The 69,149-nt window shown below is 46.3% G+C and overlaps 6 protein-coding genes and 1 long non-coding RNA gene across 29 annotated transcripts in view; 1 reads left to right on the top strand and 6 right to left on the bottom strand.

Annotated features, from left to right (window-relative positions):
* LOC115157376 (tRNA-dihydrouridine(16/17) synthase [NAD(P)(+)]-like) overlaps positions 1-1,213 on the top strand; it is a 20,828-nt gene extending 19,615 nt beyond the window's left edge. The window contains exons 13-14 of the mRNA XM_029705981.1: positions 1-45; positions 127-1,213. The exon at positions 1-45 is cut by the window's left edge and continues 31 nt beyond it. Of these exons, the coding sequence (XP_029561841.1) occupies positions 1-45; positions 127-278 (197 nt within the window). The 3' untranslated portion in view covers positions 279-1,213. The remainder of the gene's footprint in view (positions 46-126) is intronic.
* LOC115177666 (uncharacterized) lies at positions 686-1,877 on the bottom strand. Its single transcript, XR_003872527.1, has 3 exons — positions 1,856-1,877; positions 1,409-1,786; positions 686-766 (listed from the first exon to the last, which is right to left on the bottom strand). It is a non-coding gene; the product is annotated as an uncharacterized LOC115177666 (long non-coding RNA).
* A 7,838-nt stretch (positions 1,878-9,715) lies between these two features.
* LOC115208713 (COP9 signalosome complex subunit 1) lies at positions 9,716-28,331 on the bottom strand. 2 transcript variants are annotated; one of them, XM_029777036.1, is made up of 14 exons: positions 28,226-28,331; positions 23,687-23,779; positions 21,695-21,876; positions 21,359-21,523; positions 20,296-20,431; positions 19,768-19,845; positions 19,507-19,567; positions 18,836-18,921; positions 18,068-18,162; positions 17,277-17,382; positions 15,004-15,084; positions 12,665-12,802; positions 11,184-11,318; positions 9,716-10,106 (listed from the first exon to the last, which is right to left on the bottom strand). In XM_029777036.1, the coding sequence occupies exons 1-14, from the start codon at positions 28,256-28,258 to the stop codon at positions 10,029-10,031; spliced, it is 1,467 nt and encodes a 488-aa protein (XP_029632896.1). In that variant the 5' UTR covers positions 28,259-28,331; the 3' UTR covers positions 9,716-10,028. The 2 variants fall into 2 exon arrangements, with proteins under 2 accessions (XP_029632896.1, XP_029632887.1); XM_029777027.1 differs by lacking the exon at positions 28,226-28,331 and adding an exon at positions 25,342-25,573.
* A 7,206-nt stretch (positions 28,332-35,537) lies between these two features.
* Positions 35,538-37,781, bottom strand: LOC115200000 (probable basic-leucine zipper transcription factor S). Its single transcript, XM_029762673.1, has 3 exons — positions 37,641-37,781; positions 36,821-37,533; positions 35,538-36,430 (listed from the first exon to the last, which is right to left on the bottom strand). Exons 1-3 carry the CDS (start codon positions 37,779-37,781, stop codon positions 36,376-36,378), a joined length of 909 nt encoding a protein of 302 aa, XP_029618533.1. The 3' UTR covers positions 35,538-36,375.
* On the bottom strand, positions 35,545-42,622 carry LOC115208649 (uncharacterized). 18 transcript variants are annotated; one of them, XM_029776970.1, is made up of 11 exons: positions 42,473-42,622; positions 41,897-42,396; positions 41,602-41,865; positions 41,266-41,539; positions 40,771-41,208; positions 40,436-40,567; positions 40,147-40,188; positions 39,928-40,015; positions 38,467-38,778; positions 38,215-38,262; positions 35,545-37,744 (listed from the first exon to the last, which is right to left on the bottom strand). In XM_029776970.1, the coding sequence occupies exons 1-5, from the start codon at positions 42,527-42,529 to the stop codon at positions 40,951-40,953; spliced, it is 1,353 nt and encodes a 450-aa protein (XP_029632830.1). In that variant the 5' UTR covers positions 42,530-42,622; the 3' UTR covers positions 35,545-37,744; positions 38,215-38,262; positions 38,467-38,778; positions 39,928-40,015; positions 40,147-40,188; positions 40,436-40,567; positions 40,771-40,950. The 18 variants fall into 18 exon arrangements, with proteins under 18 accessions (XP_029632830.1, XP_029632725.1, XP_029632749.1 ...); XM_029776865.1 differs by lacking the exons at positions 39,928-40,015; positions 40,147-40,188; positions 40,436-40,567 and adding exons at positions 39,003-39,424; positions 39,605-39,652; positions 39,752-39,839 and having other exon boundaries at positions 38,467-38,822; XM_029777013.1 differs by lacking the exons at positions 39,928-40,015; positions 40,147-40,188; positions 40,436-40,567 and adding exons at positions 38,959-39,424; positions 39,605-39,652; positions 39,752-39,839 and having other exon boundaries at positions 35,647-37,744; positions 38,467-38,822; positions 41,266-41,560; positions 41,711-41,798; positions 41,918-42,396.
* A 275-nt stretch (positions 42,623-42,897) lies between these two features.
* LOC115208641 (ras-related C3 botulinum toxin substrate 3-like) lies at positions 42,898-49,745 on the bottom strand. The gene is made up of 6 exons (XM_029776853.1): positions 49,560-49,745; positions 47,822-47,893; positions 46,958-47,075; positions 43,976-44,038; positions 43,246-43,405; positions 42,898-43,054 (listed from the first exon to the last, which is right to left on the bottom strand). Exons 1-6 carry the CDS (start codon positions 49,592-49,594, stop codon positions 42,924-42,926), a joined length of 579 nt encoding a protein of 192 aa, XP_029632713.1. The 5' UTR covers positions 49,595-49,745; the 3' UTR covers positions 42,898-42,923.
* Positions 49,746-55,466: 5,721 nt separating this feature from the next.
* Positions 55,467-68,077, bottom strand: LOC115208611 (cAMP-dependent protein kinase type I-alpha regulatory subunit). Of its 5 annotated transcripts, none has more exons than XM_029776822.1 (12): positions 67,958-68,077; positions 66,222-66,415; positions 63,123-63,332; positions 62,736-62,827; positions 62,560-62,621; positions 62,355-62,401; positions 61,429-61,587; positions 61,056-61,116; positions 59,439-59,560; positions 57,088-57,105; positions 56,894-56,975; positions 55,467-56,699 (listed from the first exon to the last, which is right to left on the bottom strand). In XM_029776822.1, exons 2-12 carry the CDS (start codon positions 66,393-66,395, stop codon positions 56,527-56,529), a joined length of 1,200 nt encoding a protein of 399 aa, XP_029632682.1. In that variant the 5' UTR covers positions 66,396-66,415; positions 67,958-68,077; the 3' UTR covers positions 55,467-56,526. The 5 variants fall into 5 exon arrangements, with proteins under 5 accessions (XP_029632682.1, XP_029632696.1, XP_029632674.1 ...); XM_029776836.1 differs by having other exon boundaries at positions 63,165-63,332; positions 67,965-68,077; XM_029776814.1 differs by having other exon boundaries at positions 67,965-68,076.
* Positions 68,078-69,149: the final 1,072 nt, after the last annotated feature.

Raw genomic sequence — 69,149 nt, 5'->3', positions numbered from 1 at the left:
GCTGCTGTAAAAAGAAGGCCTACAAGGAGGTGGCAGACTGCCCGAGTGAGTCCACACACACACACACACACACACACAGCTATCTTTCTCAGATATATCATGTATTTCCTCTCGTCTGGTTTACAGGTCATGGGCTGAAGTTCAAGACCAAGGCAGAGAAACAGAAGTCAGAGCGGGAAGAAGAGGGAAAGAGCAGAGGATTACAGGAGGATGGAGGGTTGTTGAACGGGACCCCCAGCACCCCCACAGACCCCCACAGAGGACAGACTGTGGCCTGAGACATGGACAAACAGAGACATCCATTCATACGTAGAGCAGTACACACACACACACACCAGGATGTGAGAAACTTTATCCATCAACAGTATACAGAGACACAAGAACGTATTGTCAGGAACACACGTGTGCATCCATACGGTCTCATACTCACCACTGTCCTCCATTGCTGCTGTGCTGATCTGGTTTTGTTGGGGTTTCACCACTACGCCCTCCTCCTATCTGACTGGGGGAGTCTTCCTGGACTAGCTCCACTGGGACTGATGTAATGGACAGCCTCCTCCTATCTGACTGGGGGAGTCTTCCTGGACTAGCTCCACTGGGACTGATGTAATGGACAGCCTCCTCCTACCTGACTGACTGGGGGAGTCTTCCTGGACTAGCTCCACTGGGACTGATGTAATGGACAGCCTCCTCCTACCTGACTGACTGGAGGAGTCTTCCTGGACTAGCTCCACTGGGACTGATGTAATGGACAGCCTCCTCCTACCTGACTGACTGGGGGAGTCTTCCTGGACTAGCTCCACTGGGACTGATGTAATGGACAGCCTCCTCCTACCTGACTGGGGGAGTCTTCCTGGACTAGCTCCACTGGGACTGATGTAATGGACAGCCTCCTCCTACCTGACTGGGGGAGTCTTCCTGGACTAGCTCCACTGGGACTGATGTAATGGACAGCCTCCTCCTATCTGACTGGGGGAGTCTTCCTGGACTAGCTCCACTGGGACTGATGTAATGGACAGCCTCCTCCTACCTGACTGACTGGGGGAGTCTTCCTGGACTAGCTCCACTGGGACTGATGTAATGGACAGCCTCCTCCTACCTGACTGGGGGAGTCTTCCTGGACTAGCTCCACTGGGACTGATGTAATGGACAGCCTCCTCCTACCTGACTGGAGGAGTCTTCCTGGACTAGCTCCACTGGGACTGATGTAATGGACAGCCTCCTCCTACCTGACTGACTGGAGGAGTCTCCCTGGACTAGCTCCACTGGGACTGATGTAATGGACAGCCTCCTCCTACCTGACTGACTGGAGGAGTCTCCCTGGACTAGCTCCACTGGGACTGATGTAATGGGGAGTCTTCCTGGACTAGCTCCACTGGGACTGATGTAATGGACAGCCTCCTCCTACCTGACTGGAGGAGTCTTCCTGGACTAGCTCCACTGGGACTGATGTAATGGACAGCCTCCTCCTACCTGACTGACTGGAGGAGTCTTCCTGGACTAGCTCCACTGGGACTGATGTAATGGGGAGTCTTCCTGGACTAGCTCCACTGGGACTGATGTAATGGACAGCCTCCTCCTACCTGACTGGGGGAGTCTTCCTGGACTAGCTCCACTGGGACTGATGTAATGGACAGCCTCCTCCTACCTGACTGACTGGAGGAGTCTTCCTGGACTAGCTCCACTGGGACTGATGTAATGGACAGCCTCCTCCTACCTGACTGACTGGAGGAGTCTTCCTGGACTAGCTCCACTGGGACTGATGTAATGGACAGCCTCCTCCTACCTGACTGACTGGGGGAGTCTTCCTGGACTAGCTCCACTGGGACTGATGTAATGGACAGCCTCCTCCTACCTGACTGGAGGAGTCTTCCTGGACTAGCTCCACTGGGACTGATGTAATGGACAGCCTCCTCCTACCTGACTGACTGGGGGAGTCTTCCTGGACTAGCTCCACTGGGACTGATGTAATGGACAGCCTCCTCCTACCTGACTGACTGGAGGAGTCTTCCTGGACTAGCTCCACTGGGACTGATGTAATGGACAGCCTCCTCCTACCTGACTGACTGGAGGAGTCTTCCTGGACTAGCTCCACTGGGACTGATGTAATGGACAGCCTCCTCCTACCTGACTGACTGGAGGAGTCTTCCTGGACTAGCTCCACTGGGACTGATGTAATGGACAGCCTCCTCCTACCTGACTGACTGGAGGAGTCTTCCTGGACTAGCTCCACTGGGACTGATGTAATGGACAGCCTCCTCCTACCTGACTGACTGGAGGAGTCTTCCTGGACTAGCTCCACTGGGACTGATGTAATGGGGAGTCTTCCTGGACTAGCTCCACTGGGACTGATGTAATGGACAGCCTCCTCCTACCTGACTGACTGGAGGAGTCTTCCTGGACTAGCTCCACTGGGACTGATGTAATGGGGAGTCTTCCTGGACTAGCTCCACTGGGACTGATGTAATGGACTAATTTCTCTCTTGGACTTTAGCATAACAAGTTAGCTTTGAAGTCAATGGGAGATTCACCCCAAAACGTCCAGTTACATGTGGGGCTTTCTAGTTGGTCCACAGCTGTTTCTGGAAGGAGGAAAAGCTCATGGAGTCGTAATAGTACTATCCCAGTGCTGCTCAATCTCTACATCTTTTGATTGTGGTCAATAATGGGACTATTTCCTGGTGATCTTTGTCATGTTTTCCCCTGAACTAGAATGATATTTTATCACCTGACTGTTAGAATGGTGACTCTCTGTCCAACATAGTCAGTCCGTTTTTCTTTTTAGATCATTTTTCATCAACCTATCAAGCTCCTAGTCTTAATGTGTACCTGTGTGATGTGTAGGGCTTGGAGTTTGTTTTCTAGGTCTGTCTCCAGAAAGTATTTTAGGGTAGGGATGCTGATCTGAGATCTGTTCAATATAATCATATTCATCATTGTTGGGGCGGCAGGTAGCCTAGTGGTTAGAGTGTTGGGCCAGTAACCGAAGGGTTGCTAGATCGAATCCCTAAGCTGACAAGGTCAAAATCTGTCGTTCTGCCCCTGAACAAGGCAGTTAACCCACTGTTCCTAGGCTGTCATTGTAAATAAGAATTTGTTCTTAACTGACCTGCCTAGTTAAATAAAATAAAAATGATCTGAGATCTGTCCATATAGGTCTTATGGACTTATCCTAGATCAGCACTCCTACTCTGAGACGCTTGGTGGATACGGGCCCTGGCCATGTGGTAAAACTCCTGGTCATTCTGATGTGTAACAGCCAGGGATGTGTTTATGGTGTTTACAAGTCGGAAACTTTTTAAACTTCGAGTTAAAATTAACGTAAGTTATTTGCGTAGAGCTTCCTATTTGTGGATTCTGATACTTTCCAAGTGGGAAACCTGGGAAAGCCTCATCTTTCTTCAAGTTTCCAAGTTGTCTTGAACACACCATTACTAGGAACCAAACGGCACAAAACAGGGGGGCGGCCTACCTGAATTTGTCCAATAGAAACTCTTGTTTTTGTTGCAAAACATTTTCCATTATGAAATTGTTTTTCTATGGTTTGCACAAATGAATAAACCCCAGGTGAGAAGTCAATGCCAAATCACACTGGAAACTATTTTTTCATCACTTCAAATAATATATAAATGATTTAGTCATATTTGGTTTTAATTTCTCTTTGTGATGGTTTTATTTATTTGATGGTGGTTGGGGGTTACTTGCATTGAGTTCAGTGCCTTCTGGTAGACATAACACTTGGCCTATCCAGTCATATATGAACTAGAGGTTAAATAAATGGATGTGACAAGTGAGAAATGGTGTATTTGATATTTTTCTCTTATCTATGGTTTCTCCATTCATACATTTTGGGCCAAAATGAGCCTTTTTGTCAACTTTTGGATTTTCTGCTGAATATTAAACTGACACGTCATCTTGTCTTTTTACTGTGGTTTGTGGATTTTTTTTTAAATTAAATTAATCCCTATCTGTATCGCAAGTAGTAGTAGATTAAATTACCATCTTGCATGCTTTCATATAAATCTTTGCTAGGTAAAGCCCCACCTTATCTCAGCTCACTGGTCACCACAGCAACACCCACCCGTAGCACGCGCTCCAGCAGGTATATTTCACTGATCATCCCCAAAGCCAACACTTCCTTTGGCCGCCTTTCCTTCCAGTTCTCTGCTGCCAATGACTGGAATTAATTGCAAAAATGTCTGAAGCTGGAGTCTTAATCTCCCTCTCTAACTTTAAGCATCAGCTGTCAGATCAGTTTACCTTTATATTTTCTATTGTGTTATTGACTAAACGTTTGTTTATGTGTAACTCGATGTTGTCGTTTTTGTCGCACTGCTTTGCTTTTATCTTGGCCAGGTCACAGTTGTAAATGAGAACTTGCTCTCAACTGGCCTACCTGGTTAAATAAATGTAAAATAAAAAAGAGGACTTTTATTTTGAAAGTCGTGAATATCAGACGAAACGTCATTCCGAAAAAGAAGCTGAAATCCCACGCTCGTAGCGTTTTTATCAACGTAAATTCAGGCAAATTAGAGCAGAAAGTTTGTCGACTTTTGGCTAAACATTCTAGCAAAGAAAATAAAACGTATCCAAATGGATAAAACGAACTGTCCGACGTGTATTGCCCCCGAAATGTCCAAACTACAGTGGTTAAACGTGTTCCTCGCGGAGCGGCTAACCGCGGCTGCTATAGAGGTCTTTTATAGAGGTCTTTGGGGCCGTGGAAAAAACGATACTCGAGTATCAGGAAGACAGGGTGACCATATTTTAGTTTTCAGAAAAAGAGGACAGTGGGAGGTAAATATAAATGCGTTCACAACCATGCAACTATGTTATTGAACTTTAATACATAAAGTAATACATCCTTTCCATTCAACTGTTGGCCCTCAACAATAGAATAACAAAAAAATAGTTTAGCTTTTAACACCTTTCTTTTCATGGCCATAGGTTAAAATAAAATAAAAAAAGTTATAAAAAAAAACACTTTCAGTCAAAAATAATGTCAGTCCTGATACTCTCTGGTATACTTTCCCAACAGTCCTTGATTACCAATCAAGTAGGCATGAAAGTCTTTGCAAGACATGTTTTTAAAGTTGTATTGTGTACACAGAAGCCCCTTCAGTGACTCAACAGACAAGTGATTCCTTTCATTTGTCCACTGGCTTTGCATCAGTGAAAAAACTCTACATTTGCATTGTGAGAAGGAATAGCAAAGAAAAACTGCAATCTTCAGTAGCTCTGAATGAAAATCTATGCTTTTGGACCTTTCAAAATATTTGGTCCACTTGTGTGCTTGCAGATTACTGAACTCTCCATCACCGTTACACCTTTCTGTGAATTTCTTCAGGTTGGTGACCTGATCAAAGCACTTTGCGTCATCAATTGGCACCCCCTTTTCTCCCAGGTGTTTTATACAGGCTCCTATGTAATTCCAGTCAGGTGTCTCACTCAGATCCATCCACATGAAGGAGGAGAACTCCTCCACGGGTGCAATCCATTTCTCCAGATACTCCAGGCATGAACTGTACAGACCCTGTACTTGAGCACTGAAATGGTCACAATTCTCACCAAGTCCATCCTTGTGCTTTTGTGCCAATAGTCCCTTAACTTTAAGGGACATGAAGTTATTGGTCTTGCGTTCAAGAAGCATGGTGTGGACTTTGTTCAAAAGGTTCTTCACTTCCACAACTGAATTACTCTCCCTTTCCATCTCCTGAATGTGTGAATGAAACACACACATGAGTGAGAGCATGTGCCAGAGGTAAATGTCACTGAACTCATCTTCAAAAAACTTCTTGATCAAGGAGGATGTTTTTTCCTGTGACAAAAAGAACGCTTTCAAGGCTGGAAACATCTGCAGCAGCCTCTCAATACCTGGGAATAATGACAGCCATCGCGTCTTGCTGTGAGAAAGGAGACTTCTGTATTCAACATCAACAAATTCACGGTACTCCTTCAGATTCTCTGTGCGCACAGTGTAGATGTGAAAGTATGGACATATTTTGAAGATGATGTTCTCAATATCGACATCTAGTGTGTCTGCCCCGTAATGAACACAATTGTTCAAGACGTGTGCTGGGCAGCCCACACCGATTAAAGACTTGTTCTGCAATGACTTCTTTAAGTTTATGAAAACATTCTTTCCTTCTTCATCACGCCGGATTTCCCCGAACATTGTATTGCAGTTGTCACCTGTAAATACAATACATTTGGAAAAAATCCCATTATTTTCCAGTGTTTCTTTGATGTATTGCGCGATCGTATCAGCTGTCTCATTTGGAGTGTTTTTAACTTGGACTAATTTACTTTGCACGCCACCATTCTTCCAATCAAAATACTGAATAAGCAGAGGGAATATTTTCACAGCACCGTGATGTCTCCCATCAGTAGAAACACCACAGTAAGGTATGTCTTCTAGTGCTTTCTGAGCTATGCTTTTTATTTATTTCACCTTTATTTAACCAGGTAGGCAAGTTGAGAACAAGTTCTCATTTACAACTGCGACCTGGCCAAGATAAAGCAAAGCAGTTCGACACAAACAACAACACAGAGTTACACATGGAGTAAACAACATACAGTCAATAATACAGTAGAAAAACAAGTCTATATACAATGTGAGCAAATGAGGTGAGATCAGTGAGGTAAAGGCAAAAAAGGCCGTATGTCGACAGAATGTGGTGCTATCACAGCGTTAACAATAGCTTCGGTCTTAGTACGAGTGCTTGAACATTTTGGTGCAGTCTCGGAATCAGGGAAAGCCTTTTTTAACAAGGCAGACGTGCAGTCCATTAATCTGTAGCTAATGTGATGCATCGTGTTGTGGAGACTACTGACCTGACCTCCGCAGCAGTAACAGCATCTTCTGTTTTACCTGCTCTCACAAAATAGTCAGTTCATTTACCTGACCAACTCTCTCCTTCAGCTGCAATTTTGTGTTTTGCGGAGCTTATGTGGGTTTCTAGGTCGCTAGCACCTTTATTTGCAGGTCATGAATTCTGCTTCACACGGATCCCGACCAAGACGAAAACAAAGGAATTTTCTCTGTAAATCGTCTGTGAATTTACATTTGCGTTTGGGCATTTTTACGCTGTTCTGGAGCCATGTGCCACTGTTGACAAGCAAGCTGCTGCTCTGTCTCTTGGCTGTTGCCATGGTGAGGGTAATGATTGAGATGCAGTTTGACCAATGTTTGCGTAGGCCTACATGACCCACCAATGGTGGCGTGTGAGAAGGCGGGACCTAAAGAGAAAGGTCAAAGCAACGCAAAACCCCCAAAACGCACACAATGAATGGCGACTGTAGAAAGCAAAAGCCGAATCCCGGACATTTTGGGTGATTTAGAAATCCCGGCCAGACGCATTTTTTTAGGTCCAAAAAGAGGACATGTCCGGGAAAAAGAGGACGTATGGTCAACCTAAGAGATCATCCGTTTGTAACAGTAGAACAGTCGCCTACGGCGTAATAACGCGGTGATCCAACCAGAGAAGTTACCAGACCCCCAGCAGCAGCAGCTCACGTTCTCCGTCTCTGAAGAGGTTCTCCTGGACTTGGAGGAGCAGCACTGTGGGCAGAGCCAGAGGTGGAGCGCCAGTCTGGGGAAAGAGGCCCCAGAACCCAGACAGAGAAGGAACAAGATTGCATGACCAGTCAGGAGGAAGCACAGCTTCAACAACTGGAGATTGCTATCAAATTGACTCCTGTCTATCGTGTGGAAAATGACTGTATCAGGACCAACCTCAGCCCTGACACCATGACCAGCCACAGCCCTGACACCATGACCAGCCACAGACTGTATCAGGACCAACCTCAGCCCTGACACCATGACCAGCCACAGCCCTGACACCATGACCAGCCACAGCCCTGACACCATGACCAGCCACATACTATATCAGGACCAACCTCAGCCCTGACACCATGACCAGCCACAGCCCTGACACCATGACCAGCCACAGCCCTGACACCATGACCAGCTACAGACTGTATCAGGACCAACCTCAGCCCTGACACCATGACCAGCCTCAGCCCTGACACCATGACCAGCCACAGACTGTATCAGGACCAACCTCAGCCCTTACACCATGACCAGCCACAGACTGTATCAGGACCAGCCACAGACTGTATCAGGACCAGCCTCAGCCCTGACACCATGACCAGCTACAGACTGTATCAGGACCAGCCACAGACTGTGGAGCTTCTGTCTCAGATCAAACCACAAGCTAATGAAGTAAAATGACTGCACTTCATGGGAGAAACTAGGCCAAGATGGGTATAAATACCCTATCACCCAGCCACACACAACAATTCCACCAGCTCACCATGTTAACAACCCAGCAGCTACACCAGCTGAGGTATCAAACATCCAGACCTAATCCAGACCTACAGAGCTGTCGTGAATCTGAGCCAAATGACAGCTGAGGTGAAAGATGACTTGAACTGTGTGGTTGGATGACTGAAAGAACACGTTGTCTCACTGAGAGACTCTCGGGAAGGTGATGCTCATCAGCTTGGCCCGGTACCGGCTAAGCGAAAGCGGGCCAGAAGCTCACGAGTAGCAGAAACGGTGAGGCGGCTCCATAATTCTGTGGGTAATCTGATACAGATACCAGCCTAAGGATAAAGTAAACTCCCCACACAACAAGGTGGGTTGGGCCGTTGGTGGTACTGGAGGACCAGGGTTGGGCTGTTGGGGGTACTGGAGGACCAGGGTTGGGCTGTTGGGGGTACTGGAGGACCAGGGTTGGGCTGTTGGGGGTACTGGAGGACCAGGGTTGGGCTGTTGGTGGTACTGGAGGACCAGGGTTGGGCTGTTGGTGGTACTGGAAGACCAGGGTTGGTGATACTGGAGGACCAGGGTTGGGCCGTTGGTGGTACTGGAGGACCAGGGTTGGGCCGTTGGGGGTACTGGAGGACCAGGGTTGGGCTGCTGGTGGTACTGGAGGACCAGGGTTGGGCTGTTGGTGGTACTGGAGGACCAGGGTTGGGCTGTTGGTGGTACTGGAGGACCAGGGTTGGGCTGCTGGTGGTACTGGAGGACCAGGGTTGGGCTGCTGGTGGTACTGGAGGACCAGGGTTGGGCTGTTGGTGATACTGGAGGACCAGGGTTGGGCTGTTGGTGGTACTGGAGGACCAGGGTTGGAACCACTGCGCTAGATTACCTTAACGTAATTGTGGTATCAGGAATCTGTGGCTGTATTGGAAACTTCATCTAAACACCAGCAAAGAAAGAGTCAGTCTCATTTTGTATGTATCTTTATTAAAAGCTTGTGTTTTTCCCTCCCAATGTGTAATCAATGTTTGTCACCAGGTACAGAGCAAAGTGCATCTCTTTACAAAGAACCAGCCAGCTACAGCTGGAAGTACCTCGTCTCTCCCAAAACGTTCATTTCTTTTAACTTCATTTGAGTAACAAGGTGTTGTTGGGTCTCGTGTCAACAGACATCATATTTTCATTGTGTTTGTTGTCGTCTTCTCTCCCACCAGGAAACGTAGGCCCTGGTAAAAAGTAGAGCACCATAGAGAACAGGGGGCCGTTTGAGGGAACAGGGGGCCGTTTGAGGGGTCAGGGGGCCGTTTGAGGGGACAGGGGGCCGTTTGAGGGGACAGGGGGGCCGTTTGAGGGAACAGGGGGCCGTTTGAGGGGACAGGGGGGCCGTTTGAGGGGTCAGGGGGGCCGTTTGAGGGGACAGGGGGGCCGTTTGAGGGACGCAGGTGTTTGTTTTGCTAATGTTGGGGCCATGTCACAGGCTGCTTCTCAAATGACACCATGTGCCCTCCTTTGGCCAGACTCCAGCTTAGCAGATGTAGCTTTGACTTGGCCAAAACAAGGGCACTACCTGAGTGCTGTTGTGGACAGGCACCCCACACTCCCTCTGTTCATTCACAGGCACCAGGCATTGTCTATGTACCAAATGGCACCCTATTCCCTACATAGTGCCCTACGTTTGACCAGGGCCCCATAGGGTAGTGCACTATATAGGGAGCAGTGTGCCAGACACAGCCAGCGATGGGGTCATGATGGGACGTCCCTGTCACATGGTGCTGCTCATCCTGGTTGTTTGGCTGTTGGCTGTTGTTAGCTCCCCCTGGCTGCCTTCTCTAGGAGGGGACTGAGGGAGGAAGAGAAGGGAAGGGAGGGAGGGAGGGGGGAAGGGAGGGAGGGAGGGGGGAAGGGAGGGAGGGAGGGAGGGGGGAAGGGAGGGAGGGGGGGGAAGGGAGGGAGGGAGGGGGGAAGGGAGGGGGAAGGGAGGGAGGGAGGGAGGGGGGAAGGGAGGGAGGGAGGGGGGAAGGGAGGGAGGGAGGGGAAGGGAGGGGGGAAGGGGGGGGAAGGGAGGAGGAGGGAGGGGGGAAGGGAGGGAGGGAGGGGGGAAGGGAGGGAGGGAGGGGGGAAGGGAGGGAGGGAGGGAGGGAGAGAGGGGAAAGGGAGGGAGAGAGGGGAGGAGAGGGAAGTGAACAGATGTAAACTAACAGTGAAATGCTTACAGAGGAGAGAGAGGTGGATAAGTTGTCGAGGGGCCCAACAGTTGATTTCAAACGATGGACACAGTACTAAAATAATACATCACCTGATAAATGAACATGCTGACAAAAGCAAGAAAAGCTCTGACGACATGTTCCAAATCAAACACTAGGTGAACTATCCAAGGTTTTCCATAAATTGAGGGATATAGAGGAAGCAGCTTAATCCCTAGGGGTCCAGTTTCCCAGACATAGATTAGTCCTGGAGTAAAACACTTCAGTGAAGAATCTTCATTGAGAATGCTTCTATCTATAGTCTAGACTAGGACCATGTAGTAACAGCTGTACCTTAATGTGTGTCTGGGAAAGTGTCCTCAGATCCATGTCTATAGTCTAGACTAGGACCATGTAGTAACAGCTGTACCTTGATGTGTGTCTGGGAAAGTGTCCTCAGATCCATGTCTATAGTCTAGACTAGGACCATGTAGTAACAGCTGTACCTTAATGTGTGTCTGGGAAAGTGTCCTCAGATCCATGTCTATAGTCTAGACTAGGACCATGTAGTAACAGCTGTACCTTGATGTGTGTCTGGGAAAGTGTCCTCAGATCCATGTCTATAGTCTAGACTAGGACCATGTAGTAACAGCTGTACCTTAATGTGTGTCTGGGAAAGTGTCCTCAGATCCATGTCTATAGTCTAGACTAGGACCATGTAGTAACAGCTGTACCTTGACGTGTATCTGGTTGCGCAGCACAGCAGCTCTGAGGATCAGGGCTTTGGCTCGTCTCTGGAACTCCTTGCCCATGTGGACAGACTTCTCAAACGTGTGGCTCCTCTGGTCCACGTCCCTCGCATACAGGATCTGACATCACACATACAGGAAGTTACTCACTCATACTGGAACTGGGGAGAGACTGGTGTGTGTGTGTGTGTACCTGTAGTGATAGTTGATGTGTAGAGATGCTAGTGTGTGTTACCTTGCTGTGAGAGTCTATACGTGTGTGTGTGTGTTACCTTGCTGTGAGAGTCTAAACGTGTGTGTGTGTGTGTGTGTTACCTTGCTGTGTGTGTGTGTGTTACCTTGCTGTGAGAGCCTATACGTGTGTGTGTGTGTGTGTTACCTTGCTGTGAGAGTCTATACGTGTGTGTGTGTGTGTGTGTTACCTTGCTGTGAGAGTCTATACGTGTGTGTGTTACCTTGCTGTGTGTGTTACCTTGCTGTGAGAGTCTATACGTGTGTGTGTGTGTGTGTGTGTTACCTTGCTGTGTGTGTGTGTGTGTGTGTGTGTTACCTTGCTGTGAGAGTCTATACGTGTGTGTGTGTGTGTTACCTTGCTGTGAGAGTCTATACATGTGTGTGTGTGTGTTACCTTGCTGTGTGTATGTGTTACCTTGCTGTGTGAGTGTGTTACCTTGCTGTGTGAGTGTATGTATGTGTGTGTGTTACCTTGCTGTGTGAGTCTATATGTGTGTGTGTGTGTGTGTGTGTGTTGCCTTGCTGTGTGTGTGTGTGTGTTACCTTGCTGTGAGAGTCTATACGTGTGTGTGTGTGTGTGTGTGTGTGTGTGTGTGTGTGTGTGTGTGTTACCTTGCTGTGTGTGTGTGTGTGTGTGTTACCTTGCTGTGTGTGTGTGTGTGTTACCTTGCTGTGTGTGTGTGTGTGTGTTACCTTGCTGTGTGTGTGTGTTACCTTGCTGTGTGTGTGTGTGTTACCTTGCTGTGTGTGTGTGTGTTACCTTGCTGTGTGTGTGTGTGTGTGTGTGTTACGTTGCTGTGTGTGTGTGTGTGTGTGTTACCTTGCTGTGTGTGTGTGTGTGTGTGTGTTACCTTGCTGTGTGTGTGTGTTACCTTGTTGTGTGTGTGTGTGTGTGTGTGTTACCTTGCTGTGTGTGTGTGTGTTACCTTGCTGTGTGTGTGTGTGTGTGTGTGTGTGTGTGTGTGTGTGTGTGTGTTACCTTGCTGTGTGTGTGTGTTACCTTGCTGTGTGTGTGTGTGTGTGTGTGTGTTACCTTGCTGTGTGTGTGTGTGTGTGTTACCTTGCTGTGTGTGTGTGTGTGTGTGTGTGTGTGTGTTACCTTGCTGTGTGTGTGTGTTATCTTGCTGTGTGTGTGTGTGTGTGTGTGTGTTACCTTGCTGTGTGTGTGTGTGTGTGTGTGTGTGTGTGTGTGTGTGTGTGTGTGTGTGTGTGTGTGTGTGTGTGTGTGTTACCTTGCTGTGAGAGTCTATACGTGCGTTGATCAGTCCCTCCAGTATGAGCTGGGTCAGTTCATCCTCCAGATTTAACACTGTGGTGTTGAAGGACTGGGACATCTTAGTCATGTCTGCAGACACGTAGGGGCTGAAGTACTGACACACACACACACACACACACACACACACACACACACACACACACACACACACACACACACACACCAGGTTAACAACTTGGGCTGAAGTACTGACACACACACACACACACACCAGGTTAACAACTTGGGCTGAAGTACTGACACACACACACCAGGTTAACAACTTGGGCTGAAGTACTGACACACACACACACCAGGTTAACAACTTGGGCTGAAGTACTGACACACACACACACACACACACACACCAGGTTAACAACTTGGGCTGAAGTACTGACACACACACACACCAGGTTAACAACTTGGGCTGAAGTACTGACACACACACCAGGTTAACAACTTGGGCTGAAGTACTGACACACACACACACACACACACCAGGTTAACAACTTGGGCTGAAGTACTGACACACACACACACACACACACCAGGTTAACAACTTGGGCTGAAGTACTGACACACACACACACCAGGTTAACAACTTGGGCTGAAGTACTGACACACACACACACACCAGGTTAACAACTTGGGCTGAAGTACTGACACACACACACACACACCAGGTTAACAACTTGGGCTGAAGTACTGACACACACACACACCAGGTTAACAACTTGGGCTGAAGTACTGACACACACACACACCAGGTTAACAACTTGGGCTGAAGTACTGGACACACACACACACCAGGTTAACAACTTGGGCTGAAGTACTGACACACACACACACCAGGTTAACAACTTGGGCTGAAGTACTGACACACACACACACCAGGTTAACAACTTGGGCTGAAGTACTGACACACACACACACACCAGGTTAACAACTTGGGCTGAAGTACTGACACACACACACACACACCAGGTTAACAACTTGGGCTGAAGTACTGACACACACACACACACACACCAGGTTAACAACTTGGGCTGAAGTACTGACTCAGAACAGGTAATGTAGGGATATGAAGGAAAGGAATTCAGGTGTAAAACACTGAAAAGTGACTAAGTCCTGCAAAGTGTGTTGTGTTACGTCATGGTGCCATGACTGATCTCTCTGTGTGTGTCTCACCTGTAGGAGGGCTCTTACTGATCTCTGTGTGTGTCTTACCTGTAGGAGGGCTCTTACTGATCTCTCTGTGTGTCTTACCTGTAGGAGGGCTCTTACTGATCTCTCTGTGTGTCTTACCTGTAGGAGGGCTCTCACTGATCTCTCTGTGTGTCTTACCTGTAGGAGGGCTCTTACTGATCTCTCTGTGTGTGTCTCACCTGTAGGAGGGCTCTTACTGATCTCTCTGTGTGTGTCTTACCTGTAGGAGGGCTCTCACTGATCTCTCTGTGTGTGTCTTACCTGTAGGAGGGCTCTCACTGATCTCTCTGTGTGTGTCTCACCTGTAGGAGGGCTCTTACTGATCTCTCTCTGTGTGTCTCACCTGTAGGAGGGCTCTTACTGATCTCTCTGTGTGTCTCACCTGTAGGAGGGCTCTTACTGATCTCTCTGTGTGTCTCACCTGTAGGAGGTCTCTTACTGATCTCTCTGTGTGTGTCACCTGTAGGAGGGCTCTTACTGATCTCTCTGTGTGTCTCACCTGTAGGAGGGCTCTTACTGAGATCTCTGTGTGTGTCTTACCTGTAGGAGGGCTCTCACTGATCTCTCTGTGTGTGTCACCTGTAGGAGGGCTCTCACTGATCTCTCTGTGTGTGTCTCACCTGTAGGAGGGCTCTTACTGATCTCTCTGTGTGTGTCTTACCTGTAGGAGGGCTCTTACTGATCTCTCTGTGTGTGTTTCACCTGTAGGAGGGCTCTTACTGATCTCTCTGTGTGTGTCTTACCTGTAGGAGGGCTCTTACTGATCTCTCTGTGTGTGTTTCACCTGTAGGAGGGCTCTTACTGATCTCTCTGTGTGTGTCTTACCTGTAGGAGGGCTCTTACTGATCTCTCTGTGTGTGTCTTACCTGTAGGAGGGCTCTTACTGATCTCTCTGTGTGTATCTCACCTGTAGGAGGGCTCTCACTGATCTCTCTGTGTGTGTCTTACCTGTAGGAGGGCTCCCACTGATCTCTCTGTGTGTGTCTTACCTGTAGGAGGGCTCCCACTGATCTCTCTGTGTGTGTCTTACCTGTAGGAGGGCTCTTACTGATCTCTCTGTGTGTGTCTTACCTGTAGGAGGGCTCTTACTGATCTCTCTGTGTGTCTCACCTGTATAAGGGCTCTGTTTCTGATCTGTGTGTACAGTGTTCTAACGTGGGGGGCCAGGTACAGGTCCAATAGAAGGTTATCCTGCAGGAGAGAAGAGGAGACAGAGAGAGAGAGGAAGGGCATTGGTGTTAGGTGCACATTCAAATCCCAGTTGTTTTTGAGCCATGGGGCGGCAGGTAACCTCGTGGTTAGAGGGGCGGCAGGTAGCCTCGTGGTCGGAGGGGCGGCAGGTAGCCTCGTGGTCGGAGGGGCGGCAGGTAGCCTCGTGGTCGGAGGGGCGGCAGGTAGCCTCGTGGTCGGAGGGGCGGCAGGTAGCCTAGTGGTCGGAGGGGCGGCAGGTAGCCTAGTGGTCGGAGGGGCGGCAGGTAGCCTAGTGGTTAGAGGGGCGGCAGGTAGCCTAGTGGTTAGAGGGGTGGCAGGTAGCCTAGTGGTTAGAGGGGTGGCAGGTAGCCTAGTGGTTAGAGGGGTGGCAGGTAGCCTAGTGGTCAGAGGGGCGGCAGGTAGCCTAGTGGTTAGAGGCAGGTAGCCTAGTGGTCAGAGGGGCGGCAGGTTGCCTAGTGGTCAGAGGGGCGGCAGGTAGCCTAGTGGTCAGAGGGGCGGCAGGTAGCCTAGTGGTCAGAGGGGCGGCAGGTAGCCTAGTGGTTAGAGCAGGTAGCCTAGTGGTTAGAGGCAGGTAGCCTAGTGGTTAGAGGCAGGTAGCCTAGTGGTTAGAGGCAGGTAGCCTAGTGGTTAGAGGCAGGTAGCCTAGTGGTTAGAGGCAGGTAGCCTAGTGGTCAGAACGTTGGGCCAGTAACCAAAAGGTTGCTAGATAAAATCCCCAAGCTGACAAGGTAAAAATCTGTGGTTCTGCCCCTGAACAAGGCAGTTAACCCACTGTTCCTAGGCCATCATTGTAAATAAGAATTTGTTCAATGAGGTTAAATGAAATTAAAAAACAATCCCAAGACTAATTCAATCAACATTACTGAGTGGCAATATAAATAGTTTTTTTTTTAAATATTTTGCAGTCAGCCTGTAACAGTCCATATAAAACTGTTTTCTTCCTTAACATCATCTAGTCAGCCTGTAACAGTCCATATAAAACGGTTTTCTTCCTTAACATCATCTAGTCAGCCTGTAACAGTCCATATAAAACGGTTTTCTTCCTTAACATCATCTAGTCAGCCTGTAACAGTCCATATAAAACTGTTTTCTTCCTTAACGTCATCTAGTCAGCCTGTAACAGTCCATATAAAACTGTTTTCTTCCTTAACATCATCTAGTCAGCCTGTAACAGTCCATATAAAACGGTTTTCTTCCTTAACATCATCTAGTCAGCCTGTAACAGTCCATATAAAACTGTTTTCTTCCTTAACGTCATCTAGTCAGCCTGTAACAGTCCATATAAAACTGTTTTCTTCCTTAACATCATCTAGTCAGCCTGTAACAGTCCATATAAAACTGTTTTCTTCCTTAACATCATCTAGTCAGCCTGTAACAGTCCATATAAAACGGTTTTCTTCCTTAACGTCATCTAGTCAGCCTGTAACAGTCCATATAAAACGGTTTTCTTCCTTAACATCATCTAGTCAGCCTGTAACAGTCCATATAAAACTGTTTTCTTCCTTAACATCATCTAGTCAGCCTGTAACAGTCCATATAAAACGGTTTTCTTCCTTAACGTCATCTAGTCAGCCTGTAACAGTCCATATAAAACTGTTTTCTTCCTTAACGTCATCTAGTCAGCCTGTAACAGTCCATATAAAACTGTTTTCTTCCTTAACGTCATCTAGTCAGCCTGTAACAGTCCATATAAAACGGTTTTTCTTCCTTAACATCATCTAGTCAGCCTGTAACAGTCCATATAAAACGGTTTTTCTTCCTAACATCATCTAGTCAGCCTGTAACAGTCCATATAAAACGGTTTTCTTCCTTAACATCATCTAGTCAGCCTGTAACAGTCCATATAAAACTGTTTTCTTCCTTAACGTCATCTAGTCAGCCTGTAACAGTCCATATAAAACTGTTTTCTTCCTTAACATCATCTAGTCAGCCTGCAACAGTCCATATAAAACTGTTTTCTTCCTTAACATCATCTAGTCAGCCTGCAACAGTCCATATAAAACTGTTTTCTTCCTTAACGTCATCTAGTCAGCCTGTAACAGTCCATATAAAACGGTTTTCTTCCTTAACGTCATCTAGTCAGCCTGTAACAGTCCATATAAAACTGTTTTCTTCCTTAACATCATCTAGTCAGCCTGTAACAGTCCATATAAAACGGTTTTCTTCCTTACCTTCACCTCGTCCAGGAGTTTCAGACAGGATGCGTACTGTGATTCGTAGAACTTGAAGATTATGTCACGCAGCTGGGGCTCCAACTCTAGAAACAACTTAAAGGAGCTAGAGAGGAGAGATAGATGAGAGGGAGATAGGAGAGAGAGAGGAGAGAGAGATAGGAGAGAGAGAGATATAGGAGAGAGAGAGAGAGAGAGCGAGAGAGAGGAGAGAGATGAGAGAGATATAAGAGAGAGATATAGGAGAGAGAGAGAGAGAGAGGGAGAGAGAGAGAGAGAGAGAGAGAGAGAGAGAGAGATATAGGAGAGAGAGAGGAGAGATAGATGAGAGGGATAGGGGAGAGGGAGAGATAGGAGAGAGAGATATAAGAGAGAGATGAGAGAGAGAGAGAGATATAGGAGAGAGAGAGGAGAGATAGATGAGAGGGATAGGGGAGAGATAGGAGAGATAGGAGATAGAGATATAAGAGAGAGATGAGAGAGAGATATAGGAGAGAGAGAGGAGAGAGAGAGATATAGGAGAGAGATATAGGAGAGAGAGAGGAGAGATAGATGAGAGGGATAGGGGAGAGGGAGAGATAGGAGAGAGAGAAAGCGAGGGAAAAGAGGTGCTGACATTTCAATATGTACTGAAATCAGTCATCACCCAACAAGCTGTTCCTCTCCATAACAGTTCTCATCAAGAACTTCCACTTGATGGAGAGAACAATGAAGCACATTGCTCTTTAACAGAGTTAGCAGTTACCTGGAGGGGACGACTAAGTGTGGTGCACCCTGCGTAGGGAGCCTACCTGCTTGAGATGATGTTCTTCTGTAGTTCCTGTCTGTCGAAGGTGGCCAGGGCACACATCCCTCCATACACCGCTACATTACTGGGGGACAGGAGCTGGGGAGGGGACCCACAACAGGTTACAACTCCTCAATCCAAATACAACTAATAACACTCCATGTACACAGCAACGTCATGGCTCAGACCAGATATGGTGAGGTACCATACCATTATAATGGAGTGTTGGGGGGCGGGGTCAAGTGAGTTGTGGGGGGGGCGGGGTCAAGTGAGTTGGGGAGGGGCGGGGTCAAGTGAGTTGTGGGGGGGCGGGGTCAAGTGAGTTGTGGGGGGGCGGGGGTCAAGTGAGTTGTGGGGGGGCGGGGTCAAGTGAGTTGTGGGGGGGCGGGGTCAAGTGAGTTGTGGGGGGGCGGGGTCAAGTGAGTTGGGGGGGCGGGGGTCAAGTGAGTTGGGGGGGCGGGGTCAAGTGAGTTGGGGGACGGGGTCAAGTGAGTTGGGGGACAGAGTCAAGTGAGTTGGGGGACGGAGTCAAGTGAGTTGGGGGGGCGGGGTCAAGTGATTTGGGGGGGCGGGGTCAAGTGATTTGGGGGGGCGGGGTCAAGTGATTTGGGGGGGGCGGGGTGAAGTGATTTGGGGGGGGCGGGGTGAAGTGATTTGGGGGGGGCGGGGTGAAGTGATTTGGGGGGGGGGGGGGGCGGGGTGAAGTGATTTGGGGGGGGGGCGGGGTAAAGTGATTTGGGGTCAGAGATAGGGCGATATATTGATATCTGACCTCTGGGAAGTCGCAGTGGTCAAATGAAGCCTGGAGGAAGCACTTGGCGGCCGGTTTGTACTTTCTAGAGGCCAGCTCTGCCAAACCTGGGGGGGGGGGGGGCAGGTCAAGAGAAACATTTGAAACTCACAACTTAAAAATAGGTTTTATTACCTAATATGACCTAAGACTTCAGTGGTTTCTCCTAACAGTATAGTATAATGTCTTAGCTGCAGACTTCAGTGGTTTCTCCTAACAGTATAGTATAATGTCTTAGCTGCAGACTTCAGCGGTCCTCCTAACAGTATAGTATAATGTCTTAGCTGCAGACTTCAGCGGTCCTCCTAACAGTATAGTATAATGTCTTAGCTGCAGACTTCAGCGGTCCTCCTAACAGTATAGTATAATGTCTTAGCTGCAGACTTCAGCGGTCCTCCTAACAGTATAGTATAATGTCTTAGCTGCAGACTTCAGTGGTCCTCCTAACAGTATAGTATAATGTCTTAGCTGCAGACTTCAGCGGTCCTCCTAACAGTATAGTATAATGTCTTAGCTGCAGACTTCAGCGGTCCTCCTAACAGTATAGTATAATGTCTTAGCTGCAGACTTCAGCGGGTCCTCCTAACAGTATAGTATAATGTCTTAGCTGCAGACTTCAGCGGTCCTCCTAACAGTATAGTATAATGTCTTACCCGCAGCACATTTTAGTTTGGTGAGGACAGATTGGTTCTGACTGTCTCTCTCTCCTCGTTGCTAGAATAACAAGCAAGCGGAGGTAAGTCAGTGATTTTCTCTCAGAGTGAAGGCTATATTAGAGCCTACTATACACACACACACAACAATTTAAAAGGAGAACATCTATTGAACAAATTCTCATACTGCTTGATTTTACAAGTTTCTCTCACTAGGAAGGTACGATGGAAAGGTTATATTTCAAGTCATTCAGTACTAACCTCAGCTATCTCTGGAGTGGATTCTGCCTTGCTGACGTAGCTAAGTACATGGGACCAGTTCTGGAGGTAAACGCTAACCTAGCGAGAAAGAAATACAGAGAGAGAGAGAAATACAGAGAGAGAGAGAGAGAGAAATACAGAGAGGAGAGAGAGAGAGAGAAATACAGAGAGAGGAGAGAGAGAGAAATACAGAGAGGAGAGGGAGAGAGAGAGAGAGAGAGAGAGAAATACAGAGAGAGGAGAGAGAGAGAAATACAGAGAGGAGAGAGAGAGAAATACAGAGAGGAGAGAGAGAGAGAGAAATACAGAGAGAGGAGAGAGAGAGAGAGAAATACAGAGAGAGGAGAGAGAGAGAGAGAGACAGAAATACAGAGAGAGGAGAGAAAAGGTTTGAGAAACCTTCCAAGGATGTTAGGTCAGACAATCCACGTTTATAGACTTGACCAAGTGAAGACACAACTTGATAAAAGTTGACATGACATTCATAAACATTCATTTCGGAGGCACGTGTTAATGAGGTCATAGTACCTTGATGACGTTCAGACACATGTTGATGACATGCTTGGCACTAGTGCAGTAGTCTCGGGCTCGGCTGTAACACTTAAGGGCGTTGCTGAGATCTCCACAGTCTAAATAGTGGTCCCCTAGGTCATCATGACCCCGCCTGAACAGACGGAGAGAGAGAGGGAGGGGAGAGGGGGGAGAGGAGGAGAGAGAGGGGGAAAGGGGAGGAGAGAGAGGGGGAAAGGGGAGGAGAGAGGGGGGGGGGGAGAGAGGGGGGGAGGGAGGAGAGAGAGGGGGGGAAGGGGAGGAGAGAGAGGGGGAAAGGGAGGAGAGAGAGGGGAAAGGGAGGAGAGAGAGGGGGAAGGGGAGGAGAGAGGGGGGGAGGGGAGGAGAGAGGGGGGGAGGGGAGGAGAGAGAGGGGGGAGGGGAGGAGAGAGAGGGGGAGGGGAGGAGAGAGGGGGGGAGGGGAGGAGAGAGAGGGGGGGAGAGGAGGAGAGAGAGGGGGAAAGGGGAGGAGAGAGAGGGGGAAAGGGGAGGAGAGAGAGGGGGGAGGAGAGAGAGGGGGAGGAGAGAGAGGGGGGGAGGGGAGGAGAGAGGGGGGAGGGGAGGAGAGAGGGGGGGAGGGGAGGAGAGAGAGGGGGGAGGGGAGGAGAGAGAGGGGGAGGGGAGGAGAGAGAGGGGGGAGGGGAGGAGAGAGAGGGGGAGGGGAGGAGAGAGAGGGGGGGAGGGGAGGAGAGAGGGGGGGGAGAGGGGCGGAGAGGGGGGAGGAGAGAGAGGGGGGAGAGGAGGAGAGAGGGGGGAGGAGAGAGAGAACTTGTTGAGTAGTAGACTGGTTCCATTTGGGTTGAGGCCCTTCCTCTCCTCTACCACATCACTGGCTGTGTCTACATTCTCCAACCTTATCCCAAAGTGTGTACTTGTCTTGCACGCTCCCTCTCATGAAGTTAAAAGCACTGGATGTGTGTAAACCCAGCAGATGTCCTAGGGTTCTAGCCATGCATGTTATCTGAGTTCCATCTCCACTGCTTGTGACACACGTAACACAGTGAAAACAATGTCTACTTGAGTTTCCCCCGTAGCTAGTTACCTGATGCTCTCTTTGATGGAGTTTCCCTTGTAGTTCTTGAGGTCAGTGTCCAGCTTCTCCAGTTTGAGCAGGGCCTTTTTCCTGGTGCTCTCTGCCCAGGCTGTGTCCAGGAGAGGGGCCTCCACCGGCCCATCAGGCACCGCGTCAGGCACACCCTGCACCTGTCTGGGAATAGACAGAGATGTTAGGGATGTATGCACACATGCGGGATCTCACACACACACACACACACACACACACACACACACACACACACACACACACACACACACACACACACACAGTTGTACCTTATATAGGCTCCACTTCACTCACACACACACTCCTCCTCCTCACCGCTTGGCGTCGGTGAGTCGGCGGTGGATCTCCTCGTACACGTCTACGTTGAAGGTCCTCTGGACGAAGGACAGGGCCATCTTCAGGGCCTCGGCACGGAGCTGGGGACAATGTTGTGCTATGAACTGCAGTCTCTCAATACGCATCAGACCGCTGTAGCTGGACGCAAACTGCTCCAGGTCCTAGAGAGTGAGACCAGGAGAGATGAAAGACAGAGAAAGAGAGAGAGAGAGAGAGAGACAGGGAGACAAAAGAGAGATTGAGAGAGAGACAGCGAGAGGCAGCGAGACAGGGAGATTGAGAGAGGAAGAGTGAGAGAGAAAGAGACATAACAGTGAGAAGATAACACATGATAGGAGAATGTGACAGACTGACTTCATTTAGTTCAGTGTTCAGCATAGAATATAGAAGTAGAACTACAAAGCTAAGGAAGATACAGTCAGTAACGTGCCAGTGCTAGAGCTAGCTTAGCGCTATAGTAACGTCCCAGTGCTAGGGCTAGCTTAGTGCTATAGTAACGTCCCAGTGCTAGGGCTAGCTTAGTGCTATAGTAACGTCCCAGTGCTAGGGCTAGCTTAGTGCTATAGTAACGTCCCAGTGCTAGATTAATGCTATAGTAACGTCCCAGTGCTAGCTTAGTGCTATAGTAACGTACCAGTGCTAGGGCTAGCTTAGTGCTATAGTAACGTCCCAGGGCTAGCTTAGTGCTATAGTAACGTCCCAGTGCTAGATTAATGCTATAGTAACGTCCCAGTGCTAGCTTAGTGCTATAGTAACGTACCAGTGCTAGCTTAGTGCTATAGTAACGTCCCAGGGCTAGCTTAGTGCTATAGTAATGTCCCAGTGCTAGGACTAGCTTAGTGCTACATTAACGTCCCAGTGCTAGGGCTAGCTTAGTGCTATAGTAACGTCCCAGCGTAGGGCTATCTTAGTGCTATAGTAACGTCCCAGTGCTAGATTAATGCTATAGTAATGTCCCAGTGCTAGCTTAGTGCTATAGTAACGTACCAGTGCTAGGGCTAGCTTAGTGCTATAGTAACATCCCAGGGCTAGTTTAGTGCTATAGTAACGTCCCAGTGCTAGATTAATGCTATAGTAACGTCCCAGTGCTAGCTTAGTGCTATAGTAACGTACCAGTGCTAGCTTAGTGCTATAGTAACGTCCCAGGGCTAGCTTAGTGCTATAGTAATGTCCCAGTGCTAGGACTAGCTTAGTGCTATATTAACGTCCCAGTGCTAGGGCTAGCTTAGTGCTATAGTAACGTCCCAGTGCTAGATTAATGCTATAGTAACGTCCCAGTGCTAGCTTAGTGCTATAGTAACGTACCAGTGCTAGGGCTAGCTTAGTGCTATAGTAACGTACCAGTGCTAGATTAATGCTATAGTAACGTCCCAGGGCTAGCTTAGTGCTATAGTAACGTACCAGTGCTAGCTTAGTGCTATAGTAATGTCCCAGTGCTAGCTTAGTGCTATAGTAACGTCCCAGGGCTAGCTTAGTGCTATAGTAATGTCCCAGTGCTAGATTAATGCTATAGTAACGTCCCAGTGCTAGCTTAGTGCTATAGTAACGTCCCAGTGCTAGGGCTAGCTTAGTGCTATAGTAACGTACCAGTGCTAGATTAATGCTATAGTAACGTCCCAGGGCTAGCTTAGTGCTATAGTAATGTCCCAGTGCTAGATTAATGCTATAGTAACATCCCAGTGCTAGCTTAGCGCTATAGTAATGTCCCAGTGCTAGGGCTAGCTTAGTGCTATAGTAACGTACCAGTGCTAGCTTAGCGCTATAGTAATGTCCCAGTGCTAGGGCTAGCTTAGTGCTATAGTAACGTCCCAGTGCTAGCTTAGCGCTATAGTAATGTCCCAGTGCTAGGGCTAGCTTAGTGCTATAGTAACGTCCCAGTGCTAGGGCTAGCTTAGTGCTATAGTAACGTCCCAGTGCTAGCTTAGCGCTATAGTAATGTCCCAGTGCTAGCTTAGTGCTATAGTAACGTACCAGTGTGGGGTTTTCCACCACATAGTTGGTGTCTGGAGCATTCTGCTGGTCTTCCTGGGGGTCAGCATCGATCTGCATCGGCTCAACAGCCCCCTGGAGGAGAGAGAGGGATGGAAGGGAGGGGGAGAGAGAGGAGAGAGAAGGTGAGATGGACAGAGAGAGTGGGGGAGATGGTGAGAGAGTGGGGGGAGATGGAGAGAGAGAGGGATGGAAGGGAGGGGGAGAGAGAAGGTGAGATGGAGAGAGAGCGAGCGGGGGATATGGAGTGAGAGAGCGGGGGAGATGGTGAGAGAGAGGGATGGAAGGGAGGGAGAGAGAGAGAGGGATGGAAGGGAGGGGGAGAGAGAAGGTGAGATGGAGAGAGAGCGAGCGGGGGAGAGAGAGAGATAGACTTTTAGAGGTTAACCCCCTAAGGTCAATGACCGCGCACCCTCTGAAATCGAATTAGCATTTTAAAAAAGCCCCATAGAAATCCATCAATTTAAGCTAGAGCAGTGTTTCTGCAGTGAAAGGTGACAGAGCTAGAGCAGTGTTTCTGCAGTGAAAGGTGACAGAGCTAGAGCAGTGTTTCTGCAGTGAAAGGTGACAGAGCTAGAGCGGTGTTTCTGCAGTGAAAGGTGACAGAGCTAGAGCGGTGTTTCTGCAGTGAAAGGTGACAGAGCTAGAGCGGTGTTTCTGCAGTGAAAGGTGACAGAGCTAGAGCGGTGTTTCTGCAGTGAAAGGTGACAGAGCTAGAGCGGTGTTTCTGCAGTGAAAGGTGACAGAGCTAGAGCGGTGTTTCTGCAGTGAAAGGTGACAGAGAGAGCGGTGTTTCTGCAGTGAAAGGTGACAGAGCTAGAGCAGTGTTTCTGCAGTGAAAGGTGACAGAGCTAGAGCAGTGTTTCTGCAGTGAAAGGTGACAGAGCTAGAGCAGTGTTTCTGCAGTGAAAGGTGACAGAGCGGTGTTTGTCAGACCATGAGACATCCCAATTGGTCTTCTCAGAACATTGTCTGTAGCGTCCAAACAGCCTACAAATGATTGACCCTTCAATGGAAAGATGAGACTCTCACGAACATGACGGTGTTCTCCGTTTTGCTCTATGACCCGACAAGCTACTTGGGACTCATCTGAAGGCGGTACAGCCAATCTGCCAACTGTCTGTAGTGTCTGAACAGTTTGGCCTACACACTAATATGACCCTCTGTGTAAAGGTGAGACTCTCACAAACATGACGGTGGTTTTGTTCTAGGACGCCCACAGGCCTCACAAGACTTGTCTGAAGGTCCCCTGGTACGAAGTTGAAAACATTTATGGAAGTATATATGGAGACTGGATTAGTACCAAAAATATGGGGTTAAATACATGTAACTAGGCAAGTCAGTTAAGAACAAATTCTTATTTACAATGACGGCCTATGAACAGATTTTTACCTTGGCAGCGAGGGGATTCAATCTAGCAACCTTTCGGTTACTGGCCCAACACTCTAACCACTAGGCTACCTGCCGCCCTAATAGCAGTAAGGACAAAAATTATTAATCAAAAAATACGTGTTCTTTTTTTTTTTATACTTCAAGGGGACTTAAAATTCAAAATCAAATAGCAAAATGATCCTTGATATGACCTTAAAACAACTCCATATATCAGAGCTTTGCTCTGTCTGCTCTGGTGGTTCTACCTCTGGGAGCAGGGAGCATGCTGAGAGGCTGGAGCTAAGGACGTAGTCCCCTGCAGTGAACGGTGACAGCAGATTGGGTCTGCTGCTGCTATGGGAGGTACAGGGCAGCTCTGAGGCTGAGGTCTGGGCCAAGATAGCCTTACTCTTGTCCCTGTCTCTGGCCATGTCCCTGTCTCTTTCGCTGTCCTGAGCCTGAGCTTGCTCTGCCCCTGCGGCAACCTCCAGCTCCGACACTGAGCTGTCCTGGAGGAGGGAGGGGAGGTGGGAAAGGGGGGAGATGCAGGGAAGGAAGGGAGGGGGGAGATGGAGGGGAGGGCAAAAGAGTGATTTCTGTCCTTCATGACTTAAAGCACTTCGCATGATAAGTCATGTTAGTTAGCTAGCCACACCTCTGACCACATTAGCTAGATGTTATTTGGGGCTGTGTAATAAACTACATGACAACAAGTATGTGGACACCTGCTCGTCAAACATCTTATTCCATAATCATGGGTATTAATATGGAGTTGGTCCCCTCTTTACTGCTATAACAGCCTCCATTCTTCTGGGAAGGCTTTCCGCTAGATGTTGGAACATTGCTGCAGGGACTTGCTTCCATTCAGCCACAAGAGCATTAGTGAGGTCGGGCACTGATGTTGGGCGATTAGGCCTGGGTCGCAGTCGGCATTCCAATTCATCCCAAAGTAGTTTGATGGGCTTGAGGTCAGGGCTCTGTGCAGGACAGTCAAGTTCTTCAACACCGATCAACAAACCATTTCTGTACGGACCTCGCTTGGTGCACGGGGGCATTGTCATGCTGAAACAGTAAAGGGCCTTCCCCAAACTGTTGCCACAAAATCATCTTTGCTGTAGCGTTAAGATTTCCCTTCACTGTAACTAAGGGGCCTAGCCCAAACCATGAAATTGGGGGCAGGTAGCTTTCTCCTGGCATCCACCAAACCCAGATTCTTCCATTGGACTGCCAGAAGGTGAAGCGTGATTCATCACTCCAGACAACATGTTTCCACTCCAGATTCCAATGGTGATGAGCTTTCCACCACTCAACCTGACGCTTGGCATTGTGATCTTGGATTGCGACTGCTCGGCCATGGAAACCCATTTCATTTTTTTATTGAACCTTTATCTAACTAGACAAGTCAGTTACGAACAAATTCTTATTTACAATGAGGGCCTACCTCAGCCAAACCCGAATGACGCTGGGCCAATTGTGCGCCGCCCTATGGGACTCGGCCAGTTGTGATACAGCCTGAAATCGAACCAGGGTCTGTAGTGACACCTCTAGCACCGAGATGCAGTGCCTTAGACCGCTGCGCCACTCGAGAGCCCACGAAGCTCCCGACGAACAGTTCTTGTGCTGACGTTGCTTTCAGAGGCAGTTTGGAACTCGGTAGTGAGTGTTGCTACATGCTTCAGTGGTCCCGTTCTGTGAGCTTGTGAGGACTACCACTTCGCGGCTGAGCCGTTGTTGCTCCTAGACATTTTCACTTATCAGCACAGTACAGTACTTATCAGTACAGTTGTCCAGGGCAGCTCTAGCAGGGTAGAAATTTTACAAACTGACTTGTTGGAAAAGTGGCATCTTATGACGGTGCCACGTTGAATGTCACTAAGCTCTTCAGTACGGGCCATTCTACTGCCAATGTTTGTCTATGTAGATTGCATGGCTTTTATTTAATAGAGATTGCATGGCTGTGTGCTAGATTTTATACACCAGTCAGCAACGGGTGTGGCTGAAATAGCAGAATCCACCAATTTGAAGGGGTGTCCAGATACTTTTGGTGATGTAGTGTATATTTGGTGCTGTACAAACAAGGTGGGTCACACATGTGAATTGGTCTGAGACATTTAAGGAACATGGAAGTCCTGCTTCTTGCATAAAAGGGATGTCAATTAATGTGTTGTCTCTAAACTGAACTGCAAGGCTTGGTGAAAGGTTTCAGGGTGATAGTAACTTCTGCCAGTCCGGTGGATGTTGTTTAGCTAGTTGATTATAACAGACAATTTAAGAATTGTTTCCATGGCCATCTTCTCTAGCTAACTCCATTTTTATTTAGCTAGCTAAATAGCTTGGGGGGGTGGTATAATTTGTGGGGATTCTGTTCCAAAAACTTCGTAAATAACAAAATTGCCAACATACAACGCATATAAAGTTGTATAGAGGCAGAATAAGATACCGGGTAGGGAGTGAGCTATTTCATTAAGTTTTTCCCTCACCAGGTTTATTCCCGAAAAATGTCTGTCCTCACTCTGGTTGCCTATGGACAAACATTAAGAATAATCTACCTGGTGAGTTGATGCCTATTCGGCAGCTAGTTAGCCAGGTGACTTGATCATGCTACTTTGTATGCGTTGTTTGTTGACAACCTTGTACTTTACAACGGATTCCTGTTGGAACGTTCCACAAATTATACCCACCCAATAGCTTGCATTTTTAGGTGGCTACGCTAACGTTTGACACAGACGACACTATGCTAGTCAGGAATTACTAACTACAGTCAGGTTATTTTGTTAAATCAGCAAACTACAGTAACGACTCAACACGAGCCATCAAACTGTCTGTTTACATTTTCTATAACTAATTTAGCTACACATGCTTTTTTTTAATCCGCCGACTAGTTAGCTAAATCTATCAAACAAATTGAAGCTTTATAATCTATAATAAACCTAGTTTAATCCGCCCTAACGCTAAATGTATTAGATAATAAGGACTAACTTGATGTTGAGACCCTAGCATAGCTTCTTAGCTAACATTAGCTAGCAAGATTAGCTTGTTAGCTAACGCTAGTTGAAAACACTTTGTTAGAGGATCAACTCAATCTAAACAAAAAATAGAGTCATTCAAACGTGTTCCCGGTTATATAAACTGTTGAAAACACAAGTTTACCTGAAAGTTAAAAACCTGTACGGGCAGAGGCATCTCCTTCTCTGCCGACACAAACACAATAATCACATCCGGGGTATGGGAGTGCAACTTGTATCTAAATCCCTGTGGAGCGAAAGTTACTGCCAAAAATCAAAAGATGGCTAGCTGGAACAAACCCAGCTTTAGCACTGTTATGAAACATTTTAATACCCACAGTCATACATTATCATACATGGTTATAACGCCTAGTATATTGGACTAGTATATAAAGCCTAGTATATAAGTACATCGCATTCGGGAAAGTATTCAGACCCATACACTTTTTCCACATTTTGTTACGTGAAAGCCTTATTCCCTCAAAACCAAGAATTCCTGATTAGTCAGGAAGAATCCCATGTCTGGTTGACTGTAGGTGTCTGAAATGTCACCCTAATCCCTCTATCCAGTGGATTCAGAAAGTATTCAAACCCCTTGACTTTTTCCATATTTTGTTATGTTACAGCCTTATTCTAAAATGTATGAAATAATGTTATCCCTCATCAGTCTACACACATTACCCCATAATGACAAAGCAAAAACAATTTAGAAATTTCTGCAAATGTCTTAAACATAAAAACTGAAATACCTTCTTTAAATAAGTATTCAGACCATTTGCGTTGAGACTTGAAATTGAGCTCAGGTGCATCCTGTTTCCATTGAACATCCTTGAGATGTTTCTACAACTTGATTGGAGTCCAGCTGTGATAAATTCAGTTGATTGGACATGATTTGGAAAGGCACACACCTGTCTATATAAGGTCCCACAGTTGACAGTGAATGTCAGAGCAAAAACCAAGCCATGAGTTCGAAGGAATTGTGTCGAGGCACAGATCTGGGGAAGGGAACCAAAACATTTCTGCAGCATTGAAGGTCCCCAAGAACACAGTGGCCTCCATTATTCTTAAATGGAAGAAGTTTGGAACCACCAAGACTCTTCCTAGAACTGGCTGCCCGGCCAAACTGAGCAATCAGGGGAGAAGGGCCTTGATCAGGGAGGTGACCAAGAACCCGATGGTCACTCTGACAGAGCTCCAGAGTTCCTCTGTGGAGATGGGAGAAACTTCTAAAAGAACAACCATCTCTGCAACACTCCACAAATCAGGCCTTTATGGTAGAGTGGCCAGATGGAAGCCACTCCTCATTAAAAGGCTCATGACAGCCCGCTTGGAGTTTGTCATAAAGCACCTAAAGGACTCTCAGACCATGAGAAACAAGATTCTCTGGTCTGATGAAACCAAGATTGAACTCTTTGGCCTGAATGCCAAGCGTCACATCTGGAGGAAACCTGTCACCATAACTACGGTGAAGCATGGTGGTGGCAGCATCATGCTGTGGGGATGTTTTTCAGTGGCAGGGAATGGGAGACTAGTAAGGATCGAGGCAAAGATGAACGGACCAAAGTACAGAGAGATCCTTGACGAAAACCTGCTCCAGAGCACTCAGGACCTCAGACTGGGGCGAAGGTTCACCTTCCAACAGGACAACGACCCTAAGCACACAGCCAAGACAACACAGGAGTGGCTTCAGGACAAGTCTCTGAATGTCCTTGAGTGGCCCGGACTTGAACCCAATCAAATATCACTGTGTGATCTGAAAATAGGTCTCTGACAGAGCTTGACAGGATCTGCAGAGAAGAACGTGAGAAACTCCCCAAATGCAGGTGTGCCAAGCTTGTAGTGCCATACCCAAGAAGACTCGAGGCTGGAATCGATGCCAAAGGTGCTTGAACAAAGCACTGAGTAAAGGGTCTGAATACTTATGTAAATGTAATATTTCAGATTTTTTATTTGTATACATTTATACAAAAATATCTAAAAACCAGTTTTTGCTTTGTCATTATGGGGCACCTGTGTGTCAGTGTAACTGGGGATAGTTTGTCAACTGGAGGCACACAGCGTATGGATCTGCGCAAACTGCTACAGAAAGTATATAGATTTAACCCTACGGATAATAAGGGTTTTCAAGAGCTTATAAGTTCTATACTGAAGGAAAATATATAAACTCAACATACAACAATTTAATTGATTTTACTGAGTTACAGTTCATATGAGGAAATCAGTCAATTTAAATGAATTCATTAGGCCCTAATCTATGGATTTCACATGACTGGGAATACAGATATGCATCTGTTGATCACATATACCTCTAATGGGCCTCAGGATCTCGTCACTGTATTTTTCTGCACTCAAATTGCCATCGATAAAATGCAATTGTGTTCGTTGTCCATAGCTTATGCCTGCCTATACCATAACCCCACCACCACCACGAGGCACTCTGTTCACATCGTTGACATCAGCAAACCGCTCACGCACACGACGCCATACACGTGGTCTGCAGTTGTGAGGCCTGATGGACCTACTGCCAAATTCTCTAAAACAACATTGAAGGTGGTAAAGAAATTAACATTAAGTTCTCTGGCAACAGCTCTGGTGGACATTCCTGCGGTTAGCATGCAAGTTGCACGCTCCATCAAAACTTGATACATCTGCAAATTTTAGAGTGGCATTTTATTGTCCCCAGCACAAGGTGCACCTGTGTAATGATCATGCTGTTTAATCAGCTTTTTGATATGCCACACTTGGTCCGGTGGATGGATTATCTTGGCAAAGGAGAAATGCTCACTAACAGGGATGTAAACAAATTTGTGCACAAAAATTGAGAGAAAAAAGCTTTTTGTGCATATGGAACATTTCTGGGATCTTTTATTTCTGCTCATGAAACACTTTACATGTTGAGTTTATATTTTTGTTCAGTGTGTATATATAAAGGTTAGCAATTATTAGTGTTCACTAATACGATCACTTTTTTAAATCACAGGTTCAGTGAAGAGCTTTCTTTTGGCAACATTAAAACAGGGGTGTATTCATTCCACCAATTCTGCTGCACAACGGAACGTTTTGTAACTGTTTGGAGTTTCTATTGGAAAAATCCAGGTAAGTCTCTCCCCGTTTCGTTCCATCTGCTTCCGTTTAAGAAATGTTTTGCAACAGAATCAGCGTAATGAATACACACACCCCTGGTCATCAAAAACAGACAGTTCCTTTTTTCTGTTAAATGTTACATTTGTTGTTTTTGTTCCGAGTTCTTCCTTAATCAAAGTTCAGTAGAATATCACTGATGCAACAACACAGAAGCATGGAGCTGGTAAAAACAAAACAGAAATACTACTGCTAAAATAAATAACACTTGCAAAAAAACATCTCTCTCACCCTCTCTTTCTCTCTCCCTCCCTCTACCCCCCTCTTTCTTTCTCTCCCTCTACCCCCCTCTTTCTCTCTCCCTCTACCGCTCTCTCTTTCTCCCTCTACCCCCTCTCTTTCTCTCTCCCTCTACCCCCTCTCTCTTTCTCCCTCTACCCCCTCTCTTTCTCTCTCCCTCTACCCCCTCTCTCTTTCTCCCTCTACCCCCTCTCTTTCTCTCTCTCTCTACCCCCTCTCTCTTTCTCCCTCTACCCCCTCTTCTCTCTCCTCCCCTCTACCCCCTCTCTCTTTCTCCCTCTACCACCCTCTTCTCTCTTCTCCCATCTCTACCCCCTCTCTCTTTCTCCTCTCCCTCTACCCCCCCTCTCTCTTTCTCCCTCTACCCTACCCTCTCTCTTTCTCCCTCTACCCCCTCTCTTTCTCCTCTACCCTCTCTCTTTCTCCCCTCTACCCTCTCTCTTTCTCCTCTACCCCTCTCTCTTTCTCCTCTACCCTTCTCTCTTTCTCCTCTACCCTCTCTCTTTCTCCTCTACCTTCTCCCTTTCTCCCTCTACCCCCTCTCTTTCCTCTCCTACCCCCTCTTCTTTCTCCCTCTAACCCTCTCTCTTTCTTCCCCTCTATACCCCTCTCTCTTTCTCCCTCTACCCCTCTCTCTTTCTCCCCTCTACCCCTCTCTCTTTCTCCCTCTACCCCCCTCTCTTCTCCCTTTCCCCTCTACCCCTCTCTCTTTCTCCCTCTACCCCCTCTCTCTTTCTCGCTCTACCCCCTCTCTTTCTCCCTCTACCCTCTCTCTTTCTCTCTCCCTCTACCCCCTCTCTCTTTCTCCCTCTACCCCTCTCTCTTTCTCCCTCTACCCCTCTCTCTTTCTCCCTCTACCCCTCTCTCTTTCTCCCTCTACCCCCTCTCTTTCTCTCTCTACCCTCTCTCTTTCTCCCTCTACCCTCTCTCTTTTCTCCCTCTACCCCTCTCTCTTTCTCCCTCTACCCCTCTCTCTTTCTCCCTCTACCCCTCTCTCTTTCTCCCTCTACCCCCCTCTCTTTCTCACTCTCCCTCTACCCCTCTCTCTTTCTCCCTCTACCCCTCTCTCTTTCTCGCTCTACCCCCTCTCTTTCTCCCTCTACCCCCTCTCTTTCTCTCTCTACCCCCTCTCTCTCTCTCCCTCTACGCCTCTCTCTTTCTCTCTCTACCCCCTCTCTTTCTCTCTCCCTCTACGCCTCTCTCTTTCTCCCTCTACCCCCTCTCTTTCTCTCTACCCCCTCTCTTTCTCTCTCCCTCTACCCCTCTCTCTTTCTCGCTCTACCCCCTCTCTTTCTCCCTCTACCCCCTCTCTTTCTCTCTCTACCCCCTCTCTTTCTCTCTCCCTCTACGCCTCTCTCTTTCTCTCTCTACCCCCTCTCTTTCTCTTTCTCCCTCTACGCCCCTCTCTTCTTATTCTCTTACTATCTCAATTTCCTCTCGGACATAACCAGAGATTACTACTGATGACAGAGTGCTGCAGAGCATCATCCCTCGTATGATTAGAGCAAACTGTCAAAAGATGGAAAACTGAAAGCCCAAGGTAATTGGGGCTGCAGAAAGACATCGTCCTCTGACACATCTCCGTCAAGCTCTGACACCTCAGCCTGCCATTTCCTTTTCACTTTGGTGTTTTTGCCGGGCTCTCTCTTTTCTCTCGTCCTCTGCTGTTCCTCCCGCTTCCTCTTTCCCTCCTGCTTCTCCTTCACTCCAGCCTCCTGTTGATGAAGGAGTTTGTTGTACTCGACGCTTGTGATGACGCGGGCCGGCAGAAGGAGTCGACGCTTCACTTTCTGCCGGTTAGATGTTTGGAAGACTGGGGGCACCAGAACATTGGCCAGGTCTGGAGAGATGAGTCCTGCAGCCACCAAAGGGTTTGTAGGTGGGGCACGCTGTCCGCAGGTCGAACAGCAGCCACCCGGGACAAGAAACGTGGTCGCTGCTGGGGTTGCGGGGGTCCCTGCAGTGGCCTCTGAGGTTGCTGCTTTGGGGTCGGGGGTGGTCGGCACCAGCTTCACCAGCTGGCTGGAGTCAAAGGCCTCTCTGTTGAGTGGGAAAATCCCTGCCTTCTTGAACCCAGCCAAAATGTTTTTCTTAGTGACCGCCTGGGGGTAGGCCTCTCGCAGCATGGCGGAGAAGTGCTTCTTGCCGATGACAAGATCACCCCGCACCAGGCCTAGACGTGCAGCATTCCTGCTGCAGTGGGTCAAAGACACTGATGTCCAATGGCTGCAACAAGTGGGTGGTATTCCTCCCTGGACACATGGGTTTTGTGGTGGTCCACTACGAGCACCAGGGGCCTCTCCTTTGGGGCGTCCTTCACGAAGAAGAGCAGCCACTTCAGGAAAAGTTCTGCGTCCATGTAGCCTTTAGGGGACACACCATACAGGGCCTTCGGTGGACCCTCGAGGGCCTCGGCCGTACAGGGGAGGCACTTCTGGAAGATTCTAAAGGCGGGATACTTTCACCAGCTGCACTCACACAGCAGTGCACGGTAATATGTTCCCTGGTGGTGTGCTGCTGCTGTTGATAGATGTGTTTCCTGTCTTTTTGACAGAGAACTTTCTCCCTGGACTTGAGCTTGTCCGAAAACCCCGTCTCGTCGCAGTTGAAGATGAGGTGCGGCTTGTGTTCTAAGCCGTGGCTGACGAAGATGGGCTCGTAGACATCAAAGAAGCCCTTGATGGCGGCAGGAGTAGCTCCCTGTACCCTGGCCCGGTTGAGAGGGTCGGGCACCCTGGCGCTCAGGGTGGCGAGCCCTGAATCTAGACCACCAGTTGTCACTCAGTCCCCTCTCCAGATTGACGACGGTGCTACGGCCACTCTCCTTGATAATGGCCACAGCCAGAGCCTTCACCACAGTCCTGCTGATAGGGAAGGCATGGTCAGCCATCCAGAGAACATAAGATATTAGGGAGTGCTCTTCCTCGGTGGTTATTGCCAGGTTGGGGTGAGGGGCAAAGGCATATTTGTTCTTTTTGTGATCTTGGAGAGTGGTGTGAGGAATCCCTGACTCACGGGAAGCTTCTCTAAGGCTCATTCCAGCTTGTACTTTCTCTCCAGCTGTCTCTCTAACTTTCTCTCCAGCTGTCTCTCTAACTTTCTCTCCAGCTGTCTCTCTAACTTTCTCTCCAGCTGTCTCTCTAACTTTCTCTCCAGCTGTCTCTCTAACTTTCTCTCCAGCTGTCTCTCTAACTTTCTCTACAGCTGTCTCTCTAACTTTCTCTCCAGCTGTCTCTCTAACTTTCTCTACAGCTGTCTCTCTAACTTTCTCTCCAGCTGTCTCTCTAACTTTCTCTACAGCTGTCTCTCTAACTTTCTCTCCAGCTGTCTCTAGTGCCTCCCTGGAGTATTGTCTGCTTTTTGTTGTCCCTTTCTTTCCATGTCCTCTTTCATTTCTACTTCCATTTAGTGACATTATTTCCTTTCAAAATACAACTTGTTTTGTTTAACGTTATTTATTATACAACGGGAATATTTCTAAACTAATAAAAATACATAATTACCGTGGCCTTAGGCTAAACATAGATCATCTAACGTTCTCCTGATTATACAAACGTTGCGCCGCGAAAATAGTTTGAAAAAGTTGTCCATGTCACTTCCGGTTCACGAAATTGTAACATTTCAAAATAATATATATATTTATGATATATGAAAAACGTCTATTAATTAACAATGATTCATGTTAGTCTATATTTAAGTGATATTTTGGTTTTAAAAATGTCCATGGTTAAATAAAATAATAACACATTACTGTATACAGTATCCAAAAACTAGTGTTTGAACATAAAGCTGTGTCATAGGAAGGCATCACTGGGTCATATGTAAAAGAAAATATGTACATTAGATATTATTTGGTAAATGTTTAATATTTCACATATATTTTTACTACCATAATTTACCAGCAGGGGGAGGTTACTGTAATCTAAAATATATTTAGGTTGCTACAATGCAACACAGTACTGTCGAGTGAAAACCAGAACCAATACTGCAACACCAGATGATTACATTAACACATCTTCATCATCATCATCATCATGACCATCAACATCACAACAAAGAAAAACAGAGCTACAGTGTTTGATACTTTCAAATATGTTTATTTATTAATACCTTTTTAAAATCACTGTTTAATGAAGATGTTCATTTTGGCAAACATTATAGCAGGTATTAAAAACAGACAGTTCCTTTTGTGTTTAAATGCTTGATCTTTGTTGTTTAGAGTTGTTCCTTAATCAAAGTTCAGACAATCACAGAAGCATGATGGGGGATAATTAAAAAATATACACTCTCTCTCTCTCTCTCTCTCTCTCTCTCTCTCTCTCACACACACACACACACACACACACACACACACACACACACACACACACACAGAGAGAGAGAGTAAAAAATACAGGCTAAAAACATATTAAGACTGCATGTCCTCTTGGGAGCCTTTACAGGAGATAGGGTGTATCCCAAATGGCAACCTATATCCTATATAGTGCACTACTTTGGACCAGGGCACATAGAGACATATATAGGTAATAGGGTCGCCATTGGAGACACACCCATACTTAAGTAGTCTGGGTTCTGCAGCGAGAGAGAGAGCTCATCACGATTTGGAATGCTAGTTCCACAAAACAGTGTTCACTATGGCACATTGTCAACCTTTTTCCCTTTAGTGGGTTTCAAATGGAGCGGTTAAACTGACGCTGAATAACTGCCAAGCAGGCAGGGAACAAAGAAAGAAAATAACAAGGTCTCGTTGTTCTGTACAAACTGGCATCCCGGCTGGAAGATACCTTCCTGGGACCTGTATGTCTCAAAGAGTCTAAGAGATAAAGAGTACTGATCTTGAATCAGTTTAGTCTTTTACATTATAATGAATAAGATTATATGGGCCAAGGGAGAACTGATCATAGATCAGCACACCTACTCCCGAGAGGCTTTGTGAATACGGGCCCTGGTCCCTACTGTAGGAGAGTTCCTGTCCACATTAACGTTTAGAGAGTTCCTGTCCGTAGACACATTAACGTTGAGAGAGTTCCTGTCCACATTAACGTTTAGAGAGTTCCTGTCCACATTAACGTTGAGAGAGTTCCTGTCCACATTAACGTTAAGAGAGTTCCTGTCCACATTAACGTTGAGAGAGTTCCTGTCCACATTAACATTAAGAGAGTTCCTGTCCACATTAACGTTTAGAGAGTTCCTGTCCACATTAACGTTTAGAGAGTTCCTGTCCACATTAACGTTTAGAGAGTTCGTGTCCACATTAACGTTAAGAGAGTTGCTGTCCCTAGACACATTAACGTTGAGAGAGTTCCTGTCCACATTAACGTTTAGAGAGTTCCTGTCCACATTAACGTTAAGAGAGTTCCTGTCCACATTAACGTTGAGAGAGTTCCTGTCCGTAGACACATTAACGTTGAGAGAGTTCCTGTCCACATTAACGTTTAGAGAGTTCCTGTCCACATTAACGTTGAGAGAGTTCCTGTCCACATTAACGTTTAGAGAGTTCCTGTCCACATTAACGTTTAGAGAGTTCCTGTCCACATTAACGTTGAGAGAGTTCCTGTCCACATTAACGTTGAGAGAGTTCCTGTCCGTAGACACATTAACGTTAAGAGAGTTCCTGTCCACATTAACGTTGAGAGAGTTCCTGTCCACATTAACGTTGAGAGAGTTCCTGTCCACATTAACGTTGAGAGAGTTCCTGTCCACATTAACGTTGAGAGAGTTCCTGTCCACATTAACGTTGAGAGAGTTCCTGTCCGTAGACACATTAACGTTGAGAGAGTTCCTGTCCACATTAACGTTGAGAGAGTTCCTGTCCACATTAACGTTGAGAGAGTTCCTGTCCACATTAACGTTTAGAGAGTTCCTGTCCACATTAACGTTTAGAGAGTTCCTGTCCACATTAACGTTTAGAGAGTTCCTGTCCACATTAACGTTAAGAGAGGTACGTTGGTAAATATTTTCCTGAACTGCACTGTTGGTTAAGGGCTTGTAAGTAAGCGTTTCACTGTAAGGTCTACATGTTGTATTCGACGCATGTGACAAAGTTTGATTTGATTTCAAGATGTCAGAGAGCTTTTATCAATGACTACGTTTTGGTTTGCACTGGCAGGACATGAAAAAACTAAAACATAAAATAAATACAATCAATAAAAATAACACGTTTTAAGGAAACAAATCACCTTTGTTTTGGGCCCATTTCTTGAGGATTCATCTTCTGCCACATTGGCCACAGAGGCCAGTTGTTGTTCCTGACCATGTAACCTGAACTGGCCAGTAAAATCACCTGGTCCTACAGTACTGTACTGCAGGGTTATAGACATAAACCAATCACCTGGTACTACAGTACTGCAGGGTTACAGACATAAACCAATCACCTGGTCCTACAGTACTGTACTGGTTATAGACATAAAGCAATCACCTGGTACTACAGTACTGTACTGGTTATAGACATAAACCAATCACCTGGTACTACAGTACTGTACTGGTTATAGACAGAAACCAATCACCTGGTCCTACAGTACTGCAGGGTTATAGACATAAACCAATCACCTGGTCTTATAGTACATAAACCAATCACCTGGTACTACAGTACTGTACTGGTTATAGACATAAACCAATCACCTGGTACTACAGTACTGTACTGGTTATAGACAGAAACCAATCACCTGGTACTACAGTACTGTACTGGTTATAGACATAAACCAATCACCTGGTACTACAGTACTGTACTGGTTATAGACATAAACCAATCACCTGGTCCTACAGTACTGTACTGCAGGGTTACAGACATAAACCAATCACCTGGTCTTATAGTACATAAATCAATCACCTGGTACTACAGTACTGTACTGGTTATAGACATAAACCAATCACCTGGTACTACAGTACTGTACTGGTTATAGACAGAAACCAATCACCTGGTACTACAGTACTGTACTGGTTATAGACATAAACCAATCACCTGGTCCTACAGTACTGTACTGGTTATAGACATAAACCAATCACCTGGTCCTACAGTACTGTACTGGTTATAGACATAAACCAATCACCTGGTCCTACAGTACTGTACTGGTTACGGACATAAACCAATCACCTGGTACTATAGTACTGTACTGGTTATAGACATAAACCAATCACCTGGTACTACAGTACTGTACTGGTTATAGACATAAACCAATCACCTGGTACTACAGTACTGTACTGGTTATAGACATAAACCAATCACCTGGTCCTACAGTACTGTACTGCAGGGTTACAGACATAAACCAATCACCTGGTCCTACAGTACTGTACTGGTTATAGACATAAACCAATCACCTGGTACTACAGTACTGTACTGGTTATAGACATAAACCAATCACCTGGTCCTACAGTACTCTACTGCAGGGTTACAGACATAAACCAATCACCTGGTCCTACAGTACTGTACTGGTTATAGACAGAAACCAATCACCTGGTACTACAGTACTGTACTGGTTATAGACATAAACCAATCACCTGGTACTACAGTACTGTACTGGTTATAGACATAAACCAATCACCTGGTCCTACAGTACTGTACTGGTTATAGACATAAACCAATCACCTGGTCCTACAGTACTGCAGGGTTACAGACATAAACCAATCACCTGGTCTTATAGTACATAAACCAATCACCTGGTACTACAGTACTGTACTGGTTATAGACATAAACCAATCACCTGGTACTACAGTACTGTACTGGTTATAGACAGAAACCAATCATCTGGTCCTACAGTACTGTACTGGTTATAGACATAAACCAATCACCTGGTACTACAGTACTGTACTGGTTATAGACATAAACCAATCACCTGGTACTACAGTACTGTACTGGTTATAGACAGAAACCAATCACCTGGTCCTACAGTACTGCAGGGTTATAGACATAAACCAATCACCTGGTCCTACAGTACTGTACTGGTTATAGACATAAACCAATCACCTGGTACTACAGTACTGTACTGGTTATATACATAAACCAATCACCTGGTACTATAGTACTGTACTGGTTATAGACATAAACCAATCACCTGGTCCTACAGTACTGTACTGCAGCGTTATAGACATAAACCAATCACCTGGTACTACAGTACTGTACTGGTTATAGACATAAACCAATCACCTGGTCCTACAGTACTGTACTGCAGGGTTATAGACATAAACCAATCACCTGGTCTTATAGTACATAAACCAATCACCTGGTACTACAGTACTGCAGGGTTACAGACATAAACCAATCACCTGGTCTTATAGTACATAAACCAATCACCTGGTACTACAGTACTGTACTGGTTATAGACATAAACCAATCACCTGGTACTACAGTACTGTACTGGTTATAGACAGAAACCAATCACCTGGTCCTACAGTACTGTACTGGTTATAGACATAAACCAATCACCTGGTCCTACAGTACTGTACTGGTTATAGACATAAACCAATCACCTGGTCCTACAGTACTGTACTGGTTATAGACATAAACCAATCACCTGGTTCTACAGTACTGTACTGGTTATAGACATAAACCAATCACCTGGTCCTACAGTACTGCAGGGTTATAGACATAAACCAATCACCTGGTACTACAGTACTGTACTGGTTATAGACATAAACCAATCACCTGGTCCTACAGTACTGTACTGGTTATAGACATAAACCAATCACCTGGTCCTACAGTACTGTACTGGTTAGACATAAACCAATCACCTGGTACTACAGTACTGTACTGGTTATAGACATAAACCAATCACCTGGTTCTACAGTACTGTACTGGTTATAGACATAAACCAATCACCTGGTCCTACAGTACTGTACTGGTTACGGACATAAACCAATCACCTGGTACTATAGTACTGTACTGGTTATAGACATAAACCAATCACCTGGTACTACAGTACTGCAGGGTTATAGACATAAACCAATCACCTGGTCTTATAGTACATAAACCAATCACCTGGTCCTACAGTACTGTACTGGTTATAGACATAAACCAATCACCTGGTCCTACAGTACTGTACTGGTTATAGACATAAACCAATCACCTGGTACTACAGTACTGTACTGGTTATAGACATAAACCAATCACCTGGTTCTACAGTACTGTACTGGTTATAGACATAAACCAATCACCTGGTCCTACAGTACTGTACTGGTTACGGACATAAACCAATCACCTGGTACTATAGTACTGTACTGGTTATAGACATAAACCAATCACCTGGTACTACAGTACTGCAGGGTTATAGACATAAACCAATCACCTGGTCTTATAGTACATAAACCAATCACCTGGTACTACAGTACTGTACTGGTTATAGACATAAACCAATCACCTGGTCCTACAGTACTGCAGGGTTATAGACATAAACCAATCATCTGGTACTACAGTACTGTACTGGTTATAGACATAAACCAATCACCTGGTCCTACAGTACTGCAGGGTTATAGACATAAACCAATCACCTGGTACTACAGTACTGTACTGGTTATAGACATAAACCAATCACCTGCTCCATTTACCCAGAATGACCTCTCTCTCTGAGACACTGACCTGCTCCATATACCCAGAATGACCTCTCTCTCTGAGACACTGACCCGTTCCATATACCCAGAATGGCCTCTCTCTCTGAGACACTGACCTGCTCCATATACCCAGAATGACCTCTCTCTCTGAGACACTGACCTGCTCCATATACCCAGAATGACCTCTCTCTCTGAGACACTGACCTGCTCCATATACCCAGAATGACCTCTCTCTCTGAGACACTGACCTGCTCCATATACCCAGAATGACCTCTCTCTCTGAGACACTGACCCGTTCCATATACCCAGAATGACCTCTCTCTCTGAGACACTGACCCGTTCCATATACCCAGAATGACCTCTCTCTCTGAGACACTGACCCGTTCCATATACCCAGAATGACCTCTCTCTCTGAGACACTGACCTGCTCCATATACCCAGAATGACCTCTCTCTCTGAGACACTGACCCGTTCCATATACCCAGAATGACCTCTCTCTCTGAGACACTGACCCGTTCCATATACCCAGAATGACCTCTCTCTCTGAGACACTGACCCAGAATGACCTCTCTCTCTGAGACACTGACCCAGAATGACCTCTCTCTCTGAGACACTGACCCGTTCCATTTACCCAGAATGCCCTCTCTCTCTGAGACACTGACCCGTTCCATATACCCAGAATGACCTCTCTCTCTGAGACACTGACCTGCTCCATATACCCAGAATGACCTCTCTCTCTGAGACACTGACCCGTTCCATATACCCAGAATGACCTCTCTCTCTGAGACACTGACCCGTTCCATATACCCAGAATGACCTCTCTCTCTGAGTAACTGACCCGTTCCATTTACCCAGAATGACCTCTCTCTCTGAGACACTGACCCAGAATGACCTCTCTCTCTGAGACACTGACCCAGAATGACCTCTCTCTCTGAGACACTGACCCGTTCCATTTACCCAGAATGCCCTCTCTCTCTGAGACACTGACCCGTTCCATATACCCAGAATGACCTCTCTCTCTGAGACACTGACCTGCTCCATATACCCAGAATGACCTCTCTCTCTCTGAGACACTGACCCGTTCCATATACCCAGAATGACCTCTCTCTCTGAGACACTGACCCAGAATGACCTCTCTCTCTGAGACACTGACCCAGAATGACCTCTCTCTCTGAGACACTGACCCGTTCCATTTACCCAGAATGCCCTCTCTCTCTGAGACACTGACCCGTTCCATATACCCAGAATGACCTCTCTCTCTGAGACACTGACCCGTTCCATATACCCAATTGATTTAAGGCATAGGTCACACAGAATGGATGCAAAAGTCCTAAAGAGGAGTTCAATTAATTGTGCCTTAGTTTGTTTCCCAAATGGCACCCTATTCCCTATGTGGGCCCTGGTCAAAAGTAGTGCACCCTATTCCCTATGTGGGCCCTGATCAAAAGTAGTGCACCCTATTCCCTATGTGGGTCCTGGTCAAAAGAAGTGCACTATTTAAGGAATCAGCTGCAATTTGGGACATACCCTTTCAAGTTCTACCCACTAGTGTGTCAACAACCTACATAGTGCACTACCGCTCCCTTACAAACAACAACCCTATTCCCTACATAGTGCACTACCGCTCCCTTACAAACAACAACCCTATTCCCTACATAGGGCACTACTACTCCCTTACAAACAACAACCCTATTCCCTACATAGTGCACTACCGCTCCCTTACAAACAACAACCCTATTCCCTACATAGTGCACTACTTTTGGCCAGTGTTAAAGGGGGACTAGGGTAGTATTTGAGACACTGACAGCGATAGATTAGCAACACTTTCTGTAAAACAGTAGATTCAGTTTTTATTTCTTGCAGACCCCCTCCTCCTCCTCCTCCTCCTCCTCCTCCTCCTCCTCCTCGCCCCGACTCTCTCAGAAGAGGGTGCACTTCTTGCGGCGCTTTTTGATTGGCGGCGGGCACAGGACGGCCCGGATGGACTCGTCAAAAACGGTCTTCAGCCCCCTCTGGGTCAGGGCTGAGCACTCCAGGTACTTCACCGCACCTGTAGGGGACAGGAGACAGCCAATCAGAGAAGGGGATGAGGACTGACACACATCCAATTGGTCAGTCAGAAACTTGGACTCAAAATAGGTGAGTTCAGACACAGACACAGGTGAAACACATTCAGACACACTACATCCTCGCACTCTTTCTCAAACCAAACCCCCCCCCCCCCCCCCCACAGACACCCACCTATCTCCCGTGCCATGGCCAGGCCCTGAGGGTAGGTGATTGGGGACAACTTCTTGTCCCTCAGCCTCTCAATAGTGTCCTTGTCGTCCCTCAGGTCCAGCTTCGTTCCCACCAGGATGATGGGGGTGTTGGGGCAGTGGTGACGCACTTCCGGGTACCACTGTTCAAGGTCACATACAGGTCAAAGGTCAAGGGTTCATTTTAATTTAATTTGAACCTTTATTTAACTAGGCAAGTCAGTTAAGAAAAAAATCTTATTTACAATGACGGCCTACCCCGTCCAAACCCAGACGATACTGGGCCAATTGTACGCTGCCCTATGGTACTCCCAATCATGTCCAGTTGAGATACAGCCTGGATTTGAACCAGGGTGTCTGTCGTGACGCCTCTAGCACTGAGATGCAGTGCCTTAGACCGTAATTGTAAATAAGAATATGTTCTTAACTGACTTGCCTAGTTAAAATTTTTTAAATGTAATAAAAATGAACCCTTGACCTCTGAGCTCTATGTGACCTTGAACAGTGGTACCCGGAAGTTCCACAGTTAAGATCATTAAGGTCAAAGGGTTATAAGGTCTTAAAAGGTCAACCTACATAAAGAGGTTATGGAGTTGGGCCATCAGCCCAAACAGCAACATGAATGAACACAATGTAACACTGTACAATGTGGTGCTGACAATATTAGTGATATTACCATTACTGTTATTTAGCAGGGTGATAAAGATACTCACCTTAGCTCTGACGTTCTCAAAGGAGGCAGGGCTCACCAGAGAGAAACATGTCAAGAACACGTCCTGTTCGGACAATACACAGAAAACAGACAGTGTATTAAACAGGCTAATTAAACAACAAACACTGCATGAAAAAAACTGCGTTGGACTCTGTGATTTCTGTGTCTCAGTGACTCTCTAGGTTCTGTATAGAAAAGGACAGCAGCTGGAGAGACTAAAGGATGCGTTGGTATTCAGAGCAGGTACGGTAACCTTACAGAGGGGCTGGAGGAGTCTGGAGCTGGGGCCTCGTAATGCAACACCAGTGTGTGTGTGTGTGCAGGGGTTCCTCTGGACAGGGAGGCAGACAGGATGTATTAATGAGGCAGACAGGATGTGTTACTGAGGCAGACAGGATGTGTTACTGAGGCAGACAGGATGTATTACTGAGGCAGACAGGATGTATTACTGAGGCAGACAGGATGTATTACTGAGGCAGACAGGATGTATTACTGAGGCAGACAGGATGTATTAATGAGGCAGACAGGATGTATTACTGAGGCAGACAAGATGTATTAATGAGGCAGACAGGATGTATTACTGAGGCAGACAGGATGTATTAATGAGGCAGACAGGATGTATTAATGAGGCAGACAGGATGTATTACTGAGGCAGACAATATGTATTAATGAGGCAGACAGGATGTATTAATGAGGCAGACAGGATGTATTAATGAGGCAGACAGGATGTATTAATGAGGCAGACAGGATGTATTACTGAGGCAGACAGGATGTATTACTGAGGCAGACAGGATGTATTAATGAGGCAGACAGGATGTATTACTGAGGCAGACAGGATGTATTAATGAGGCAGACAGGATGTATTACTGAGGCAGACAGGATGTATTAATGAGGCAGACAGGATGTATTAATGAGGCAGACAGGATGTATTACTGAGGCAGACAGGATGTATTGATGAGGCAGACAGGATGTATTACTGAGGCAGACAGGATGTATTACTGAGGCAGACAGGATGTATTAATGAGGCAGACAGGATGTATTAATGAGGCAGACAGGATGTATTAATGAGGCAGACAGGATGTATTACTGAGGCAGACAAGATGTATTAATGAGGCAGACAGGATGTATTAATGAGGCAGACAGGATGTTATACTGAGGCAGACAGGATGTATTACTGAGGCAGACAGGATGTATTACTGAGGCAGACAGGATGTATTAATGAGGCAGACAGGATGTATTAATGAGGCAGACAGGATGTATTACTGAGGCAGACAGGATGTATTACTGAGGCAGACAGGATGTATTAATGAGGCAGACAGGATGTATTAATGAGGCAGACAGGATGTATTACTGAGGCAGACAGGATGTATTACTGAGGCAGACAGGATGTATTAATGAGGCAGACAGGATGTATTACTGAGGCAGACAGGATGTATTAATGAGGCAGACAGGATGTATTACTGAGGCAGACAGGATGTATTACTGAGGCAGACAGGATGTATTAATGAGGCAGACAGGATGTATTACTGAGGCAGACAGGATGTATTACTGAGGCAGACAGGATGTATTACTGAGGCAGACAGGATGTATTAATGAGGCAGACAGGATGTATTAATGAGGCAGACAGGATGTATTACTGAGGCAGACAGGATGTATTACTGAGGCAGACAGGATGTATTACTGAGGCAGACAGGATGTATTACTGAGGCAGACAGGATGTATGTATTAATGAGGCAGACAGGATGTATTACTGAGGCAGGCAGGATGTATTAATGAGGCAGACAGGATGTATTAATGTGTTATAACAACACCACTCAGTAATCCTGGTGGTTGGCCTGTCACTGGTCTGACTATTATATATATTTTATTTCACCTTTATTTAACCAGGTAGGCCAGTTGAGAACAAGTTCTCATTTACAACTGCGACCTGGCCAAGATAAAGCAAAGCAGTGCGACAAAAACAACAACACAGAGTTACACATGGAGTAAAACAAACGTACAGTCAATAACACAATAGAAAAATCTATGTACAGTGTGTGCAAATGTAGTAAGATTAGGGAGGTAAGGCAATAAATAGGCCATAGAGGCAAAATAATTACAATTTAGCATTAACACTGGTGATAGATGTGCAGATGATGATGTGCAAGTAGAGATACTGGGGTGCAAAAGAGCAACAAAAAAATAAGGTATTTGGTATTTGTAGTTGTCCACATATTCTAAGTCAGAACCGTCCAGAGTAGTGATGCTAGTGGGCAGCGATCGGTTGAAGAGCATGCATTTAGTTTTACTAGCATTTAAAAGCAGTTGGAGGCAACGGAAAAAATGTTGTATGACATTGAAGCTCATTTGGAGGTTTGTTAACACAGTGTCCAAAGAAGGGCCAGATGTATACAGAATGGTGTCGTCTGCGTAGAGGTGGTTTAGAGAGTCACCAGCAGCAAGAGTGACATCATTGATATATACAGACAAAAGAGTCGGCCCGAGAATTGAACCCTGTGGTGCCCCCATAGAGACTGCCAGAGGTCCGGACAACAGGCCCTCCGATTTGACACACTGAACTGATTTTGAAAAGTACAGCAGAGGTGTATTTAGAGGGCAAGTTGGTCAGGATGATATCTATGAGGGTGCCTATGATTACGGATTTAGGGTTGTACCTGGTAGGTTCCTTGATCATTTGTGTGAGAATATGACTATTCTCCTCTCTGGCTGGGATGGGTGGAACGTTAAAATAGCACCCCTAATCATTTTCTCTGAAGCAGCAGCCAGGCAGGCAGGAAGCTGTGTGTCTGACGGAGCCACCACTGGCGAGATAATGAGGAAAACAGTGGAATAACAGGAAACTGTGTGGAGAATGAGTTAAGCAGAACCAGGAAGACACAAGATGGAGGATGTGGAATGTGTATGAGTGATAATGAATGAGAGATGTGTGAGTGAGTGAGTGAGTGAGTGAGTGAGTGAGTGAGTGAGTGAGTGAGTGAGTTACCGTCTGTGGATAGGACAGTGGTCTGAGCCTGTCATAGTCCTCCTGTCCTGCAGTATCCCACAGTCCCAGATTCACTGGTTTCCCATCTACCATCACATTGGCAGAGTAGTTGTCAAACCTGAGGACAGGATGTTGTTCAGAGAAGTACACACACACACAAACAGGCATGCACACACACACACACACACACACACACACACACACACACACACACACACACACACACACACACACACACACACACACAAACAGGCATGCACACACACACACACACACACACACACACACACACACACACACACACACACACACACACACACACACACACACACAAACAGGCATGCACACACACACACACACACACACACACACACACACACACACACACACACACACACACACACACACACACACACACAAACAGGCATGCACGCACACACACACACACACACACAAACAGGCATGCACACACACACACACACACACACACACACACACACACACACAAACAGGCATGCACACACACACACACACACGCACACACACACACGCACGCACACACACACAAACAGGCATGCACGCACGCACACACACACACACACACACACACACAAACAGGCATGCACACACACACACACGCACACACACACGCACGCACACACACGCACGCACACAAACAGGCATGCATACACACAAAAACAGGCATGCGCATATATGCACGCACGCACGCACGCACGCACGCACACACACACACACACGCACACACACACACACACACACACACACGCACACACACACGCACGCACGCACGCACACACACACACACACCGTTATTGTAGTGAAGCTTCATGCTATGATACTCACACTGTGGGGATGTATTCTCCAGGGAAGGCATTGGTGGTATAGCTGATGAGAAGACATGTCTTTCCCACCGCTCTGAGAGAGAGAGAATGCCATGTTTGTTCATTTTACTTTTGTATATTATCTACTTCACTTGCTTTGGCAATGTAAACATGTGTTTCCCATATCAATAAAACCCTTTAAACTGAAAAATGAATTGAGAGAGAGAGAGCGAGAGAGAGAGAGCGAGAGATAGAGGGGGAGAGAGAGAGGGAGAGAGAGAGAAGAGAGAGAGATAGAGAGGGGTAGAGAGAGATCGAGGGATAGAGAGAGAGAGAGAGATAGAGGGGGAGAGAGAGAGAGAGAAGAGAGAGAGATAGAGAGAGAGAGATAGAGGGGGAGAGAGAGATCGAGGGATAGGGATACAGATATATAGAGATATATATAGAGAGAGAGATAGAGAGAGAGAGATAGAGATATATATATATATATATATATATATAGAGGGGGAGAGAGGGATATATAGAGATATATATAGAGAGAGGGATAGAGAGAGAGATAGAGAGAGAGAGATAGGGATATATATATATATATAGAGAGAGAGAGGGATATATAGAGAGAGTAATCAAATCAATAAATAAAGGCTGAAGGCTGTGTATGGTTGTTTGGCAGTGTGTGTGTGTGTGAACACAGACACTGTCCTACATAGCCTTCTGGCTAGGGGGCACATTGGCAGACCACAGCTGCCTTGCTATGTTGTTGTGTTGTCTCTCTTTATGTAGTGTTGTCTCTCTTGTCGTGATGTGTGTTTTGTCCTATATTTATGTTTTATTTATTTGTTATTTTTAATCCCAGCCCCCGTCCCCACAGGAGGCCTTTTGCCTTTTGGTAGGCCGTCATTGTAAATAAGAATTAGTTCTTAATTGACTTGCCTAGTTAAATAAAGGTTAAATAAAGACGCCACTTCACATCATTACATCTGTGTGTGTGTGTGTGTGTGTGTGTGTGTGTGTGTGTGTGTGTGTGTGTGTGTGTGTGTTGCCCATCCCCTAAAAAATCCTAGACAGGGCCCCTCACACCCCTGTTTAGCTATGCTATGCAGTCCAGTCACCCTACTTCCACACACCACCCAAGATCTACGCAGCATCTGCACCGCATCACAATGTAGCAGAAGTCAAATAAACCAGTCTTTCAATGATGTCTATGGTAGAAAGGCTTTATAAACCCGGTATATCGCATAGGTGCCCATGTCCATCGGTAGCCCGTGCCTCCGTAGGAGCTGCTGGCTGTGTGAAAGCATTACATCGTTTAATGAGTCTCAGCCAAGACCGCCCAGCGACATTTCTGCAACTATGCACATATTCATGTATATTTCACAATTTTGCTCCAAAAAAAAAAGACTAATATGGGTTTCCAAATGTTGTTAATCCGAGAAGCTTTAGTTAGTTGTTTTTATATTTCAATGAAACCTTCAAATAGCTTTAGTTCAATTTCAGACAGAATATTTCACACCCGAACTTATGTATTGTGCAAAACCTGGCAAATACATTGATAACATGAAATCACAAAGTAGGCTAACAAAATAAAAATGTAATTGCTCAACATTCATTAGACGCTCACGCACTGATGAGAGAGCGGATTCTAGCGAACTGAAAGCCAACCCGTTCAACCCGCTGTAGCCCCAGCCCTTACTGCAACAATTGCCCTCACAGACTCGTAAAAAGGACACATTTTCAGCCTAAACACACACAAAAGGTCTTACCCATCGCCCACCACGACGCATTTGATGGCCTGCATTTTGCAGAGGGTGGTGGTATCCAACGACTGACTTTTCCCTGCGTTTAAAATGGCAAATTGTTTATAATTTCTGATATCGCTAATAATAAGTGAATTGGTACAGGTCCTCGCGACCAGGCTGCAGTAGCGGAGGGGAGGCAGTGTCGAATCCCGGCGGAACCTCCCGGAAAAGACCGAACGTGTTTAAAGGGAAAGTTGTATTTTTCCTCTGACAGCAGTTGAACTCTGTAGATGACAATGGTGCTTCCCAAATTACACCCTATTCCCTATGTAGTACACTACAGGCCCACAGGGTTCTGGTCAAAAGTAGTGCACTACATAGGGATTAAGGGGCAATTTGGGACATATCCCATGTGTCCAGTGGGTTCCTCTGTAGTGACTATGTGCAGAGTTATGGTGATGAAGGGCATCAGAATGAACATACACACACACACACACACACACACACACACACACACACAGAGAGACACACCTCAAACAAACCATCAATAACCACAGGTGACACACTTTGTAAGAATGTATTTGTTTTATTGCTTGACCTGCCATTAGGACACCCTAAACCAAAAGGATTATAACTGAGCACAAACAGTAAAACAAACCTTGTACAGTCATAATCATCATCATCATAATAAAATGGTCCTCTGGCCACCCTATTCCCTACATAGACCACTTCCTCTTCCCTAAACAGACACCCTATTCCCTACATAGACCACTTCCTCTTCCCTAAACAGACACCCTATTCCTGACCAGGGCTCTAAAGTAGTGCACTATAAAAGGAAAAAGGTTCCATTTGGGACGCATCCCGCAGGCCTTGTCAAACGTCAATGAGAGCTTGAAGGCCACGTCCCAAATCACCACCCTTTTTCCTCTCCTGAAATGTGGACTTGCACACTTTTTTTTTGCATGGACTTAGCAATGCTGGAAACTTCCCTCCTCCCTCCAGCCAATGCTTATACCAATCCCATGCTTTTAAATCTACGACAGGGAGTGTGCAAGCCAAGTGGGCACTATGTGAGCAAGGAAGAGAATTGGGACGTAGCCGAAGAATGGGAGCACTAAACAAGAGTGGGCCCAATCCTAAACCAAAAACCTTGACCCCCTATTCCCTACTCTAGATAGGAAAGGATTGGATAGGTACAAGCCATATGGTAACAGCTCCACCGTGCCCTCTGATAGGATAGGTGGAGTTGTGAGCCACCTCCATGACACCGTGCTGACCCTGACCCAGGGCCCGTCTGACCCTGGACTTACTCCAGAGACCATCCTCAGCCTTCCTCTCTGACAGCCTCCCTCCGATGACCACTCAAGCCATGAACTTTCCGACCCTCTCATGAACTTCCATCTGATGAACGATGTATTTTTCTAAATTGCTAGTCTTTTTGTGCGTTGCTTTACATTTACATTTTACATTTTAGTCATTTAGCAGACGCTCTTATCCAGAGCGACTTACAGTAGTGAACACATACATTTCATACAATTTTTTAAATATTTTTTCGTAGTGGCCCCCCGTGGGAATCGAACCCACAACCCTGGCGTTGCAAACACCATGCTCTACCAACTGAGCTACAGGGAAGGCTTTAAAGCACTTTGAGATTCTTTATGTAATAACAGCACTATAAGAGTTTCATTATTATATTGCTGATACCCATCCAATCCTCTCAGTTCTGCAATAGTGCCCAAAGGGTAGGATGTAGGAATAGGGGTTGATTTGGGACACACAATATTTCTCTAAACCAGGGGTGCCCAGCTGTGGTCCTGGGGGCCATCTGCAGTGTTTTCTGCTTTACTTACTAACCTTTTAAAGGTGGCCTCAGCGATATGGCGTAGATGTAGACAGTAAACAGCACAGTGGGTCAATTTCCACAACTAAGAGCGTTGAAGCACGAAGCTCAACTTGTCCTCTGTTTTGGTGCCCTGGCTACCACTCTGTAGTGAACACGTGTACATGCACAGATACTGTGTGAGAGAGAAGTGTTGCATCTCGCTCATCTTAGTATCTTAAGTTGTTGCTCGTGGCAACATCATTTCACAGAGTCTAACTTTAAAATCACAGACTAATTTTGACCTGGGCCACCAGGTGTGTGTGTGTGTGTGTGCACTCTATCCAATCAATGATATTACTTAATCAATTTAGTGCCAGGGACAAATGAAAACCTGAGCTGTGGACCTCTGTTCTATAAGCCCTGATCACATGACCTAAGGCAAAACTATAGTCAACATCTCGGACTGTTTGGATTCTCGTACATACTGCACCTTACAGTTATTGTACTTACAGTGGCAGTGTTGCACATAGACCCTGGTAAAGCTATAATGGTGATTGTTGTTAGTGTGTCAGAAACACCTCACTGACTGTTCATCTATAGACAGAACACTGTACTTAAGGTTTCAGAATGACGGTAACTTTCCCAAGTTTTCCCAGAACTCCAACCAGGAAATTAACCAGAATTTGGCTACCCTAGTTGTTAGAGTGAATGAATGATCTACAAATAAATTAAAAACATGGAATGAGACAGAAACCACTAAATATAAAAGGTATAGAAAGGTGTTTGACTCTCTGATTGGTACATCAAATCTGTATGTGAGAAAGAAATGACAATAGCCACCCATTCTAGATTCCCCCACTGCTAGAGTTCTAGATTCCCCCAGGTCATCCCACTGCTAGAGTTCTAGATTCCCCCAAGTCCTCCCACTGCTAGAGTTCTAGATTCCCCCAGGTCCTCCCACTGCTAGAGTTCTAGATTCCCCCAAGTCCTCCCACTGCTGGAGTTCTAGATTCCCCCAGGTCCTCCCACTGCTAGAGTTCTAGATTCCCCCCAAGTCCTCCCACTGCTGGAGTTCTAGATTCCCCCAAGTCCTCCCACTGCTGGAGTTCTAGATTCCCCCCAAGTCCTCCCACTGCTAGAGTGCTAGATTCCCCCAAGTCCTCCCACTGCTGGAGTTCTAGATTCCCCCCAAGTCCTCCCACTGCTAGAGTTCTAGATTCCCCCAAGTCCTCCCACTGCTAGAGTTCTAGATTCCCCCAAGTCCTCCCACTGCTAGAGTTCTAGATTCCCCCCAAGTCCTCCCACTGCTAGAGTGCTAGATTCCCCCAAGTCCTCCCACTGCTGGAGTTCTAGATTCCCCCCAAGTCCTCCCACTGCTAGAGTGCTAGATTCCCCCAAGTCCTCCCACTGCTGGAGTTCTAGATTCCCCCCAAGTCCTCCCACTGCTGGAGTTCTAGATTCCTCCAAGTCCTCCCACTGCTGGACTTCCCCCATCAGATGCACTAGGGATTCATGAGGGCTATCAACCACTTCAGTAGGCAAGTTATACAACAAGCAGTAGCCTAGAATAGCTTACTACTTCATTTTACTCTGGCCTCCATGAGAGAACATAGAAAACCATCAACTAACATTATTTCAACATTGGGTGCAGGGCATCAACTAGATACACTGTGTGTGTCTGAAAAGGCACCCAATTCCCTATAAAGTGCACTACTTTGACCAGAGCCCAATGACACCCTATATAGTGCACTACTTTTGACCAGAGCCTATGGGGCTTTATATATAGGAAACAGAGTGGCATTTCAGACACGCACACAGCCTGACAAATAAAAAAAATCTAAATTTATTCACACAATAGACCAAGGACAGTTGAACAGTAAAAATGTAAAAACACCATAAATCGATCAACCATGAGATGTAACAAGGCCATGTCCATTCCCGACTGATACTAGTTCAGTTGGAAACCTTTTACCCAGGACAACACACCATGGTGGAAATAAAACACAACATTGCATGCCTCCAAAATGCCACCCCTATTGCCTATACAGCGCACTACTTAGTCAAAGGCAGTGCACTATATAAGGAATAGGGTTCCATTTGGAACACACACACACGTCCATAACAACAGATTGATTCAACAGTTACTTTCAGAGGACTAGTCTATACATGAAGGATTTGTATCCAAATCTCTATACATCACAGTTTTGATGGATTCCTTTATAATTTCCATGAAAATAACAGCAGTAACACTTTGGATAGCGTCAGGCTGGAGAGGGAAGGGAGTCTTACGCTAACGGTATACTATATAGTACGTTACAAAATATTCAGCAAAATTCTAAAAAATGGCAAATGTCCAGTAGTTGGGATTAGAACAAACATGGGTTTTTCAAAAGACAACAAAAATGGTTCAAACTAAAAATGGTTAGATAAATGTTAGACCCCAAACATTGAAAACACTCGCCTCCACGATGGTATGGAACCGGAATCCTTTTGGTTCTAATTGTTAATTCTAAGAGAGTGTGGATAGAACGCAACCAGGCACTTCTCAAAGATAGTTTATAACGATGGTTCAGTCTTGTAACTAACACTTCAATGAAGGGGTGAAAAACAGCCGTTTTCAGAAACAGACCTCCCGTGTGAAAAACATTTGAAAACGATAGCTTCCTAAACACCACTAGGTATGACACTGGACATGTACCATCCACGGGATGAAACAATACTATTAAAATCCACCAGGGTTGATATCAGAACGCTCCACATTCTTCATTCAACTACAGAGGTTGAATTAACGTTGAGTTGTAACATGTTTTCCTCACAACCGTCACCTGTTATAAAACCTCTTATTTAGAAGCTAAATGGACACATGTAGCACAAAGTGAAATACTAAACATCCCTTCAGACTGATCAACTTGACCCTGGTCAGAGTAACTTGATGTTCTGCCCAGATCTGCTTTCTGTGACCAACTACAAGTTGTTTTCCCTTTCCTGAAGGGAGCATTTTAACACACCCAGACACAATGACACGTATACGATCTATCCCAACGACCAGGGGGGGGGGGGGGGGGGGGGGGGGACAAGATGGGAAAGAGAGAGAAGGGGGGGTAGAGAGAGATAGAAACACTTCCAATAGGGAGAGAGCAGTCGCACCACTGGACCCTCAACATCAACCTCATGGTGTAGAAACCACAGCTTCTTAGTACCCTCAAAGAACATTCCAGAAAACAACTATAAAAAGTTAAGTATAAAGAACACATAAGCCTTTGGTGGATATCTATTCAAAACAACATTTCTCTCAAGATTGTCGTCCCCCCCCCCATCCCTCCCTCATAAGTCACTTTAGACTTGTCCCAGACATTAGGAATATCATGACACAATATCCTTAATATCATGACACAATATCCTTAATATCATGACACAATATCCTTAATGTTATGACACAATATCCTTAATGTCATGACACAATATCCTTAATATCATGACACAATATCCTTAATATCATGACACAATATCCTTAATATCATGACACAATATCCTTAATATCATGACACAATATCCTTAATGTCATGACACAATATCCTTAATGTCATGACACAATATCCTTAATGTCATGACACAATATCCTTAATATCATGACACAATATCCTTAATGTCATGACACAATATCCTTAATGTCATGACACAATATCCTTAATATCATGACACAATATCCTTAATATCATGACACAATATCCTTAATGTCAAGACACAATATCCTTAATGTCATGACACAATATCCTTAATATCATGACACAATATCCTTAATGTCATGACACAATATCCTTAATGTCATGACACAATATCCTTAATGTCATGACACAATATCCTTAATGTCATGACACAATATCCTTAATGTCATGACACAATATCCTTAATATCATGACACAATATCCTTAATGTCATGACACAATATCCTTAACATCATGACACAATATCCTTAACGTCATGACACAATATCCTTAACGTCATGACACAATATCCTTAACGTCATGACACAATATCCTTAACATCATGACACAATATCCTTAATATCAAGACACAATATCCTTAATATCATGACACAATATCCTTAATGTCATGACACAATATCCTTAATATCATGACACAATATCCTTAATATCAAGACACAATATCCTTAATATCATGACACAATATCCTTAATATCATGACACAATATCCTTAATATCAAGACACAATATCCTTAATATCATGACACAATATCCTTAATATCATGACACAATATCCTTAATATCATGACACAATATCCTTAATATCATGACACAATATCCTTAATATCATGACACAATATCCTTAATATCAAGACACAATATCCTTAATGTCATGACACAATATCCTTAATATCAAGACACAATATCCTTAATGTCATGACACATTTGCGGTTCCAATTCAATCCTTCGCTCTTCCTTACAAGTCACAAAGGAACATTTCTTTGTGACATCATGGCCCCTGGGTGATGTCCACTGTAAGCCGACTCATGGTGTCTCTAGTCCACACATTACAAGGTCTTCTGGACCCTAACGAGGACAGACTCATGGTGTCTCTAGTCCACACATTACAAGGTCTTCTGGACCCTAACCAGGACAGACTCATGGTGTCTAGTCCACACATTACAAGGTCTTCTGGACCCTAACCAGGACAGACTCATGGTGTCTCTAGGTCTTAGTTTTGACCCGGTGTCAGAGAGAACACTGGGTGAACAGTAATGAAACTAACCCCAATGGAACCGCATTGTAATTCTATTGGAACCCTGGGTCTGAACAGACCCTCTCCAACCTGTTACCGTCTGAACACTACAGAGACAACTCATCCTGTCTTCATAGTTGACATTAAAATACTACAGAAATATTGTGCCCTCCAACAGAGTTCATTGCATACGTGTCAAATCAAATGAATCTGGGTTCATAGTAAATACAATAACACCAGAACAACAACAAAGTCCCAGCCAAGTGATCTGGAGCCCCGGGTGGAGGGTTAGAAACATGAAGAAAATAAACAGATCATTGGTGGAACCCGTTGTTAAGGAAGGAGGGACGAGCCGGGGGGGGGCGTAAAGGGGGGAGGGGCCAGAGGGCGAAGGAGTGGAGGGAGAGAGCGATAGAAGAATGGAGGGACTCAGACGGAGAGAGAGACGAAGCTGTTGTACTGCTGAATGTTCCTCTTCAGGATGTCTGAGCAGGGTCCCAGAACGCGTTCGAACCGCGGGCGGTCCAGCTTCACACACTTCAGAGGGCCGCGGGAGACCACGGTCGCAGCACGGGGACGGTTCATCAACAGGGCGATCTCACCTGGGACAGACGGAGAAGAGGACAACTATTACAAAAGTCCCTGTCACATGCCACACACTGACCGCAATGGAGTTGGTAAGAGCACAAACTGATCTGGGACCAGGCTATCGTAGGAGACCACTGATCTGGGACCAGGCTATAGAAGGAGACCACTGATCTGGGACCAGGCTAGGTAGTCCAGTCAGTCCACTCACCAAAATAGTCCGAGGGCCCCAGTCTGCCCACCTCCACAAACTCTTCATTCTCTGACCGTCTCTGGAGCACGGCCGCTGAACCCTGAACACACACAGGAAGAGAAACTCAGGAACAAAAAGCACATAACCCAGAAGACCTGTGAGGGTGAGAGGGCACAACACAGGTCAAAGTTGAGGTTAAAAGATGGTGATACCTTGTTGATGCCGTTTCCCTGAGAGAGAGACAGAGACAGAGAGAAAGAGACAGAGAGAAAGAGACAGAGAGAAAGAGACAGAGAGAAAGAGACAGAGAGAAAGAGACAGAGAGAGCGAGACAGAGAGAGAGACAGAGAGAGAGACAGAGAGAGAGACAGAGAGAGAGACAGAGAGAGAGACGAGAGAGAGAGACACGAGAGAGAGAGAGACGAGAGAGAGAGAGACGAGAGAGAGAGAGACGAGAGACGAGAGACAGAGAGAGAGACAGAGAGAGAGACAGAGAGAGAGGACGAGAGAGAGAGACAGAGAGAGAGACAGAGAGAGAGAGCAGAGACAGAGAGAGAGACAGAGAGAGAGACAGAGAGAGAGACAGAGAGAGAGACAGAGAGAGAGACAGACAGAGAGAGAGACAAGAGAGAAGAACTAGAGAGAGAGAACGAAGAGAGAGATAGACGGAGAGAGAGAGAGACGAGAGAGAGGAGAACGAGAGTAGAGAGAGACGAGGAGAGAAGAGACGAGAGAGAGAGAGACGAGAGAGAGAGAGACGAGAGAGAGAAAGAAGAGAAGAGAGAGAGAAGAGAGAGAGAGAGACGAGAGAAGAGAGACTAGAGAGAGAGAGAGACAGATAGAGAGAGACGAGAAGAGAGAGACGAGAGAGAGAAGAGACGAGAGAGAGAGACAGAGAGAGACGAGAGAGAGAGACGAGAGAGAGAGAGACGAGAGAGAGACGAGAGAGAGAGAGACGAGAGAGAGACGAGAGAGACGAGAGAGACGAGAGAGACGAGAGAGACGAGAGAGACGAGAGAGACGAGAGAGACGAGAGAGAGAGAGAGACGAGAGAGGAGAGAGAGGAGAGAGAGACGAGAGAGACGAGAGAGAGACGAGAGAGAGACGAGAGAGACGAGAGAGAGACGAGAGAGAGACGAGAGAGACGAGAGAGACGAGAGAGAGAGAGAGAGACGAGAGAGAGACGAGAGAGACGAGAGAGACGAGAGAGACGAGAGAGACGAGAGAGAGAGACGAGAGAGACCGAGAGAGAGACCGAGAGAGAGACGAGAGAGAGACGAGAGAGAGACGAGAGAGACGAGAGAGAGACGAGAGAGAGACGAGAGAGAGACGAGAGAGAGACGAGAGAGACGAGAGAGACGAGAGAGACGAAGAGCGAGAGAGACAGAGAGAGAGAGAGACAGAGAGAGAGAGAGACAGAGAGAGAGAGAGACAGAGAGACAGAGAGACAGAGAGACAGAGAGACAGAGAGACAGAGAGACAGAGAGAGAGACAGACGAGAGAGAGAGAGAGACAGACGAGAGAGAGAGAGAGACAGACGAGAGAGAGAGAGAGACAGACGAGAGAGAGAGAGAGACGAGAGAGAGAGAAAGACAGAGAGAGAGAGAGAGAGACAGAGAGAGAGAGAACTCCCAAGCTCTTAGCACGGCAAACAAAAGTCTACAAGTTGAAAGACAGCATTTAGAAATAAAACAAAAGGTTGGCATAACATATTTCCCATGAGATATTCAAGGGTGCTTCTTCTCTGGTCTAACGATACAGGAAGAGAAAAGTAAACCTACACCTCTATTTTCAAGGAAACTAACTGGCTTCCGAGGGGCGGCAGCGGTCTAAGGCCCTGCATCTCAGTGCTAGAGGAGTCACTACAGACCCTGGTTCCATTCCAGGCTGTATCACAGCGGTCTAAGACCCTGCATCTCAGTGCTAGAGGAGTCACTACAGACCCTGGTTCGATTCCAGGCTGTATCACAGCGGTCTGAGGCTCTGCATCTCAGTGCTAGAGGAGTCACTACAGACCCTGGTTCCATTCCAGGCTGTATCACAGCGGTCTGAGGAGTCACTACAGACCCTGGTTCGATTCCAGGCTGTATCACAGCGGTCTGAGGCTCTGCATCTCAGTGCTAGAGGCGTCACTACAGACCCTGGTTCGATTCCAGGCTGTATCACAGCGGTCTAAGGCCCTGCATCTCAGTGCTAGAGGAGTCACTACAGACCCTGGTTCCATTCCAGGCTGTATCACAGCGGTCTAAGACCCTGCATCTCAGTGCTAGAGGAGTCACTACAGACCCTGGTTCCATTCCAGGCTGTATCACAGCGGTCTAAGACCCTGCATCTCAGTGCTAGAGGAGTCACTACAGACCCTGGTTCCATTCCAGGCTGTATCACAACCGGCCGTGATTGGGAGTCCCATAGGGCGGAGCACAATTGGCCCAGCGTTGTCCTGGGTTCGGCCGGGGTAGTCTGTCATTGTAAATAAGAATTTGTTCTTAACTGACTTGTCTAGTTAAATAAAGGTTAAATAAAATCCAAAAAGACAGACAGCATATTGCAGAGATAATCCTACCTCCAGGATGATGAAGAACTCATCTCCAGGTTCACCCTGAACCACGATCTCCTGTCCGTCCTCAAACTGAACGGTCTCCAGAGCATCAGCTACCGTCAGCCTCTCCCACTTGTCCAGAGACTCTGTAGAGGACCACAGACACACACTAAAGTCAGCCTCTCCCACTTGTCCAGAGACTCTGTAGAGGACCACAGACACACACTAAAGTCAGCCTCTCCCACTTGTCCAGAGACTCTGTAGAGGACCACAGACACACTAAAGTCAGCCTCTCCCACTTGTCCAGAGACTCTGTAGAGGACCACAGACACACACTAAAGTCAGCCTCTTCCACTTGTCCAGAGACTCTGTAGAGGACCACAGACACACACTAAAGTCAGCCTCTCCCACTTGTCCAGAGACTCTGTAGAGGACCACAGACACACACTAAAGTCAGCCTCTCCCACTTGTCCAGAGACTCTGTAGAGGACCACAGACACACACTAAAGTCAGCCTCTTCCACTTGTCCAGAGACTCTGTAGAGGACCACAGACACACACTAAAGTCAGCCTCTCCCACTTGTCCAGAGACTCTGTAGAGGACCACAGACACACACTAAAGTCAGCCTCTCCCACTTGTCCAGAGACTCTGTAGAGGACCACAGACACACTAAAGTCAGCCTCTCCCACTTGTCCAGAGACTCTGTAGAGGACCACAGACACACACTAAAGTCAGCCTCTTCCACTTGTCCAGAGACTCTGTAGAGGACCACAGACACACACTAAAGTCAGCCTCTCCCACTTGTCCAGAGACTCTGTAGAGGACCACAGACACACACTAAAGTCAGCCTCTTCCACTTGTCCAGAGACTCTGTAGAGGACCACAGACACACACACACTAAAGTCACCCTCTCCCACTTGTCCAGAGACTCTGTAGAGGACCACAGACAGACACTAAAGTCAGCCTCTCCCACTTGTCCAGAGACTCTGTAGAAGACCACAGACACACACTAAAGTCAGCCTCTCCCACTTGTCCAGAGACTCTGTAGAGGACCACAGACACACACTAAAGTCAGCCTCTCCCACTTGTCCAGAGACTCTGTAGAGGACCACAGACACACACTAAAGTCAGCCTCTTCCACTTGTCCAGAGACTCTGTAGAAGACCACAGACACACACTAAAGTCAGCCTCTCCCACTTGTCCAGAGACTCTGTAGAGGACCACAGACACACACTAAAGTCAGCCTCTTCCACTTGTCCAGAGACTCTGTAGAAGACCACAGACACACACTAAAGTCAGCCTCTCCCACTTGTCCAGAGACTCTGTAGAGGACCACAGACAGACACTAAAGTCAGCCTCTCCCACTTGTCCAGAGACTCTGTAGAGGACCACAGACACACACACACACTAAAGTCAGCCTGGCAGATGTTGATACACACACTGGCCACAGGGTGGCACCACTCAACAACACAGCAGAGGGGGAATGACAGGAAAGATCGCAGGCTGGGTTTGTTTGTAGCGACTCGATTCCATACATGGCCACCTACACCAAATAGGTAGGTAGCATGTCGTTAGACTGTTCTGACTCTTTGAACAGCTTGTTGGTCGAAGTCGTCATGTGTAGAATGTGTGACTCCTCACCTAAAATGGACACCTTGCTGAGGAACTCCTCATACATCTTACGCTTTCTCAAAGTGCTTCCCTGAAAGACACAGAGCGACAAGGAAACAGAGACAGAGCATGTTAAGTCCCATAATAACACCCAAATGTGTACTAACTGTGTTGAGATTCAGCCCCAGACATCTGGAATTCCTACCATTGTTAGAGACCTCTGAACGGCTAAACTGTCACCGTGTGAAAGCTCAGTAAACAGGAAATATATGGAGCCGATATGTTCAAACCAACGTCTCCCAATAATGTTGTTAGCAGGGAAAATAACACCTTATAACATTGTATATGAAATGATATCTACGTAGAGGTGAATTAACCCATTCTGCCAGTCAGCCAGCCTCACCATGAGTATCCTCCTGTAACTGTCTCTGTCGATGCCCCACAGTTTCACGTTGCTCTTGGCTCGGACCGTGGCGGCCCTGGGGGTCCCATAGATCAGGGCTAGCTCGCCAAAGCTGCCCCCCTCCCCAATATTGGTCACCCACTCATTGTTCACATACACCTGTGAGAGAGAGAGAGAGAGCGAGGGGCAAGAGGGAGAGAGCAACAACCTCACCATTGGAAATAGCTTTTCCTACAGTATGAACTTCTGTCAGTATTTGTCTTACAATATAATGTATTTTTAACAAACAGATGTACCACTATAGACCATAGGTATGTTGTGTACAGACTACCTATCTACCACTATAGACCATAGATATGTTGTGTACAGACTACCTATCTACCACTATAGACCATAGATATGTTGTGTACAGAGTACATATCTACCACTATAGACCATAGAGATGTTGTGTACAGACTACATATCTACCACTATAGACCATAGATATGTTGTGTACAGACTACCTATCTACCACTATAGACCATAGATATGTTGTGTACAGACTACCTATCTACCACTATAGACCATAGATATGTGTACAGACTACATATCTACCACTATAGACCATAGAGATGTTGTGTACAGAGTACATATCTACCACTATAGACCATAGAGATGTTGTGTACAGACTACATATCTACCACTATAGACCATAGAGATGTTGTGTACAGACTACATATCTACCACTATAGACCATAGATATGTTGTGTACAGACTACCTATCTACCACTATAGACCATAGAGATGTTGTGTACAGACTACCTATCTACCACTATAGACCATAGATATGTGTACAGACTACCTATCTACCACTATAGACAGGTAGTCCGTCTTCCCTACTGTACACAACAGTTGACCTAGCGTGCAGACAGAAAACAGGGACGTACATCCATCTCTCCCTGGTCAATGACGTAGAAGTTATCTCCCTCGTCACCTAGTGGGAAACAACCGCTGTTAGACATTCTGATCCAGCAGTAATGATGGTCATGTAGTCATGTTGAAACTACAGCCAGGAGATTTTCCTGGACAGGCCACGTGGCCATTAAAAACTTCCATGACTTCATGTCAAAGTAAAAAGGTAAAATGGCGTACCTTGCTGAATGACCGTCTCCCCGGCGATGTAGGTAACAGAAAACATGGCGTCAAAGATGTCACTGTGAAGAGTGGAGGTGGTGGACACAATGACTGGATCACCGTTACATCATTCTTTCATTTCACAGCACCAGTAGTACACTATTGTTTAACACACAATCCGTGAACAGCTGTACCTTCTCTCGTTGTCGTCCAGGTGGGCAAACAGCACGTTCTTCTCAATGGCTTTAGCCAGGGCGGCCATCGTTTTGTAGTCTTTAGGAATAACCTGCAGAGGCAGAAGGTACAGCTTCATTGATCACAAGCAAACTGCCTTCAATCGTTAGATTATATTGATAAGATTGAAGTAGTGGCCGAGGCCCGATTCTCCACCCTTCTCCTGAAGTGTACACTCCCACACTTTATCTGCATGGACTTCACCATGGTAAAACCAATGCTTAACCCAATCCTATGCTTTTAAATGCATGATGGGTAATGTGCAAGGGGACACTTGTGGAAAAGGGTGGATGATCAGGAAGTAGCCTAGAAGAAGTTGGTAGTAATAACTGTAGGGTCAGGTGCACCTGTAGCGATGCGTGATTGGCTGAGGGCTGACCCCCCCTGACCTTTCTGACATAGGAGGCGGCGTCTTCCTCTGTGTAGACCTCGGCGCTGATGGCACCGCGCCGCCGCCGCCCCTTCACCACGGGATTCATGGGAGGAGACACCTCATCCTCGCGGGAGTCAGAGCGAGAGTTGGACTTCTGCTGCTGTTGGTTCTGCTTAGCCTCCTCCTGGTGGGGGGGGGGGGCAGTTATAGTAGAATAGAACAGAGATCTTCACAGTCCAGAATGGACCTGGGGCTTACCCACCCAGACCCGATATACATAGATACTAATACAGAGGTCCGTACTGAATGGACCCGAAAACAACTAGACACGTTCCCTATAGACCTGGTCAGCAGGGGGAGGGAGGGAGGGGTGTCGCTCTAGCAGGGGGAGGGAGGGAGGGGTGTCGCTCTAGCAGGGGGAGGGAGGGAGGGGTGTCGCTCTAGCAGGGGGTGGGAGGGAGAGGTGTCGCTCTAGCAGGGGGAGGGAGAGGTGTCGCTCTAGCAGGGGGAGGGAGAGGTGTCGCTCTAGCAGGGGGAGGGAGAGGTGTCGCTCTAGCAGGGGGAGGGAGGGAGAGACAAGAGACAGCATAAAAACCAGGCTGACTTGAGCTATAGTAGACCAATAGCTGCCATAGATAGTTGATGATAAATAACCTAGGATTATGTAGTACCTGTCTTGACTGCATCAAACCCGGGAGAAGCTAGTTCAGCTAGCTAGGCTAACTGAGGCTGCGTGCGCTTTCTCATCCTACATTTACAAACAACAACTCCATTCAGAATATGAAGTAGCAGCCTGCCTGTTGGCTCTGGGTCGTTGTAGCCCATCTTTCTCCTTTAACTTTTAATTCAATCTTCCGTTGAGTAAATATCTCCTAAGTTTTGCCCCACACAGAGCGAGGCTCCATGACCATAGTCTATTGGCGCTTTGATGACTTGTGATTGGCCAACAAGCTACAGACGTAAAGCTCCACTTTTGTGAAAAGCAAGAGCAGCATCTCTCCCTCCCTTATTTAGGAGCACCTGCGCACCTACAAAAATGAAGGATTCTAGGACTCTTATTACCTCCAATGTTTCATTGTGCTCCGACATTTTTCCAACTTAGGCGCACACGTGCTCCTTGTAAAACAGGTCAGTGTAGAGCCCTGATACAGTGCATTCAGAAAGTATTCAGACCCCCTGACTCTCTGCAGATCCTCTCAATCTCTGTCAGGTTGGATGAGGAGCGTCGCTGCACAGCTATTTTCAGGTCTCTCCAAAGATGTTAAATCAGGGTCTAGTCCGGGCTCTGGCTGGGCCACTCAAGGACATTCAGAGACTTGTCCTGAATCCACCCCTGTGTTGTCTTGGCTGTGTGCTTAGTGTTGTTGTCCTGTTGGAAGGTGAACCTTCGCCTCAGTCTGAGGTCCTGAGCGCTCTGGAGCAGGTTTCCATCAAGGATCTCCGTACTTTGCTCCGTTCAGCTTTCCCCTCGATCCTGACTAGTCTCCCAGTCACAGCAGCTGAAAAACATCCCCACAGCATGATGCTGCCACCACCATGCTTCACCGTAGGGATGGTGCCAGGTTTCCTCCAGACGTGACACTTGGCATTCAGGCCAAAGAGTTCAATCTTGGTTTCATCAGACCAGAGAATCTTGTTTCTCAAGGTCTGACAGGCCTTTAGGTGCCTTTTGGCAAACTCCAAGCGGGATGTCATGTGCCTTTTACTGAGGAGTGGCTTCCATCTGGCCACTCTACCATAAAGGCCTAATTGGTGGAGTGCTGCAGTGAAGGTTGTCCTTCTGGAAGCTTCTCCCATCTCCACAGAAGAACTCTAGAGCTTTGTTAGAGTGAACAAGGCCCTTCTCTCCCGATTGCTCATTTTGGCCAGGCGGCCATCTCTAGGAAGAGTCTTGGTGGTTCCAAACTTCTTCCATTTAATAATGATGGAGGCCACTGTGTTCTTGGGGACCTTCAATGCTGCATAAATGTTTTGGTACCCTTTGTGCCTCAACACAATCCTGTCTTCGAGCTCTATGGACAATTCCTTCAACCTCATGGCTTGGTTTTTGCTCTGACATGCACTGTCAACTGTGGGACTTATATAGAAAGGTGTGTGCCTTTCCAAATCATGTCCAATCAATTTAATTTTACTACATTTTCTCCAATCAAGTTGTAGAAACATCTCAAGGATAATCAACAGAAACAGGATGCACCTGAGCTCAATTTCAAGTCTCATAGCAAAGAGTCTGAATACTTATGTAAATAAGGTATTTCTGTTTTTTATACATTTGCAACAATTTTTTTTCTCGAAAAACCTGTTTTTGCCTTTTCATTACGGGGTATTGTGATGCCATTACGGGGTATTGTGATGCCATTAAGGAGTATTGTGTGTAGATTGATAATTAATCCATATTAGAATAAGGCTGTAACGTAACAAAATGTGGAAACAGTCAAGGGGTCTGAATACACTGTAGTTGTAGAACAGTATAGAATATAGCAGTATTTACCTTCTTAGTGGGGAACACAGTAGAATAGAGCTCTGTTACTGTATACCCTTCTAGTGGGGAACACAGAGAGTAGAATAGAGCTCTATTACTGTATACCCTTCTAGTGGGGAACACAGAGTAGAATAGAGCTCTATTATTGTATACCCTTCTAGTGGGGAACACAGAGTAGAATAGAGCTCTATTATTGTATACCCTTCTAGTGGGGAACACACAGTAGAATAGAGCTCTATTACTGTTTACCCTTCTAGTGGGGAACACAGTAGAATAGAGCTCTATTACTGTATACCCTTCTAGTGGGGAACACAGTAGAATAGAGCTCTATTACTGTATACCCTTCTAGTGGGGAACACAGTAGAATAGAGCTCTATTACTGTATACCCTTCTAGCGGGAACACAGAGAGTAGAATAGAGCTCTATTACTGTATACCCTTCTAGTGGGGAACACAGAATATAATAGAGTTTTATTACTGTATACCATTAGAGCAGAGTAGGATTGGACTTTTCTGTCCACTGAGATGGATACTTGCCTTTGTTTACAAATATCAGCACACACATACACACAGGACCCTGCCCACCCAGACTCACCTTCTCCAGCCTCTCGAAGTACTCTCTGAGGAAGGCCATGGGTCTGTCTGGCCGGGAGGTACATAGCTGTACGATGCAGTCCTTCAGCAGCTGTTGGATGTTATGTTTCTGCACATACAGCTCACACTCCCTCAGACTCCTCTCCTCCTCACTGCTCGTACTGCCCGACGCCATCACACTCACAACCTATTGACCTGGGGACACAGACAGACAGATAAACACAGAGAAAACACATGCACAGGGAGACAGGTGTAGCAGGAGAGAGGGGGTAGTGTTTTATAAACAGAAAGAGAGAAACAGAAAAGCCGGTGTAGCAGGAGAGAGGGGGTAGTGTTTTATAAACAGAAAGAGAGAGAAACAGAAAAGCCTGTGTAGCAGGAGAGAGGGGGTAGTGTTTTATAGAGAGAAGTAGAAACAGAGGACAGTGAGAAGAGAACATGAGGGTGTAGAGAAAAAAAAGAGAGCATAATGATAAACAGAGTGAGGGAGGGAGGGAGGGAGGGAGGGAGGGAGGGAGGGAGGGAGGGAGGGAGAGAAACTTAACAAGGATGTGAAAAGTGGAGAGAGAGGACAAAACCTTATTGGTTTAGAGCAAGGGTGGGCGTTTTGAGAGAGAGTAAGAGAGGGGGGAGAGCGAGGGGGGTGGGGGAGAGAGGGTGGATCAACTCCCATATCTATTGGGTGAAATACCACAGTAGCAAGATTTGTGACCTGTTGCCACAAGAAAAGGGCAACCAGTGAAGAACAAACACCATTGTAAATACAACCCAAATGTATTTATTTTTCCACAGAGAGAAAGAGAAAGGGGGGAGAGACAAAGATTTGACACAAAGCTCCATTGTATCATCCCAACTCAAAATGTCAGGATAGCAGTAGACCACACCGCTGAACCAACGGACTAAACTCTCACTAGCATTCAACGGACATTGCAATGCATTATGTGGCAACCAGAACCAGTCTAGATCGCCACATTCGCCAACTCTCCCTATATAGCTAACCGTAGTTAGAGGGAGAACGCTACAAAACCATGACAGCAGCAGACAGGCATGTGACACCAGGGTGCGACGGAATTTTTCATAACCTGATTTATGGTGTGTGTGTGTGTACCCTACTGTATACTGAAAATGAGAGTTAAACGTTGACAATATATGAAGATCTCTCTCTCCAAGTAGAAATGTCCATAATCCCCATAAATTAATCAATTTGGGACTCAATTATGAAAATTAAATTGATCACATACAAGGGCAAACAAACACAGAGGCAACTAGCTACATATATAATGTCAACTGGAGTGTTGGCAAGCTACCTAACTACTTAGTAACTTGCACCGTACGACAAAACTACTGTCACAATAAACACCCAAGTGAAATGCTAGCTAGCTAATGGTAGTTAGCTGTGTCTTTCGAGTGCAGGCAACCATTCGTCTGTAGCTCGCAGCGGACCCTTGCTTAATATTCAGTAATAATGCATTTAATTTTTAATAACTGTTTGGAAAGCACAGGGGATTAATATTCTGAGAAATCCTGAAACGATTAACGTTAGCTAAAAGGCCCGCAGAGGTAAAAACAGCCATCTTGGAAACCTAGCTGTCTTGCTAGTAACGTTAGCCAACTTGCGTTATCATAACAAACGGGAAGACGGCGAGATACATACAGGTTATAAAAAAAGCAATATCCTCATACATGCAGCGCTCCAACACATACATCGCGATTATTTAGAACAAAATTAAGACAAACCGTTTACCAAACCAGATTGATAATGCTGTCTTTATTTCGGAAACTGACAGTTCTTCGTCCCTGTTTTTCCCCCTCGGTCCTTAGTTGGACGGCTGCCCTACCGGAATCAGGTTTGGACCAATCACTGCCTCGTTCTGGTATATACGTAACCTTAACTACCTTAAAGGGCAAGGCCTTTTTTTGCAGGGGCAGCAAGAATATCCAAATAGACTTGTCTCTTTGCATAGGCTTACCATTATAGGTAGAATTCTTGCTGTAATCTCAATAGATAAAAAACGTATTCGGTATCAGAACAAACTGAGTAAATATGATTTCTTCATGCATGCTTTCATAAATAATCTAGTGTGTCTGATCTCCAAACAATATGCTCACTAAATATTTACAACATTTGTGATAGATTTAAACCAGAAAACAGGTGTCAACATGTTCCTTGTTCAATCAAACTACTACAGGTGTACTGTTGAGAGAAAGTCTCAGTTAAACTACTACAGGTGTACTGTTGAGGAAAAGTCTTATTCAGTCAAACTACTACAGGTTTACTGTTGAGGAAAAGTCTTATTCAGTCAAACTACTACAGGTGTACTGTTGAGAGAAAGTCTCAGTCAAACTACTACAGGTGTACTGTTGAGGAAAAGTCTTATTCAGTCAAACTACTACAAATGGAGAGGCCTTAGAAGCTGCCTCCTGCTGTTCAGAGGTAATTAAAATACAGTAACCTCTGTATGTAAAGAATGATAAGACAAGAAAAGAGCACAAAATGAATCTCCTTATTGAAAACCAAGAGACACTTCTTGCTGACTATTATAAAAATAGGAACATCAGCAACCTCATCTTCCACACAGACCATCCCCTGATATGGCACAGTGCTATATTAACCAGACCATCCCCTGGCATGGCACAGTGCTATATTAACCAGACCATCCCCTGGCATGGCACAGTGCTATATTAACCAGACCATCCCCTGGCATGGCACAGTGTTATATTAACCAGACCATCCCCTGGCACAGTGCTATATTAACCAGACCATCCCCTGGCATGACACAGTGCTATATTAACCAGACCATCCCCTGGCATGGCACAGTGTTATATTAACCAGACCATCCCCTGGCACAGTGTTATATTAACCAGACCATCCCCTGGCATGGCACAGTGCTATATTAACCAGACCATCCCCAGGCATGGCACAGTGCTA

This window comes from Salmo trutta, chromosome 1, assembly GCF_901001165.1.
Source record: "Salmo trutta chromosome 1, fSalTru1.1, whole genome shotgun sequence".
NCBI classification, from domain to species: Eukaryota; Metazoa; Chordata; class Actinopteri; order Salmoniformes; family Salmonidae; genus Salmo; species Salmo trutta.
Note: the sequence above shows the minus strand (reverse complement) of the source record. Positions and strands in the feature narration are given on the sequence as shown.

Coding starts and splice junctions, on each gene's coding strand:
- LOC115208713 (XM_029777027.1), bottom strand. CDS start 25,506: ATGGCCAGAGACAGGGACAAGAGTAAGGCTATCTTGGCCCAGACCTCA. Junction 12,803..15,003: donor GAAACAGAGCCCTTATACAG/GTGAGACACACA, acceptor TGTGTGTGTCAG/TACTTCAGCCCCTACGTGTC. Junction 11,319..12,664: donor GTATAGACTCTCACAGCAAG/GTAACACACACA, acceptor GTGTGATGTCAG/ATCCTGTATGCGAGGGACGT.
- LOC115200000 (XM_029762673.1), bottom strand. CDS start 37,781: ATGTCTATAACCCTGCAGTACAGTACTGTAGGACCAGGTGATTTTACT. Junction 37,534..37,640: donor GAAATGGGCCCAAAACAAAG/GTGATTTGTTTC, acceptor CATTGATAAAAG/CTCTCTGACATCTTGAAATC. Junction 36,431..36,820: donor CTCAACGTTAATGTGGACAG/GAACTCTCTTAA, acceptor TAATGTGGACAG/GAACTCTCCTACAGTAGGGA.
- LOC115208649 (XM_029776970.1), bottom strand. CDS start 42,529: ATGTCCCAAATTGCAGCTGATTCCTTAAATAGTGCACTTCTTTTGACC. Junction 42,397..42,472: donor TTCTTTTGACCAGGACCCAC/ATAGGGAATAGG, acceptor ACCAGGGCCCAC/ATAGGGAATAGGGTGCCATT. Junction 41,540..41,601: donor TCAGTGTCTCAGAGAGAGAG/GTCATTCTGGGT, acceptor TCAGAGAGAGAG/GTCATTCTGGGTATATGGAA.
- LOC115208641 (XM_029776853.1), bottom strand. CDS start 49,594: ATGCAGGCCATCAAATGCGTCGTGGTGGGCGATGG. Junction 47,894..49,559: donor TGCGTCGTGGTGGGCGATGG/GTAAGACCTTTT, acceptor TCTCTCTCTCAG/AGCGGTGGGAAAGACATGTC. Junction 43,406..43,975: donor TTGAGAACGTCAGAGCTAAG/GTGAGTATCTTT, acceptor GACCTTGAACAG/TGGTACCCGGAAGTGCGTCA.
- LOC115208611 (XM_029776822.1), bottom strand. CDS start 66,395: ATGGCGTCGGGCAGTACGAGCAGTGAGGAGGAGAGGAGTCTGAGGGAG. Junction 62,622..62,735: donor CTGGACGACAACGAGAGAAG/GTACAGCTGTTC, acceptor CACTCTTCACAG/TGACATCTTTGACGCCATGT. Junction 62,402..62,559: donor GGAGACGGTCATTCAGCAAG/GTACGCCATTTT, acceptor GTTTCCCACTAG/GTGACGAGGGAGATAACTTC.